This window comes from Natrix helvetica (assembly GCF_964273705.1).
Source record: "Natrix helvetica genome assembly, chromosome: 3".
NCBI lineage: Eukaryota > Metazoa > Chordata > Lepidosauria > Squamata > Natricidae > Natrix > Natrix helvetica.
In genome coordinates this window covers 34,705,832-34,777,920 of record NC_138549.1, presented here as the reverse complement: position 1 = coordinate 34,777,920, position 72,089 = coordinate 34,705,832, and the positions used below count along the sequence as shown (strand labels likewise).

At 37.1% G+C, this 72,089-nt stretch overlaps 2 protein-coding genes and 1 long non-coding RNA gene across 3 annotated transcripts in view; 2 read left to right on the top strand and 1 right to left on the bottom strand.

Moving 5' to 3' along the window:
• The window catches only part of MFSD9 (major facilitator superfamily domain containing 9), a 10,729-nt gene extending 3,061 nt beyond the window's left edge, over positions 1 to 7,668 (bottom strand). The window contains exons 1-4 of the mRNA XM_081947630.1: positions 7,395 to 7,668; positions 5,323 to 5,410; positions 3,560 to 3,603; positions 1,695 to 1,824 (exon numbers count right to left, since the gene is read on the bottom strand). Coding sequence (XP_081803756.1) covers positions 1,695 to 1,824; positions 3,560 to 3,603; positions 5,323 to 5,410; positions 7,395 to 7,556 — 424 coding nt within the window. The 5' untranslated portion in view covers positions 7,557 to 7,668. The remainder of the gene's footprint in view (positions 1 to 1,694; positions 1,825 to 3,559; positions 3,604 to 5,322; positions 5,411 to 7,394) is intronic.
• Positions 7,669 to 18,266: 10,598 nt separating this feature from the next.
• TMEM182 (transmembrane protein 182) lies at positions 18,267 to 33,038 on the top strand. The gene is made up of 5 exons (XM_081948904.1): positions 18,267 to 18,560; positions 18,831 to 18,930; positions 20,892 to 20,990; positions 26,009 to 26,146; positions 30,276 to 33,038. The coding sequence occupies exons 1-5, from the start codon at positions 18,420 to 18,422 to the stop codon at positions 30,497 to 30,499; spliced, it is 702 nt and encodes a 233-aa protein (XP_081805030.1). The 5' UTR covers positions 18,267 to 18,419; the 3' UTR covers positions 30,500 to 33,038.
• Positions 33,039 to 41,517: 8,479 nt separating this feature from the next.
• Positions 41,518 to 61,151, top strand: LOC309389940. The gene is made up of 3 exons (XR_014175036.1): positions 41,518 to 41,582; positions 58,532 to 58,599; positions 61,019 to 61,151. It is a non-coding gene; the product is annotated as an uncharacterized lncRNA (long non-coding RNA).
• The last annotated feature ends 10,938 nt before the right edge of the window (positions 61,152 to 72,089 follow it).

Genomic DNA, 72,089 nt, shown 5'->3' with positions numbered 1-72,089 from the left:
TTTCTTCTTTATTGTAAACCAACTGGAAATCTTTTACTTTTGTGAAAAGCAGGAAGGTAGTAATCAGGATGTTTAATATCCTATTAAATAAATAGAACAATTATTTTATCTGTTGTTTAAAAAAATCCAGAACATACAGTATGTAAGTTAAGCTTCATTAATACGCATGGAGGAAATATAGCATCCTTTCTTTTTGGAAAATAATATAAATAATACTTAAACTTAGATCAATCGTGTCTAATACATGGAACTACTTGAAACTGAAATTGGTGGCATATAAATTTGATAAATAAAATAAGAAGTCAAGAAATATTTCACAGACTAGAACTTCGTAGAATAGTAACGAGGACCTTGGAAAAGATACTCTGTTTACACCTATAAATATCAGAATCATGCCAGCATTCTTATTCCCTATAGCATTCTACAAAAGCGAAAGTTGGACTTTGAAGAAGCAGAAAAGGAGGAGGATTAACACTAATGAATTTTGGTGTTGGGAGTCTCTTGAGAATACCACGGGCAGTCAAGAAAACAAACAAATGAATCATTTAACAAATGACCACATTCAAATGATTTTACTTCAGACATACTATGTGAAGATCTAGCTTTTTAGACACTTGGAAAGGTGAAAGAAAAGGACAATTAAAGCAAGAATGGTTCCTTATAGGTGCTATATGTCATGCAAGGCAAATATACATTATTAACAATGTGGTTCAATATACATCATTAACAATATTGTTTCTAAAAGCATATAAATATTTATAAATACTGCAAATCGATCAAATTATAAAGAAGGGAAATTAGAAACCAAATACCTATCTACTTTTTCAAGCAACTTATATTTTTTCCTTCTGCATTGTTTTTCTATTTTTCAATATTTGTAGACAACAAAAATAATAATTACACTGGAAAGTTTAGTATTAAATATTAAACTTAAGACATAAATATTACTATATACAAAATTATTTAATTCATATTGCAATAGCACATTCAGCTTTATGGGTAAACTTAAATAACCATATGCTCATTAACATTTCAGAAACCTTAATATTCATTTTTACCTTATATTTAAAGATTTAAGTCATCCAAATCATCATACTGCTAGTTAATACTAGTTAATGATGTATAAATACCACTGTCCCAGTTAATGTAACACATTGCTTACCTCTTATAATACAATGAGACAACAGAAAGTAAGAAAAATGATGACTAGCAGCAAGGTAGATGGACTCAGCTCATCTGATGATGGGTATACTGTCGGAAGACCTGGAAGACCAGGTAAAACTTTCCCTTTCTCTGTTACTATCTATATACCTGCTAAGAGTAGACCTGATAGCAGTGGTGAAATTCAATTTTTTTTACTACCGGTTCTGTGGGCGTGGCTTGGTGGGCATGGCAGGGGAAGGATACTGCAAAATCTCCATTCCCACCCCACTCCAGGGGAAGGATACTGCAAAATCCCCATTCCCTTCTCACTCCTGGGGGAAGGATATTGCAAAATCTCCATTCCCACCCCACTCTGGGGCCAGCCAGAGGTGGTATTTGCTGGTTCTCCAGAACCTGCTGAATTTCACCCCTGCCTGATAGCATATAATCAATTAATAGTTAGTTTCTCTGAATTAAAATGACAATCTGATTCATCAGACCCTTTATCTAATGAACTAAAGTTGGATATGAATAGAGAAATAGAAACTTACCCACAAAGGTTCGAGCAATGGCAAATAAAAACACATTGGTGGATATGCTAAGCACAAAATAACCTAATGAACTGAAGAGGATGCATACAAGTAGGCAATGGGGTCTTCCAACTAGATCGCTCCAAGATCCCTGGATAAGAAAACATAAATGTTTTGAGATCAGCATATCTGTTTATTAATCATGCAAGGATGGTATTCAAATTTAGATGTTGGTAGAAGATTCAATGAAATAAATAATAAGCTCCTTATAATTAATTTAAATTCCTCTGACTTGTCTAATTCTGGATTTTACTAATTTGTTTATTTATATCTTTACCCATATTTTCCCAATAACTAACATCTAAATATGTGATATCTATCATTTGTAAATTTCTAATAGTATTTACTAATAGTATATTGTCCTTCATAAAGCTTCTTTTTCCCATCTCTTCTTTGGGACCTGTGAATTACTCTTCATTTTACTCATCAAACATCAGTCCTGTAGGATAGATTGGAATGAAAGAATGACTGATCCAAAATCAATAAATGAATTTTCTTGCCAGAGTTAGACCTGTATATGAGTTTGCCCATTCTACTCCACTTTAGTCATTTTGCCACACTGATTTTACAGAATGAGTGAGTGAGTGAGTGAGTAAGTAAGTAAATAATTAAGTAAATAAATAAATACCTTGTTGCTTAACAAAGTAAATTACAGGTAGGTCATAATTAGGGCAAAATTTTATTTACGGCATTGTACAAATAGATACAAGGACCCATTTAATGAAAGCCAAAATTCTGTTACTGTGAAACTAGCACACACATGTGGTTGAGGCTGCTTCTTTTGCAGTTGCCATAGAGAATTGTATATGTAACACTTTTTTGCAGAATGGAGACAAATATGGAAAGATAAAAAAGAGACTCATTTAGAGGAACTGCAGGAGATAGTAGGTATACTTTAGATATGGGGTTAGCCTCTTCAACTCTTATACATTACAGATATAGAAGCAGTAGATACGGCTATGACTATAGAAAATTAGATTGTGCTGTAGGGATGAACAATTTTTGTTATATAATTGTTGTTTTGGGGTGAAGTATATGTGTACTTTAAAAAAGCTAATTATTGGCTTACAGAAAGGCTGGGACAAAACAATGAGAGACAGTAAGTACTTGCAGTAATTACATAGTATTATTTAATAGAAATAAAGTTTCCTTAAACTGACTCAATTTCTTATGATCCCATGGATAGATCTCTATAGTTTTCTTGACTTTCACCAATACTATATAAATATCCATGATGCAGAGGATAATTTTTTAGCTTTAAAATAGTTTGTATTTCATCTTTCTTATGTTGATTTACAACCATAATAAAGATGATTGGGTTGGATTTGAAGTTAAATAACTTTATAAAAGGTATTTTTGTATCTTCTAGGTACCAGCTCTGATATTCACAGTTGATCTCTTTCCAAGGACTAATAGCCATTGTTATTTGATGTTTAAGGACATACAAGCTTGGTCAAGTGCAGCTACTTGCAATATTGCCAGTGAAATAGCTTTAAAATCTTAGAAGTAAGATTAGTTCAACCACATTTGGGGTAATTTATCCAACAGCAGCATGACAATACACAAAGTTGGCTTGGATTTGCCTGTTTTTAAAGTGTCATGTTTTTTAAATCAATGCTTTCAGTTTCAAAACTATAAAATATATTTAAGGTAAAATAAAGCTATACAAATATTTTTAACAGAAAGGTCTGAGAGACAAACCCAGTTTACTGCAGGGATAAACAGGAATTTATTTTAAACACAACATTCTCTTTACAGCATCATCCTATTCCAAATCTTTGAAAAAAAACCCAGTAGTTATTTATGAATTAAAAATATAAACCTACCACTAAGGTGCTGGAAAAGAGTTGGAGTATTCCATATAAAGATCCTAGAAGAAAAAATAGTGAAATAAAAATATACAGATGATTATTCTGCAATAGATTTTCAGTAAGAAGAAAGCAAATTATTCTTCACATAATTGGTAATACTTTTGGTCAGATACATTTCTTAAAACCAATTTTTTTGAACAAACAAATGATTCAATAACTTTATGTGAAAGGAAGAATAAAGATATGGCATGTATAACTCACGAGGAAATACCATGTTTTTTTTAATGGCAGAAAACATGCCAAATCATTGCTGCAGACTGAGACGGGTCTACTATTGTGAAAGTTTTGATTTTATGAACTTTTATGATCTTTTAAATGTAGATAAAGACACTTGGTTTGTACTGTTTCTGCTGAAAAAAAGATATAATGTGACCATTAAAACTGGGAAAACCACTCTGTCTAGCAATTTGTGCTAAAGGATATCAAACATTCAAATCATTTAGTGTCTAAGTGCCTCCCAACAAAGTTGGTTGTCCAAGTGTCTTCCCTGAGTAAAAAGTAGAGTTTTTACTCCAGTAGTCATTGCCAACTCCTGGCAATAGGGGGCGTTGCTCACCTTGGTTTCAAGGCCATTGAGCCAGCACTGCCCCAAAACATGACCAGCATGATGTCATGGAACAGGTGGTTACCTCCCTACAAAGAGATATCTATTACAACTGAAAAGTCAGTTATAATAATTGTATATTTCACACATCAGTAGTCCCTGATAATTTTCAGTCAAATGAGGAAGCTCTGATATTAATTTATGAAATAACAGAATGACAGAGTAGTCCAACCTCCTCATCAGGTGGGAAATCCTATACCATTTCAGACAAATGGTTGTACAATCTCTTCTTAAAAACTTCCAGTGTTGGAGTATTCACAACTTCTGGGGGCAAGTTGTTCCACTGATAAATTGTTCTAACTGCCAGGAAATTTCTCCTTAGTTCTAATTGCTTCTTTCCTTGATAAGTTTCCATCCATTGTCCTGCCCTCAGATGCTTTGGAGAAAAGGTTGACTCCCTCTTTTTTGTGGCAACCCCTTGGATATTGGAAGACTGCTATATCATGTCATCCCTAGTCCTTCTTTTCATTAAACTAGACATACCCAATTCCAGCAACCATTCTTTATATGTTTTAGCCTTCATTCCCCTAATCATCTTTGTTGCTGTTTTCTGCACTCTTTCGAGATTCTCAACATCTTCTTTATATTGTGGCAACCAAAGCTGGATGCAATATTCCAAGGCATTAGAGAGTGGTATTAACACTTCACGTGATCTTGATTCTATCCCTCTGTTGATGCAGCCTAGAACTGTGTTGGCTTTTTTGGCAGCTGCTGCACACTGCTGGCTCATATTTAAATGGTTGTCCACTAGGACTCCGAGATCCCTCTCATAGTTACTACTATTGAGCCAGGTACCACCTATACTGTACCTGTGCATTTGGTTTTTCTTGCCTAAATGTAGAACCTTACTCTTTTCACCACTGAATTTAATTTGGTGAAAAAAGTAAGGTTCTACATAGGTAACGCTTGCTAAATTATATCCCATGTAACCTTTTTTTTAAAAGAAAGGTTTTCCTCAAGATTATTGAGTTATTGTTGTAACCACAGGTAATTACATACCTTGTTATAAAATACAAGATAATAGTAAGTTACAACAATAAACATACTATGCCACCAAGAGCCTTATCCTGAAAAATGACTTGCTTCTAATCGCTATGAGAAATGGCCTGCTTACCTACCACTCCTGCAATTGTTGAACTCACTCCTAAAGATTTGACATGAAGGTTTAACAAGGGGACAACCATACTGACACCAAAGAAATCCTGAAAATAGACAACAAAGATTTTTTTAAAAAAAATTAAATGTAGAATATTAACATTTGCTAATAACAATCATTGATAGGCATTTTAATTGTATTTTATCACTACTGTGTAACAATCATTCCTGAATAGAAAGACAAGGATTTGTCTTTTCTATAGTATTCCACAGAAAGTAGTAATATTTGCCTATGATGCTTTTTTTTAAAATTTCTTTTCAAAAAATCAATTTCAGAAATATTTCCAGACTTAAATTTTCAATCTTGGTTGCTAAAGATTATTGGGTTGTTGTATTGACTATAAAATTATAATGTCTTCATGAGCCTTTCTGAAAACTGCATACACTAATCCTACCAAATCATAATCAGCATGTTATAATAGTTTGCATTACTACACATGCATTCAGTTACCTTCCTTAGCCATGCGGTGCATATCCACTAGCATTATTCTACCCGAGTAGGTACAAGTAGAAAAGTTGTAACTAGTAACTGAAAACTAAACCATGTAAGAGGTTACAATGCAAAAAAATTAAAGGCACAATGCAAAAATCAGCCATAGATTTGAGGCATTTGCTACTGATCATTTGTAGAAGACATCTTAAGGCTTGAATTCTAGATTCATTATTCTCATTATCAAATAAAAGACACTGTAGAAGACAGTGACAGAGAAGATATTTTTCTGATTAAAATGCTCCAGAATGATGCTAGTTGAGTACAAACTAGTTTCATGTGGAATAAGGCAAAATAAATGATTGCAGCTCTCAGAAGTGTGAACCACATAGCAAGAGCTATGATTCTCTGGTGATTACATGCACATTCCTTTCAATTTCCTATTGTTGATTTACTCCATATTCAATGCTGCCATAATTTTCAGTCTGTGGCACATTTAGCCTTCAGTGTTTTAACCCACAATATATCATAAAATTAATCTGAATCTAAGTTTTGTGTTGCCAACCCTTTTTTTTTTGACTCAGAGTAAACTATATACTAGTAATCCTAAACAGTTTTTATTTTAGTTGACAATTGAAAGCATGGCAGCATGACAGAGAAAAAATGTGGGGGGTTTTTTCAGTGTAGAAGAATGGAAAATGTATTAGAATACAATTTGGGAGTTTGGGGAAATTTTGGAAAGCAAAACGGGGATGTTAGATATTATTTTTGCCATACACTCAGTTATCATGATTGAAAACCACTTAAAAGTATGTCCAAGTAAACCAACACTCCTTTAAACAACAGTATACTTTCCAAGCAGGACAGCTGGTTAATTAGTATTTAGAGATGGAAAGTCTCTGGATATTATGGAGGCTTTATTCAAGTAAGATACTCAAGAGCTGACTGGGTGGGTAGTATAAAAATGAAGGCAAATGAATAAATAGTGACCAAAATGAAAATGCTTTCTGAGGACCAGGTCATGTGGCATTCCTATTTATATGCAGTATTCATTGGATGGCGAATCAGAAATTACTGAATTCAGCAATAGTTTCTCTTGCAGGTGAGATGACTGGCATAAAAAAAATAATAAACATATGAGTAAACTGTGCCTCATATCTGCATATCGACCACCACTTAAAAATAGATCCAGGTAAACATGAGAAAGGCTGCGTCCTCATCAATGAAAATATGCCAGCAAAGAAACCTTTCATGACTTATTTTCTCTGCAGGAAAAAAACAAGCATGCGACCTAACTTCCAATTGTCAAACGACTCTCCTCCCCGACCCCCACCCCCAAATCCTCCATCAATCTGCTCCTTTCGGAAATTTGCTTTTCTTCCAACGCCAAGACTTGGATCCAGAGGACTGCAGGCTGCCTCTGAGCACATGCAGAGTGGAAAGCTCCGCCACCCTTCAGGGATGAATGCGTGAAAAAGTCGCCCCAAGGCAAAGGCCGAGTGACAGGAAGAAGCTGCTGCCGGCTCCGGACCTGGCGGCCCCACGGGCTACGGCCGAGCTTTACAAGCCGCTGCGATAACCGCGCAGCCTCGCCAGCTCACCAGAAAGCCAACCGCGTACAGACACAGCAAGAATCGGTTGGGCCAAACAGCCCTGCCTCGGAATAACGACGACAACGACGCCGCCACCGCCACCGCCTGGGGCCTTTCCACCTCCTCCAGGAAAGGGCTAAGCGGGTCGTTCCCGCCGCCCCCATTCTCCATGCGTCGCGGGGCGAAGGGGGGAAAGAAAACCCCGCCGCAGCCCGGTACGCCCTGAGCAGGTGGACAACGGGGCGACCGAGGCGGGGGAGAAGCGAAAGGCAGCCGCGGGCCAGCTTCGCCGCGTAGGCAGATGACGGGGACGTGGGGCGGGGCGAGGCGGGCAGTGCAGTCGCAACAACAGCAACAAGGAAAGTGACCGTTTTCTTTCGCCCGGCGCCGTCTTGGGTTGCGCAGGTCTTGGCTACCTTGTGCCCTTCTGGGGTCTAGATATCATTAAAAGCATTGTTTCTCGAGGTCTTGAATTGCCTCTTCAAGGCATTTTGCAAGGAGAGAGAATGGCATGCACGGTGCCCATTCAGGTTTTCAAAAGGAAGGAAGTCCTTCAGGTGGAATTAGTATTACAGGTTGTCCTCAATTTACAACAGTTCCGTTTAGTGATCGTTGGAAGTAACAACGGCACTGACAAAAGTGATTTATGACCGTTTTTTCACACAGTCTTGCAGCATCCCCATAGTCACGTGATCAAAATTCAACAACCGACTCATGTATGATGGTTGCAGTGTCCCTGGGATCATGGGTTCATGTTTTGTGACCTTCTTACAAGCAAATGGGGAAGCCAGATTCATTTAACAACCTAGGTACTAACTTAATAACTGCGGTGATTTACTGTGGCATGAAAGAGAATAAAATGGGGCAAAATTCGCTTAACAAATGTTTCACTTAGCAACGTGGTCATACGTCAAGGATTACCTGCAGAAGATTTAAATTCAGTGGGATGGGACCTTTGTTTACAAGCAGAGTCCATATTTCAATGCCATTTGTTTCAATGGAATGTAAACACCTGATAAAAGCATGGGACTAAAGCAGTCTCAGTGCATACTTGAATAAAGTATCAGCCTCTGGATTTCTGGTTGCTATTTAGGGATGAGGTTGTCTTAGGCCAGGGTCGGCAACCTTAAACACTCAAAGAGCCACAAAGGTCCTAACCGGAAGCCCCCCGTTCAATTCTGGAGCTGACCGGAAGTCCGGTTTCCCCACCATAGAGTCTCCTCCTAGCATGGCATCTTTTTCCTCTACCTGTCCTAACCAAAAGCCCTATCAATTGTGAAGCTGACCGGAAAACCTCCCCCTTGCCATAGAGTCTCCTGGAGTGCCCTGCTTCCCCCGCCCCTAACCAGAAGCTCATCTCAAAATTGTAGTCAAAATCATACAGATCATAGATATTTCCTAAGTTGCTGTGCTTTCTTTAGGATATGATCCTGCTTTAAAACATAACTCAAAAGTTCTGCTTTCAAGATAGGGTTTGTTTATTTGTGTCAGAAGCATCACAGTTAACATAAGGCATACTATATGACATAAAATTTAAAATATGAAAGGATAGGTTGAAAGAAATAAAAACTCAAATATGGGCAGGAATGTTAACGTTCAGTTGCTCAACATCAGACTAACAGGAAAGTATAATTAACCCCACATCTTGACCCCTACGGCATCTTAGTGAAATGATCTGGCAATACGAAACAGGAAATTCAAATTAGTCTGTCCACATTATGTACAGTATCTGAACCTTATAATAGTAACCCACACTTCCATTACAACTCACTAAAGGTGGAATGTCCTCTATGGGATGCCTTTGAGGAACACTTAAAAACTGCAATGATACAAATACAACTGCCTATTATCTGGAATTAAACCTGGCTATGCAATTCAGATTGTTGTTTGAGGTTTTTTTTTCTTGCTTTAAGTTGTTCAAACTCTTTTGGACTTCTTAATTATGTTTGATGTAGAGCAGCGATGGCGAACCTTTTTTGGCTCGCGTGCCATAAGTGGGGGGAGCGCAGGGGGGTCATGTGTGGACGTGCCGCACCCATAATGCAATGCGCGACCCCCAGTGCGCATGTGCGCGCTATAGGCGCTCCCCCCATTTTTACATGCTTTTTTCGCCCTCCCCAGGCTCCAGAGGCATTATAGGAACCTGGGGAGGGTGAAAACAGCCTCTCCCGCTCCAAAGGCTTCAGGGACCGTCTGGAGGCTTCCCTGACGCCTTTGGAGCGCTCAAAACAACCCTCCGAGCAAACCGGAAGTAACTTCCTGTTTGCTCGGAGGGTCGTTTTAAGCGTGCCGAAGGCTTTAGGGACCATCCTGAGGCTTCCCTGACGCCTTTGGAGCGCTCTAAACGACCCTCCGAAGTGACTTCCGGTTTGCTCGGAGGATCGTTTTGAGCGCTCCGAAGGCTTCAGGAACCATCTGAAGGCTTCCCTGATGCCTCCGGAGGGCGTCCAGGGCGGCGGGGGAGGCTGTTTTCGCCCTCCCCAGGCTCCTATAAAGCCTCTGGAGCCTGGGGATGGTGAAAAATGGCTTTAAAAAAGGGTGAACTCAGCTGGCCAGTGAGCTATAGGTTCCAAAGGTATAGGTTCGCCATCACTGATGTAGAGTGTTGTGAGACCAAATAGATCTGGCAATGTACAAATCTCAAATTAATACATCAAGGAATCTTCTAAGGATACATATGTCTTTTAAAAGAGCCAGCTTTGTTGAATATTAACAAGGGAGTAAAGCCAACGTATGAAGGCTTCACGGAGATCTGCCATTAAGGCAGGGAAATGATTGCATTTCATTGGTTGAGTCATCTGACAGCTCCCCATAAAAAGGTGAGCTGTCAGACAGACAAGTTTCTGGATTGTACTGATGTACTGAATAAGGACTTGTTAGTTGAAGAATCAGCATCCTGCCTCTTCTATCTGCCCCAACTTAACAAGTTTGGTCTAGTGGTTAAGATATCAGGCTAGAAAGCAGGTGACCTTGATTTCTATTCCCTCGTAGCCATGAAATTCAGCTGGGTAACCAATTAAGCTGGGTAACCTTCAGCCAGTCACTGTGTCTCAATCTAACCCACTGCACAGGATTGTTGCTTTGGGGAAAATAAGAGGAAGAAAGAGTGTTAGATATGTTCATCGCCTTGAGTTAGTGTAAAAATAATAAAAGATATATAAATAAATATATGTCTATTAGACCAATCTTCTTATACGCAGGTTTAGAAGTAACATTGTTGCATACATTTTCCCCCCAAATAGTTTAAAATTACTTTCTCCTTCAAGTGCTACATGCTGCATACAGGAATATGGCTACTCCTCTTTCTATACTCACTTGAACGCATAATAACCCTTGAGATAATCTAAGTCAAGCTAATTTACACTTTTAGTATTATTAATATTTCTGTTCTGTTGTTTTGTTCTGCTCTACTCAGAATAGAATAGAATAGAATAGAATAGAATAGAAATAAGACTAGGACTAGGATGAAGGAAGGACTAGAACAGAACATAACATTCTAATGTGTGCATTTCTACATCCAAGTCAAACATACTTTTCACTATGCTGTCTTTTGTCAATTTAACTTCTGTGATTAACTGGTCTATCTATATTAGGTGTAGTTTGGGTAATGTAATCCATTTATAAACTACTAATGTTCTCTCATTCTCATGTTCTTTAACTGGGAAAAATGGTGCATCAAAGGCAACGATTTTTGAATCTCAAATCGCTAACTTACAGAAAGTGTCCAAAATCCAGGACCCATGACTCTTGAAAGAATGAAATGTAGGAAAATGATGGCTGCTTCAGTATTATTGGCTGCTGCTGCTGTGGTCATGTGATTCTCATTTTCAATCTTCCTTGACTTTTCCAAGTCAATGTCACAAGCCTTTCCTCCCTATCCCGCCCAGCAGTACCACTTACCTGCCTGCAGGAAAGGGGAGGGAGAGAGAGAGAGAGAGAGAGAGAGAGAGAGATGGGGGAATCTGAATTTTTATATATATATAAAGTGAACATTCAAAGAGTTTTTCTCTTCTCAATAGAATTTTGTGAAGCTTGAATGAATAATGATAATACTAGTAATATTCATAACTAGTATTGAGTATTTTTACAAATTTTCTTGTAAATATTATAAAAATTATAAGAAATTTTCCTTAGGAGGAATGTATTCCTTTATTAAAACTGAAGACAAAGTAGATAGTACTAAACATTTTGTGTGTGTTGTAGCCATGACTTTTCAGTTTTATAAAAGAAAAAAAAAGAATCAACATATAAGGGAAATACTGTAATAATTTATTCAGTATTTCAATGAACCTTTTTTTTTTAAAAAAATAGAACATTTTTGTAGACATAGGGAAAGCAGTAAAACGATAATGGAAAACTGCATATGATATACCAAACTAAATCCAATAAGAGTAAAAATAAATTAAATCCAGAAATGGTCTTAATCTAGTACATTCTATATTATAAATGTGAATCTTAGAAGATTTTATCTCTATCAGTAGAATGGATAATTGTTTCCATAAGACTAGCAGCCAAAGCTCTAGGGTGGATTTATTTTTCACAATGAAGCATAAGGGCTTAATTTTAATCTAAGAGATGCCGTGATGAGATTTTCTTTTAAGATTCATGGAGTAGGTGGCATAGATGTCTATTTCATTAGTAAATTGTTCAGATTTGAAATAAATAATTTAAAAATAATATAAAAAATTGATTTAAAAAAATCTCTTGCAGTAGCTTCTTAGTTCCATGCAGTTCTAGTTGCAGTTATATTTTCAGACAGAAAAGAAATGTCTAAAGGATTCAAATGCTCATAAAAGCCAAGTAGAAACTTTTCTATCTCCTATGACATTGACAGTGCCAGAGGTTCTTCAATTAAAACATTATATGTGTTTATTTAGGTGAGACTAAGATTTATAAACCACTTCTGTTTCCCAAAAATAGCTCAAGAAATCTTACTGACAACATTTTTAAAAATATAAATATGATCTGGTAGAGGATTTAAAAATAAATAAATGCAAGAGATGACATAAGTAGAAGAGGCACTGTTACTATGAAACCATACATTGGAGTGAAAATAGCAATCCGGAATACTCAATATTTGTTGAGTACTTTAATATTCTTGGAATTTATTTAGCACTCTTGGAACACATATGTTTGGTCAATGTACTGTATATATTTGAGTAATCAACTTTTCCCAATTTCATCTGTCTGTCCCAACAGATCTTACAGAATGGCTATGTACGGATTTCATTGTTGAGGGAGCTACATTTGGTGGGCTCTTGCCAGTGGGCCTTTTTTTTTTTTTGTGATGTACACATTGTGGAATCTTCTCCCAACAGAGATAAAGTTGGCCTCATCACTCCTCAGCTTCCACAGGTCCCTCAAAACAGGGAACAAGCCAGACGTCGCGACGACACAACGTGCGGTCTTGATAGTCTAAGACCGCCGTTGATTCTTTTACTAGCTGCAAGGTCCATATGTCCCGAAGAGACAGTGACAGGGAGACAAATCCTTGCTGGTCTCAGGGACACCGCAAAGTCCCTGATCGACCCAAGGGAAGTTTTCCAAGCTGGCAGTAAACAGACAGCCTCCAGGATGACAAAGTCAGAGATGGCTCTGGAAAGAAGGCAGTGAAAGTGAGTCCAGCTGGTGAGATTTTTTTCTTTGACAATGATTGCCCAAAGAGTTTTTTTAAAAAAAAGATAAATTAGTCCTTTAAGCAAAAGAATAAAGCGGCAAAATATATCTTCATTGGACTGCCTTTTCTATGTAACAGCGTTTTGTGGATTGAAGTGATTGGAACCCTTCCCGTTTGTCCTCTTAAGTGAATGAATTGATTTTTTCTCCTATTCTGTGCTACCTTTATTTTTTGCTTGATCTAAAACTTTTTTTTTACTTTAATAATCCTTCCTCTTACTGTTTATTAAATTTTATTAAAGACATTTAGAGATTTTTGCTTTCCTTAAGTTTGATACAAATAAGAGAAAGTTGAATCTGCCATTCAGAAGCCAGAACTTGGTTTTTTTCTTTTTTTGAAACAAAGTATCCTTTGCTCTATTTTCTCTGATTCTGTTGACATTGTAACTAGAGGGTTTGCAGCTTGTCTGTAGAAACTGATAACAACTCAAGGACACGGACTGTTCTCTTGCAGGTGTCTTTGTGGAATATTTTGGACAAGGAAAGGGAAAGAAAAGAAAAGATAGAACCCTCACTTTTTTGAAAAAAAAGCCAAAAGGATCTCTATGTTTAAGCAAATTCAAAACAAAAATATTTTTATACATAAAAGAGACATTGAAGGCGAGAGTCGCAGTGGATTTTAAACTTTTTCTTCTCTTCTGGGAAATATGTATTTATATACAGATGAAGAAACCCTAAGTTACCAGGATTTTTTGGATGGAATTCTAAAGATATTGAAAGGATTTGAGAGATTTGATAAGTAGTTGGATAGATTATTGTCTGCCTCAATAAAAGATGAAGGGACTGGAGCCACAAAAATTAAAGAAGAGTGTGAAGATATAGAAGATAAAGACAAGATAACAGATGAACCTAATAATGGAGCACCTATGAGTGAAAGTGGAAAGGAGGGAACATGGAAAAGTGAATCAGAGGTTGCCACAAAGAAGAGGGAGTCAAACTATTCTCCAAAGCACCTGAGGGTAGAACAAGAAGCAATGGGTGGAAACTAATCAAGGAGAGAAGCAATTTAGAACTGAGGAGGAATTTCCTGACAGTGAGAACAATTAATCAGTGGAACAGCTTGCCTCCAGAAGTTGTGAATGCCCCAACACTGGAAGTCTTTAAGAAGATGTTGGATAGCTATTTGTCTGAAACGGTATAGGGTTTCCTGCCTAGGCAGGGGGTTGGACTAGAAGACCTCCAAGGTCCCTTCCAACTCTACTATTGTATTGTATTGTATTGTATTGAATCTGATTATTATTATTATATACTTGATGATCTGGATCTCTACCTCTCCTGTCAAGACATGGATTTGATGATGGAATTAAGAAGAGAAATAGCTTTAGAAAGACATCTGATAATCAAAGGCATGTTAATTTTAATACCAGTTCAAGGGCAACAAGACTATATGAGAGATCTTTCAAGCAAAAAAGTGCAGAGAGAAGTTTTTAAAAACTTTATAAAGAAGTTCATAAGAGAATTGACGCAACAACTGGCTAAAGAGAAAATATTGTTTTGTTACTGGAAAGACACAGGCTGATAATGAAGGTTGATAACTCAAAATTTAGTTAACCTTTGGTGATTAATAAGTAGGATTTTCTAGACAATTTTAGAATGTTTTCTTTAAAATGTTTATTCGTTAATTAATAACTAATTATGATAATAATAATGAAATAATAATCTCAATTAGTAAAAATAATTTGGATGTAAACTGTAAATTGGGGCCTGGGGAAAAGATTTATCAATTTCACTAATACATTTTTGTTTAGATTTTGTTATAAAGATGTAATTTCTCTTGGGTACTTATAAACTTTACTAACAAACTTTTGTTTAGATTTTATTATAAAGATGTAATTTTTCTTGGGTCGGAGGGGAGGAAATGTGATATAAATGGCAATTTTTTTCTTTTTTCTTTAGATAACTATAATAATAATAAGGAAATGTTAATGGATAATGTTTAATGAACTTTACATGTCTTGGCATTGGTAAAAGCAATCAGATGTAAGCCTTAAATAGTGAGTTGGGGAAAAAAAGGGAATATGCTATAAAAGGGTAATTATTGGAGGTTTATAGGAATAGCTAATGAATGCCAGTAGGTGGTTGTGTCTTTCAATACAAATGATTCTAGATAAAAGCATGTTTAAATAATTATAGCTAAATGAGAATGATGGTACATTGATGGCAAAATGCATAAATATTTTTGATTTTAAAATGTAAATTAAAAATAGGAAGGATGTATAGTAATGCACGAAATTTATTTGTAACCAATTGACATGCTTTCTACAAGATGTAATGAAGAATGTTTTTTTTGTGTGTTTTTGTTTAATTAAAACAATATTTTTTTTCCAACCTCCCCCCCTCCCCCCTGGTTATTCCAGTGGGCCTGGGAACCCCAGGAGACCGGTGAACTTACTATTAAAATTCCTCCATTTATTATTATTCTCTTTTAGTTCTGTTTTTATAATTTCTAACTCTTTTTAATTATTATATAATGGTTTTAACTAGTGAATGTATTTTTTTACTGTTTTTACAGTAAAAAACACTGCTCAAAGTAACTTTCCATGAGATATATCATCATATATATTTAATAGGTAAGTAGGTAGGTAGATAGATAAGTTACTGTATATAGAAAGAAAAGTCACTGTATATACTCACATTTTTAACCAAAACACCATGAAAAATGTGCTACCCATGAATAAGCTAACTGTCAAAATATTTAGATATTTTAATTTTCCCAGTTGATTTATCTGTGGCAATCCATAATTAAAAATTCAAGGGTCAGCTTATTTGTGGATGGGCTTCTATGTGAGTATATATGGAATATGTACGTACTTTCAATAGTATTACCAAATATACCCTTGGATAAGCTGAAGCGGGTGCATGTTAACACCAACAATTCTTGTCTTGTGTGTAAATCTATATGCTTGTTGATTTCAAAAAGCTAAGCAAATTCACTTCAGATTTGTAGTTGAGGGTGAGCAGAATCTCAAGGTTTCAGGCTAGATTGGAAAACAAAACAAAACAAAATCCACACTCCTTCCCCCCCAGTAGACATTATCATACCCTTGCCATGAAAACTATATTGATATGTTTATAAAGGCCTCAGGACTTGAGGTTGACTTGAAAGAACCTTTTTTTAAATGCAATTTTAAAAACTCACTTTGCAACCACCTTCCCAAAGAATAACTAAATTAACATTTTAAAGTAAGTTTATAACCATTCTTTCTGTATATCATTTTGCAAACTGATGATTTTTTTAAAAAAACCAGAGAATTGAAAATACTATATATATTTAAAACACAATAATTGGCTTTGTCCTGGAATGCACAGCAGTTTACAATTATATGTACCAATCTTGACATCTGTCAGTCTCTCTGTCCACCAACTTCTAGGATAATTTTTATTTTCAAGAATGCCTTGCCCCTTCATAGGCTCCCTTGCTTTGTATAGAATGTACTTAACCTGTACAAAAAGAAAAAAGAAAAGGAAAAGTGAAAAGGAAAAGGAAAGGAGAGTCAAAACATGTTAGAACAGAAGCGTTGACAACAAACTTGCTTACCATAGTAGCTGTGTTACGATCACTTTAACTGTGCTGTCAAAACTGCGAATTATCCCAATGTCTCAAAAAACTTATCTAATTGTGTACTTCTGTGTTGAATTAGTTCAACAAATTTATTTATATCAGGGTTCTCCAAAGTAGTCAATACTGACTTCTAATGATCAATGAGACTGTTAACTATTGTTGTTATTGTTTTACTAATTAAAGTAGTATTTATTAAATTATTTTCATAGTATTTATTAAATTATAATGTGTTTGAGGGTCGATGAACAATGTGAAACTTCATGAAGGAGTCATTGACCTAAGAATCTGAGGACCCCTGGTTTAAACAGACCACTATGTGCAAAGAGAGGGAGGGAGGCATGCAGGGAGAATGGTGTGCAGATGTCCAACTACCATACAGAAAAACTCTACAACTAAATAAAACCTTATCTCTTTGGCAGTGCAAACCCAGATATCACCATCCCAATCTCACATATTTTGGAGGTATGCAGAGTAAAATTTCCAGAATCCCAAGAGAACCAAATCATCAATAATACATATTTGTTCTTCTGGGATATGTATTCCCGGAGCATCTGGATGGCATCAGGATGCAGAAAAAATCTGTTTATATTTGAAATTGAAAAATAATAGTGCAGCCTATTTTCTAAAAGCGTAGTTGTGTTACTTGGCTGCCACTAAAAATCACCTTCTCTATACCCAAATCTCATTAAAACATACAAAAGTGGACCTTCTATATTTTTACCTTCTTGAGAATATAATAGCATATTAAATGCTAAAATCTTGTCTGCAGATATGTGATTTTAATTCTGAATTTGAGCTAGACATGTGCATATGCTCTAAAGACCATTTAAAAAAGCAAGTGGACACCACCTTTCAGCTTTAAATGTCTTGATTGCTGCCTTAGAATGAGATAGTCAATCAGTCAATGAGACTCAAGTGTTTTTATCTATCTGATGATATAGTTCAATGTGCCTGCATATCTGCAACTTAATTTGCACTGTACTTTGTATGTTTGCCTGTGACAGAGAAGGACCATTCCTTGCCTCCTTATAGGAAGAAGATAAATTGATTATATGGTATGTATGTATGTATGTATGTATGTATGTATGTATGTATATATATGTGTGTGTGTGTGTGTGTGTGTGTGTGTGTGTGTGTATAGGCTGGGTTTGGGGCTTAAAGGGTGGTCGAAGCTGCTGTCTTTCGATAAATCTTGGTGGGGGGTGTATGGAGAGCTGGCTTTGTTTCAGTAAGTGGAATGATTGGTTGTGTGGTTGTATCATGATTGGTAGATTGGTGCTGATTGGTGCTAGCTGTGTGTCCATTGTTGTTTTGTGTTGTAACGGCCAGACTATCTATCTATCTATCTATCTATCTATCTATCTATCTATCTATCTATCTATCTATCATCTATCTATCTATCTATCTATCTATCTATCTATCTATCGCTACTGCTTGTCAGAATTGGATATTGAAATCCAACCTAGGCAGAATAATAAGGGGACAGTAATTTCATCCCTCTTCTTCATATGTGGATGTACCATGTGCAAAAATATTTCAAGCCAATAGCTAGCTAAGGGAAGGTCAGCTATTTTTGGCTGGTCACACCAGCTAAGGAAGATACAGTAAAGTTGTTACAGAGAGTGTCCCAAAATAGAAGTCTATCTTCATTTGTTAGGTTGCAGTTTAATTGACCACAAATCCAAGCCATAGCATAAGCAACATAATTCTTAACTAAATTTATCTAACATTTCTCTCCCAACACCCTGATATATATTTTTTAAATTCATCAGTTATTTTTAAAGAACAAATCAGCAATGAAGTTGAGTGTTGGAATATTTTTTGGAGGCTTCTTTGGAGCTCTTGGGATTTTGTTTTTTCTGGTTGCTTTTGGGACAGACTATTGGCTTCTGGCTACAGAAGTTGGGAAGTGTTCTGAAGATGTGAATCGCACTAGGGTTAGTATACTTTTTATTTCTAGGAATAATCTCTTGCAGTGTTATCAGAGATGTGTCTGTTTTGTTCTTGTTTAGAAAACCATTGAATGCATAAGTAATATTCTGATTTTAACTTCAGCCAGTAACAATCAGGAGGTTACTTTCTCTGATTTCTATTTTGGTCAGTTATACTCAGAATTAGCAGGACATAGAATTATGATCAATCCATCATAAAATATAGAACATGGGTTCATACAAATATATGATAAGTTCTTAGTTTCTTTTGTGCAGGAAGAGGCGATTATGTTCCACCATGAGGGTTTCTTCTGGAGATGCTGGTTTGATGGGAAGATTGATGAGAATCCTAGCAGTATGTTGAGGTTTTGGTACTGTAAGTATTCTAGTTTTGACCTAATATGCAGAATACTTGCTTACATTTTAAAAACTGCCTGCTTTAATAGGTTCTATCTGTAGAAGGAAACCTTTCGGTGTGGTAAAACGGTTCTTCATGAGTGTTTTTATTATTCTTCTCTCTGCTGCATTTCTCTGTGATTCTTTCAAAATCTGTTCTAGAGGACTTCCCAAACTTTTGCATCAGATATGTGAATCTGTTTGTCATGGATATTATTCTGCTGGACAGAGGTTTAAGAAGGCTCACAGTACCCCATTTCTTTAAGCTGCTTTATATTCAAAGTATTCAGTAGAGATTCAATTCAAGCACAAGAATGCAATGGTTTGCAACACTCCAAAAGAACAATCCACTAAAAACTAGCATGTTTTGTTCTAGCAGGATGATCCTGTATGCAAACATAAAAGCCATAATCTTAGATTTGCAGAAATGTGACCAAAATGAAACCAGAACACTTCTGCACATGCCTGCATAAATGCATTCTGTGAATACTTCTAGCAAGGCTTCACATAGTGATACAAGCGAGATTGAATAACAACTTTATGTTTGTTCTTGTGCAAGAGCTGCCCAAGCCCTTGAATAAAATGGAATAACCTATTTGAATGTGTTTTCTGTTTTTTCATGCACTGCTCTAGAGCAAGGTGTTTTGGAAGTGAAGAACCAACAGAGCTTTTCTATATAAATACCTGTGTAGACTGGCATAGAAACCAACTCCCTGATCGGGGTATTCCTAAGCATTATATATTGAGAACTAGAGAATCACAAAATTATAAAATTATGGTTATACACTGTTTCAATCATTTGGGAATTATAATAACTGTATCTTTCACAGAAGTTTCTCTTAAATATTTAAAGTATTTATTGAAATAGGTGTAGCCCATCTTTCCATTAAAAAAACAAATTGCTGTCTATAGGACAACAATTAAAAAAAATGTATTAATAAAAGTTCTAAACTATAGCAAAGTTTTAACTAATATCAAACCCCCCCCCCCAAATCACTGTCTCAAATCTCTCTTTCTCTCTACCATCCACCCTTCCACATCAGACCATTCAAAAGCATCCTCCTTTTTACATGCTACTCTCCAGATACCAAATGGGAAGCAGTGAAAGTTATAAAATGCCATATTAGGACTCTAATAGAACAGATGGAGACTTGTCTACTGAATGATCTTTGGATGACAATATTGCAATTTCAAAAATGTTATGCAATGTATTGGTAGCTTGAAAGAGTAGAGAAACTGAATAATTTGGGAGAAACTAGAATGGGTGTTTATGTATTTCTTACACTTTCCTTATAAGATCTTCCGTAATATAGGCATCTGGGCATCAGGAAAAGTCAGTGAATAATTTTTGTTTATTTGTTTGTCTTCAAAATTTAAATATAAGTGCTAAATGAAATGCTAATTGGAAATAATTGGCAAATGTATGTATGTATGTGTGTGTACATACATACATACATACATACATACATACACACACACACTCACACATACATACATACATACATACATACATACATACATACATATATATAAACTTGGAAATGTCTTGAATTCTCTAGGGAAGTCCTTTACTGCTTCTGTTTCACTCTGAATCAATTCAGAGTGAATCAAGCAGTGCTACTACTGCTACCAAAATTCCCTCCGGAGTAGTGTTTTTTCCTACAATTACCTTTACCTAATCCAGATCATATAACATATTTTTTTAATTTTTATTTTTACGTGTACCTGACTCCTAGAGACTGTCCGATTTGAGCCTTACAAGAACAATTCCATTAAAAGCCAAATGTAATTATTTCTCTCTCCCACACATAATTCAGAATTTTGAATCTTAAACATACAGGGCCAATTATTCATCCACCTAGCATAAGCATTCTAAAATTGGTAAAATTGACATGTATAGAAATGTAAGAGAATAATTTAGCCTTTGTTACTGTTTTTCAGTGAACCAGTCACCTTCTAAGAACTGCACCCATGCTTATCTCTCTCCATTTCCTTTCTTAAGAGATTCCCATAACTCAACCACCTATAATTCTGCAATTAGTAAGTATTCTTCGTTGCAATTATAGGGCTTTGAAATTCTTCAAGTTCAATTCCAGAACTGCTGTTCAGAAAACATAGCAGTAGCAATTGCTTTAAGAATTATAGGCAGATCACCACTTCTGCCATCGAAGTGCCATTTTGGAATTGAATCCACAGTGTTGCATTGTCCTGGCAAGTTGTTTCTTGTTTGATACCCTCTACAGTCATAATTCATTTATGATCCCCAGAAGCATCAGGTTGGATTCTATGTTCATATGGGTCATTGTTCTACCAGTTGTTATTGTTGTTGTTGTCCCAAAAATCTCCCCAAAGGCACATTCCTAAGGTATCATATCATTGTCTTAAATCTGTGTGTGTGTGTGTGTGTGTGTGTGTGTGTGTGTGTTTGCAACTCAGGTTTGATTCCTGACAACCGCTGGCAACAGCTTTAAGCAGGTAATCTGATTTTCAGTGATCATCTTATCCTTATCAGTGATCTTCTTATTGTTAACTCTTTCTACCATCTCATATTCTGTTTCCACCAATAAAGAATCTGATATTTAAAAGGAGCAAGAATGGCTAAAGGGGGACAAAATTCTAATATCCTGACTTGTCCAACTGGAAGGGGAGGGGTGAGATATAATCTAAGTATAATCTCTGTGTATATTCATGTACATAATATGAGTTCATGGTTAACAAAGAAAAAAGAGTGAACCATTTCTAGGGAAGAATCAGCCTCATGGTGGTTTAAATTAAAATTAACTTGTCAAAAACGACACTTTGCTGCTAGCTGAAAAAAGATGGCTGCTATCCATTAATAGTGTCATTTTATCCTAGAAATTGAGTCCAACATTTTTTTAGGCCAAGATTACATTGTGCCTTTAAGTAGCATTTCAACTATAAGGAAAGCAAGAATTGAGAAATGGGTTGAGTGTGGTCAAAAAATTAAAATACATTACATTAAATCAAATTATCTTAATGAGATATTGGTAATATGGTTCCTTCCAATAATTTACTTTCATAGATCATATGAAAAAGGTCAAGGGCAATATTTTGAGAGGAGAGGAAGTGAAAAAGTCAAGATAACATCAGCACTCACATAGTCAAAATCCTGTTTCTTTTTTATGTATTATGATATCTTTAAAAAAGGGCCCGTGTGTGTGGCATTTTGATGGTCCAGGCTTGAGCATCATCTTGACTTTTTTAGCTCCATCACAAATGGTATTTTATATATTGATCAAATATGTGATTGGTCAAATTTCAAGCAGTAGTCACTCTATTCACTGATTAAATCAACCAACCAACCAATCAACCAACCACCAATCAACCAACCAATCAAGAGATCTCTTTTTTTTTTGGGAAAAACAACAATTCCTCTTTGGAAGAGCTTCACTCTCAGATTTTGAGGGCCCCATTATATTACCCTTTCAGAGAGCTATGAAAACAGGAATTGAGTTAGAATAGGAGTAAGCACAGCAAATACAAATTTAAATGTAGAGTTGACAAGAAACTATAATGTTATGTTGGGATATGGCATATGATGATGTGGGATTTTATGGCTTCTATTTTATGGAATGTTGTTGTGAGCTAAAACTTCATGAATTCCTATTATAAAAAATGGTCAACTGGATGAATAAAAAGAAACTGGTGAATATCGAGCCTTTGGTCACATTGCTCAGAAAAGCAATAAATTAGGCAGATTTCTGCAAAAAGGAAGCTGTTTGACTAAAGAAACTCTTATTCTGAAAAATATTGTCTTTTCTTCCCTCCACACTAAACCACTTTATTTGGGTATATAAAAAACATAAAATTACAAATTATTGCATAAAAATAAATAAATGAAGCATGATTCTGGATATAGGAATCTATTCTTATTCAGTTTTTTTGGAAGCTTTTCCTTTACAAAGAAAGAAAAAATCAAATATTGAAGACAGAGTCAACTTGTGGACTCCTTATTAATTCTACTGGGAGAGAAGACATACTGGTTATGTCTATCCTTAAGAGCAACCTGAGAATAGGGGGATTATTTTTACATTTTGAACTCACTCACTCACTCACTCACTCAATCAATCAAGCCACTTCTTCAGGATACTTCGAATTCTGCAAATTTTATGATACAATGAAAAACATTAAGAAATAATTTCTTCTTTTAACTGGCAATATCACTAAGATAAAAATCAAGCTCATATACCTATTCACTCCTGTTTGTTTTCCTGTTCCCAGCTCTTTTATATTTTTAGCCTTATGAAACATTGCCAAAACTAGAGCTGTGACATGCTGCAGAAAAATGTTATGACGCTTAGTTATGGAAACTATTCCTATTGCAACAACACAAAGCATGTAGATTTGAAATCTGTAGCATCACTTCAATGCATCCTTGTTCTACCACTTTGGAAATACCCTAAGTATAAATATTACCCCAAATTCAATTTTATTTATTGATAAATTATATTGTGTAAATATTACACAATTAAATGATATATTGCTTCATTTTGGGTGACATACAAATTTATTGATAATGATAAATTATTATTTTTGTATGTATGCGGGCAAATGCAGAAATTTATGTATCAACTCTTTTTTAGCCCCCAAATTTAAAGGAATATTTAACTTTCTAAAAATAGTTGGGAATAGATAGTAAGTATCCAATTTCTTAGCCATTTTGAGATGCCGTGGCACAGTGGTTAGGGTGCTGGCTACTTCTGCTGACTACTGGCTGCCTGCAATTTGGCAGTTTAAATCTTACCAGGCTCAAGGTTGACTCAGCCTTCCATCCTTCTGAATGGGTAAAATGAGAACTCAGATTGTTGGGGGCAATATGCTGACTGTGTAAACCACTTAGAGAGAGCTGAAAGCACTGTGAAGTGGTATATAAGTCTAAGTGCTATTGCTATTGGTCCCTGAATAATAATATTTCTGATCACAAAAAATAAACAAAGATGAAATGTTTCTTTATCAATTCCTCAAAAACAAACTACCAAAATAATTTTGACTGATGAATGTCATTCTTCATTCATTCTTCTTTTGAATGACAATCCTTAATGAGGAACTCTGTCCAAGATTCTAAAAAATGTTAGAGACTATAGTTTAAGAAAAGAGGCTGTAGTTTATATATCTTATTTTGAAAGGTACCATTAGATTCTCAACCATCCTTCAGAGGGAGGGTGCAATTATCTATTTCTTCAACCAGAATATATGGAAAACTATCATAAAACACAAGATAGGGTTCTTCCTTTTAGTTATATAAAATTGTGTTTAGACAGGGTTTCAACTTTACTTATGTTTTTATATTTTTGGTATAGACTTTTGATTTGCCACCATAACATAGCAAAAACAGGGGTGGGTTCTGGCTGCCATTAATACCAGTTTGGTAGTAAAAATTTTACCATCCCACCCCAGGAGAAGGATACTGTAAAATTCCCCCCCCCCCCCACTCCAGAGGAAGGTTACTGCAAAATCCCCATTTCTTCCATATCAACTGGGACTTGGGAGGCAGAGAATAGATGGGGGCAAGGGCAGTCAGAGGTGGTATATACCGGTTTTCCAAACTACTCAAAATTTCCACTACCGGTTCTCCACAACTGGTCAGAATCTGCTGAATACCACCTCTGGTGTAGATGATGATGTATTTTTTTTAAAAAAAATATTTTTTTATTTAATTTGTAAGCCACCCATCTCACTCTTCAAAATAAGTGGGTGGCTTTTTAAAAGTTATATATATAATGTTGTGACCAAGATTAGATTCTAAAAACTCCTTTTTAAAATTTATATATCAGGGAACATAGCAACCCTAACACATTTATAGTCTTTTTTAGTTAAAATTATTTTCATTACAATGTAAATAAAGTTTGGTTTAAAATCTTTCAAATTATAGAAATAGGAGTACTTTCTTTATTAATACAATATTAATATTGTATTAATTATTGAATTATTGAGTGAAATAGGAGTACTTTATTAATACAATATGAGGAAATTAATTTCTAGAATATTCATACACTTTAAACTATTTTGTGCAACCTGATTCATAAAACAATAGTTGAAAATATAATCTAAATTTCAATATTATGTATCATCCTACGCAGTTTTATTGTAATGGGGTGTGTATTTTAGTTTTATGCAAATGGATTCATACTTAGGCTTTTTCACAATAATTTAACATTTTCCTATTTTTATATTATATTTACAATGAATAAAATAAATGGATTTCCATGATCTTAGTTTTTATAAAGAGATTCCTAAAAATAGATGCCTAATTAGTCAATTACTTTATTATTTATTATTATGAATATTTGAGGGGAGGAACACACCATGTTATCAGACTCTTAATGCATTGATCATTATCCAGAACCTTTAATATTGCTTGCCCTTAACGCAATGATTTTTTTATATTTGCTTTGAAAAATACACAAAGAAATGTACTGTCTGAACAGTTCCAGTTATTAGCAATTCTGACTTTTTAAAGAATACATATTTTGGCTTGTCTCTCTATTGATTCTTCAATTTGGACTTTAAAACCATATGGAAATACATTTTGGGGAATATATACTATACATTTCTTGAAAGCACTCAATTCTACTTTGCAACAATTTTGTGACTTATCTTGGCTATGTTCTAAACTTTTCTTTACATTGTCTCTAGGCTCTGTTTCTACTTTAGTGAGATCAATTGTATCTGGTAAAACCATACAAATATCTTGAAGAATCTTGGCTACAGTTCAGCACATTATTTTATGAACAATTTCCATTGGCCAAGCAAGTGAACTGATTAACCGCATGTCTCTCCAGCAGATACCAAGCAACGGGGATCCATAACGCTCTTCACATGCATCATTATATTCCAAGATGATCTGATAGCATTTGGCATTCCTGTCTAATGCAGGACATATGGTGCTTTAGATTACTGATTACCAGGAGGCTGTGCTGGAATAAACGTTCAGCTTGCTAATGAAAAAAAAAAAAAACCTAAGGGAAGGCTGGAGTGATTCTGTAAAAAATTCCCTCTAAAATCTCTTTTCGATATTCTTTTGTCCCCATTTCCAGTTTACCGTGGTTTCTGGTCAATTTTCATGCTCCTTGGAGTGGTCACCGTGGTGGTAGCTAGTTTCTTCATCATCTGTGCTGCACCTTTTGGTAGTCACATCCTCTACAAAATAGGAGGAGGTTTTTTCATTGCTGCTGGTAAGTTTCATGTGCTGTCCAAAGTTAGTTGTCTCAAAGCAACACTCCTTATCCTAAAATTGTAGGTTGTGTAGTTGAAACCATAGATGCAACCGAAGGATCCGGAAAGGGTTTTGCGGGCTAAGCTCAAAGCACCTTGGATTTCACTGGGGATGTTTCTTGAAAAAGCCTCGTTGAAGGAAGGGATAACATTTTTTCCAATTTATATGTATATTATATATCCCAATCATTCTGTGTCTATTTATTTATCTATCACAAAATACTTCTTCACAATATAATACCAGCAAAGTCCCTTTGGCTTTTTCTAACATGCCATATTCAAAATACCCCCAGAAGATAATCTAAACTCCACATTTTGTGGGAGAATATCTAAGAATGCCTTCCTTTTTTATATAATAAGGAAGTAATCCATTTAGCAAAATGCTCTTGGGATTGTGGTAGTCCCTTCAAGAAAAGGTATCCTAATTTATTTTCAAGCCCTTTGAAAGAGAATAGAAAACCTAATTCTCTCCTTCAAGATCAACCCTCAAACTTTGTCTCCCTCTCCTGACAGACCAAGAAAATAAGAGCCTCTGCTTCCAGTAATTTTTGTCTCTTTCAGAAACAACTCACCAGGTGTTTTTACAGAATACATACATGCTTGCTTAAAACTCAGATTTAACATCCAGAACCCAAATACGTATCTTTTCTTCCCCTTGTTTCATTCTGTTAGATTGATTATAGTTCTATGTAAACATTTCTGTTCTTGCATACGTCCTTTTAATTTTATTGTAGACCAGAGGTGGGTTGCTCCCAGTTCAGCCTGATTCGGCCGAACTGGTAGTAGCGGTGGCGGGAGGATCCGCCCACCTGCCTGGACGCTTCTGCGCTTCTTGCACACACACGCGAGCATGAGCGAACCGGTAGTAAACTGGTTAGGAACCCACCACTGTTATAGACACTCTACTTACTCTTCTGCCACAAATTCAGTGTCTTGAACAATTAATTTTAGCCTTGTTAAACCATTTGTGACTCAATAGCCAGATTACTCTACATTATCCTTAAGTGATTTTCAATTTTTCCCCAGTTGTTCCATTTACTTTCCAAACTATGGTTCTTACATCATTCTGGGTAAATTCTATAACCATCCTGTTTCAGAACACAGACACGTTGTTGGATTTATATTCTAACTGTCTCCTGAAAGGAATAGTCAGGGTAGTCTTAGGACAAGTTTCATTTATCTTCTTACCATCTTCCTTTCCCACAAATTATATGGAAGTAATATGCCAGTGACTGGAGGGTTTGAAATCATCCTGGCCAGGGGGGTGGTATTCACTTACCTTCCCTACCAGTTTGCAAATGCTCGCTTCACTCACGCGTGCACATCCACGCATGCACTCAGCCTTCCGTGCTTGCACTTTGGCTAAAAAAAGTGCCATAGAGCTGGGATGGGTGGATGGGGCCACTTGCAATTTCCACTACCAGTTCGGGCCAACTGGTCCAAACTGGCAGAATACCACCTCTGATCCTGGCTTTCTTCTCACTTATGAATGTCAAAATATAGTAAAACACACTATAGATTTAAAATTATTTACATACAGAGCAAGCTATTCAAAGTACTGTACACGAGTCTCTATAAGCATTTCATGGCCTAACCAAGAAATTAAACCCTGCACAGCAGAATTCTGATTCAAAAGAGATGTTACTGATGAACTGACAATGTTGGATAATAGTTGTATTTAGAGCAATCCTACGTATATCCGCTCAGACATAAATCCTGCTACTGCAATGATGTTTTACTTATAACTATATAGTTCTTCAACTCTGCAAGAAAATAACCCAAAGTTTTTTCTTAGCTTTTATTTATTTTATTCCTTACTTATATTCCTTCATATGACTTCATGGCTGTTCGGAGGCTCAAAGTCCTATTACCTTATTTAAAATACTGCATTTGAAACATATAATTTTATGTACCTCAGTTAAGACATGAAAGTATAGATCGTGGAATGTGTGATTTAGAAGCTTCTCTAACAGATGGATCCTTCCTAAATTCTGTTCTTTTCTATATTGGTTCAGAGGTTAAACAAAAAGGGAAAAGAAACTCTTTTGCCAGAGGTCTTTATTTGTTTATTTTAAACCAACAATCAAGCATGCAAGGAAATATTGGGAAGAGAGATGTACAGTATGTTTAATTTTCTCAACCCACATAATTTATCCTGTTTTGAATTGCTCTCCCTTCATATATTTTCTCTAATGCAAGTACAAGAAAGGCTGATTTGCATATTGTCTACTAACAGAACATGCAGATCAGCTACCATTTCAGAGTCTCTGTATGACTTTGTCTTCTGCTCCTCAGGCTGACTTATGTCCTTAGATTTTTGTAGGATTTGATTGAAGCTGTGTGGAGGGCATGAAGTGCCCTGGCAGCAGAACAGTATGTTCCTGTGAGATCAGAAGGTGTCCATATGCAGCCTGCTAACAAAGCCAACAGAAAGAATAAAGTCTGGAATGATTTAAAAAAATAAATAAGGATTTTCAAATCTCCTTCAAATCTCTCAAATCTACAGTAGTAGTGGAACTGTAGAGGAGCATGTCACTTTAAGCAGCACTTGTTGATCACATCTCTGTCTCTCCCTTCTTCTTTCTGTTGTGTCTTATGGAAACTTTTACCATAAACAACCCTTCCTTGTTGGTATGGAAAAAGCATTACTATGTGAGAAGATCAGGAATGTGTTCAAGCGTACAAATATTTATCTTTACTCATTTATTTACCTTTAATGAAGCAGAAATATATTCAAATGAAGACTTCTGTTAATTCCTGAGTCTCATCCTTATGTTACTTTATACCTTGTGGATAAAATATGGGTGCCCCTGAAAAATAAAACAGCAAAATGAATAATGGCGAGGGAGAGACAGAGAAATAGAGAAATGAATGCTTGTTTATCCAAATACCTCTTGAACCTATTGTTTGTTTGTTTTGAAGTAAAGTGTTCCATCTTTTTGTGATTCATTACATCTTTAAGACACTTACTTTTACTAATGAACTTGGAATTGCTCTCCAAGCAAAGGGTCTTAAGAAGTTGGAACAGAGGAACTATGTAGCAGTCTCAAAAGTTTCTAAAACCCATGCCCTGTTAAAAGTTTAGTCACAGTCACTGGGCTTGAATGGCAATGGCCATTTGCGATAATGATCATAATAAAGAAACATTTTTCTCCCACATCAATGAGTGTCATTTGTCCCATTCATCTTGGTAATAAACCAATTATTGGCACAATTAAGTATTCAATCTCTTCAAACATAATGCAGGTTTTGAAGGACAAAGTCATCTAAATAATGAATATTTAAGACAATGATTGGAGCCTCTGGTCTTCCATTGATTTTTGCTAACTTGCCCTCCTCAATCTCAACCAAAGCCCCAAAATTGATGGGCCAAATATTTTTTTTCTATTGAATAAATAGATGTCACAAATGTATATGCTGACCTTCTAAAATGAGGCTGAGTAATATATAGTATCAGAACAAACTTAGAACATTTCTATCTATGCAACTAATAAGTATGTTTGCCAATAAATATTTTTTCTAGATGTTATTATATCCATTCACGAAACATTCCTAGTAGAGAAGAAGACAAGAGTAGAAGCAGACTTGGATTCTAGTTCAGTAATAAGCTTGTTGGGTGACTTTGGGCCAATTATTTCCTTTCAGCCCATCCTTCCTTGCAAAGTAGTTCAGAAGTGGATTTCTGGCGGTTCACCCTGGATGGGGTGAACCGGTAGTGCTGGCGGCGGGAGGCCCTGCCCAGTCACCTAAATGCTTCTGCGCATGTGCAGAAGTGACATGCAAGGGTGCGGGCACACACACGCACGCACACACACACATGAACCGATAGTAAAATACATTGAAACCCACCACTGAAGTAGTTGTAGGGAAAATTGGGGGAGAGGATGTCATGAATGCTGCTTTGAGATTCTGAACAAACTGAAGGATAAAAATCTAACAACCCATTCTGCAAATTGTGACTTTCATAGATTTATAGGTTTGGAGCATCTGTTTTAATGTTTGTCTAAATTTTCTAGATATTTCTGAGTTCCTGTATGGCAATTTTGCCATAAATATTTAATAAAACATTCTTTCTTCTCCACCTGCCAGGCATCCTATTCTCCCTGGTGGTTGTGCTGTATGTTATCTGGGTCCAAGCAGTGGCTGATCTCAAAAACTACGAAGCTCAGAAGAAAATTGACTGTTCAAGTTATTCCATCTATGTACGTTACGGCTGGTCTTTTATACTGGCTCCAGTTGGAATATTTTTTGCTATGTTTTCTGGCATGTTGTTCCTCCTGGTAGGACGTACGATTTATCTGCATGCTGATTAATTGGGTAGCAGGTGCTTGAACGATCAGTGTGTAGTGAAGTTGTGCTAAAAAGGTTTTTTATACCTTGTTATCCTTACTACCATAGAATGCTCATGGTATCATTGAAGATTGACTTAAATGAATAATGTAATTTCATATTGCCTGCTCAGTAATACTGGAAATGTGACCTTAGGTTCAGTAAAGATTGCATCCCAGAAATGTGCACAATTGTAGCCACTGTTTATATGTTCTTTATATGAAGGACATGAAAATCCTTTCAGAAATAGGATCCTTTCATATTTTTTCAAATCTTCCTACATGTATTGACACACACAAGGAAATATATAAAATAATTAACATAAGAATTAGGTTCTGTCTGCAGGCCAATTCAAAAATTAATTATTGACATTAACAACTTAATGAAGGAACATTTACAATGAAACTAGGTCTTTTTTTTTCTTTCCTGCCCAAATATTTGCTGCTGGAAGTAAGGAAAAGGTTGTGAGGTCACCCTTCTCAATTCATCTAAAATGAATTTTGTATTCTGTTTCCAGAAAGATTTCAAATTTGATGTCTTTAGGGTTACATTTATATCATTATATAACATTTTAATGTTATGTAATAGTATAATAATGCTGATTTCCAGAAACAGGCATATTTTTATTCAATAGAGATCTAATTTTTCCCTATCATCAATATTTTTTTCCAGTGTAAGGAGCTGTGTGCTTACGACAGCCAATAACTAAGATCCAATCATTAATTCACCTTGTAGTCAAATTGTATCCTTTTCCTAGGCACAAAGAATACAAAATTATATGGGGAAGTCTAGATGCAAACACCCATATTGCTCCTGAAAGAAGGGCCACCTTTGGTCTCCTTAAAAGTCATCTGAGAAGCAGTTTGGACTGTGTGTAGTCCTTCATTATAGTATTGTTTGAATTGGTCCTACAATCTTACTGAACAAACAACTATTCCATGCAAGGCTTACTGTACTTGTTTTTGTTTCAGTTCTCAGTTTTACTATGAGCAAACAGTTTGGTTCTTAAAAATAATTATCCATGTAATGCTTTAGCCAATGTGTCAGAGAAAAGATGAGATCAGTGGAAGAGTGCTTTGATACTGTTCAGTGTAGCTGCAATAAGTCCACGTGGTCCAAATAATAAACAGCTCATCCAAAGGAACTATGACAGATGATGAGTAAAAGTTATCTAGCTCAGCCCCCAGCAAACAACAGCTGTTGTTGCTTACCTGGGCATCAAAACAATGCATGATACAATGATAATTATTATTTCATTTTTACATCACGTTTTGGTGTCCAGTGAAGTTTATAATTTGATCCATTCGATCATATTGTTTAAACTATTGTCCGTCAATCACTTTTTTATAGTCCACCTTTTCCCTTACAACATGCATAGGAAGGAAGGAAGGAAGGAAGGAAGGAAGGAAGGAAGGAAGGAAGGAAGGAAGGAAGGAAGGCCTATGATGGATATGTAGAAGGGGTGATCATATAGAATGGAGAATAATGATATTTTTAAAAAACTCATATGTTATCACTTTACCACACACTTCCCATGTTGAAGAAGCAAGAGCTCCATTATTAGCTAGACCACAGTTGTTTCCAATCAAGTTGGTTTCTGTCCCAGATTGATAAAAGCTACTGGCAACCTGCAACCCAACCAGGAGGTACCAGCCTTACATACTGTATGGTGTCCTTTTTCTTCTGGCTCAGGGTGATAGGCTTTCCCCATAATCCCTTAATCTATTGTAAGACTCAAGTCTTATGGGTAATGTAAAGGGAGCATTGAGGCCTGCTTCATGTATTGCTATCATCACCAGAAAATGCATGTCAAGATTCAGTTAGATGAGAAAGAGCAGAGAGGAGGCATTAGAAATGTTACTTATATCTTTCAAGCCTGGAGCCAGGTCTAAATTTCTCAAGTCTACTTTTGCTCCTTTTATATGTTATCACTTTGCAATCATTCACTATTTAAAATTAATACCATGCTTTCATTGGAAAACTTGTTCCACCCTCTACTTTTGGTAATAGCAAGAAAGTATGTTTCTTAACAGTCTGTTTACATCTGTTTCGCTATAATATAATCTCCTCTATTGATTTTCCCCCTTCTCCTCTTACCACAGTGTTTCAGGGTAGAATTAAAGCCTGCATGATTATGTTCTGATAAATATTAAAAGTGTCCATTTTTATGGAACTTCTGTCTTTACCGTTTCAAAGCTTTCTCTGTTGTCTGAATACTCTACACTACTTGTATAGGAGGTGTACCTGTATGCCTCGGAATACGACTACATAGAGACTGGCTAGTCGTGGCATCATCTGTTCACCAGGAGAAAGTGATTAGCAATTGAAAGTGTGCCAAATCTGCTTCTTGCAAATAGGAGCAGATTTCAAAGATAAAATTCTTATCTCATCATTTGCGGCAACATATGATAATTGGATTTGTTTAGAAAAATACATATATATGTATTTGACATATGTTTTCTATGAAAAAAAATTGCTGTATATGTTCTCTTTTTAAAAAAATAAAAGTTAATGAGCAAAATATTTGTATAAATGAAGGGTTTTCTTTTCTTCTTGCTCTCTATTTCTCTCCAAATGATGGTTGTAAATTTCATTATATTAGCAAAACATAAAACTTGCGGTCTGCTTGAGTATGCATTTTACTAATCTGGTTGTTATACATATATTCTACCTATAGATCTCAAAGCTGGCAAAATGTTCCAGTTTATTTCCCATTCAACTATGGAAACAGCCAAACTTCCTTATCTGAATTGTTTTTAGATCCATTTGCCTTTGGATCATGGTATTCTGACTCATTCAATGAATTTGATGGAAGTGACCTTATCTAGACATCTTCCTACCATTCCTTCAGCCTTCTGATTTGTTTGCTCTCTTTAGGATTTTTCATTAATATTAATTTATTCTCTGGATGCTGGTTATTTTTTTCACTAACATTTTTATAGACTTCTTGTAAAAGCATGGCTGGCTCAGGAATTCTGGGAGTTGAAGTCCACAAGTCATAAAGGTACCATCATTCTCTACCTGTGGTCTATGGAAACACCCCCCCCCCCCATCCAGGTGGTTGACAGCTGAATACAATGAACTTAACCACTGAGGTCCCTAGACTGAATTGAAAAACCCAATAAAAAAGTGGTAATTCCCTGTATGAGGCATCTGAAAGGTAGTTCAGAAGTGTATAATAATTTTGCAGGTTGAGGTTACATTACATATGGTAATGTAAAACATAAATAATAAACCTTTATTTTTTTAAAAAAAGTAATTTCTTTTAAATGCACATTTTTAAAAGAATGCAAGAAATAGATAATATACTTCCAAACTTAGAAGAATATGGGCAATACAGTTAGAAAAGCAAATATGAGCCATGCTACATGAGTAGATATCCAAAAAATCTGAAACATCCTATGACAAATATATTCTAATACATAATTAAAAGCTTATAATATAACAAGACAATCCACATCCATTTTCTAATCAAAACATGTCTTTGTGAAGCTTTAAATGTAGAGTGGATTGAAATTTTATTGCATAATAACAGTAAAAAGAAGCTGTGTAGCGCCCACAATAAAGCTGTGAAGTGGTGTTATAATTGTAGTTTTTCATTAAGAGTAAGCAATAATAATAATAATTGACAGATAACTAGTCATAATGAATGTGAGCAAGATAAGTTACATTGCAGTGAAGAAAATCCCAACCGGTTTCCCCTTTTGCTCAATGCATCATCACTACTATTAATGTTTACCGATTGCTCATTTTCAGGGGAAATGACATGCTTTTTGGATGCTGATTTTTTGACAAGGCAGATCATTTTAAGAGTATAATAATAAGAATTATTTGGATATACAATACACATATCGGTACTTAGGACACCCTACTTCGGGTGCATCTCAAGGGGAGCCCCCTGATATTAGAACAACCACGGACTTCCGCTCCTTCCGCAAGAAGCTCAAAACCCACCTGTTTAATCTAGCCGGCCTGGCCTAACTCCAGCTCTCCCACCTCAGTCTGTATTTTTAAATTTTAAGGGTTGGTCTTAAAGCTAAGTTTTTAATTTTTATAAATTTGTACAGGGGTTAAAGTTTAATACGGTTTTAATTATATTTATTGTTATCTGTATGGTTTTTAATTTGGTACCTGTACACCTCCCCGAGTCCCTTCGGGGAGAGGGGGCGGTCTAGAAATCAAATAAATAAATAAATACTTAGGCAGTTAATTACTGACGCCCACCCACACACATCCCTACCCTCAAAATATATTTTCTTAGATTTTACCTTCTGTTCCTGTAATATATATTTGTCTATCTAGTTCAGTATTATTTATTCTAATTGACAGCATGTTCCCAGAGCCTCATGCAAACAGTGAGTCATATCACCTAACCCTTTGAACTGAAAATGCTAAAGACCAAACCTGGAGATTACGGAGCTGTGGAGGATCCTGCCATAAGCATGACATAAGAAATCCATGTAGAAATGGAAATTTCAGTATTTATGAATATTGAAAAGGCATGGGAGAGTAACATGAAAAGACATCAGGTATGGATGAAGGTAGGGAAAATCTTTTCCATTCATCACCTCTTGCAGTTCAGTGACTTTAGTTCTGAACTGATCATTTCATGCTGCAACATATTTCATGGAACTATTCCTCCATGGTATACTTGGCAGCTATTTTAAGCTCAGATCACATTACTCCATTCAGCATTTGGCACCCCTTTTTCCTGAATTGTATTGGACTGATCTAAACAGAAATCATCTCACTGGTTTTTGTTCCCCAGAATTAAAGCTGACAGCATGATCCTTATGATCCTTTCTTTCTCGATATGTTATTACTTTTGTAACAATGTTTTGCTAGCACCACAGGGGAAATTCAGCACAGTTGTCAGTCAGATAGAGTGAATTATCAGGCATGTTAGCTTTCCCTCTCACTTACATTTGCTTAAGAGCTTATAAGCTACAAAGACTGTTTCTTAAATGCTAAATTGAATGGTCCTGTCAAGGGTATTTGAGAAGGACTTACAGGATTTTTTCCAGTTTCCAAACACTCTGTTCTGAAATACTCTGGTTTATATAATCAATATGTTCAGAGATCTTCAGTTTATTGATGATGGGGAGGTGAGAATGAACATTACCATTTCAAAATATGAAACTGGCTTCATAATGCTATGTGCTATGTAATATGTGTGTGTGTGTGTGTGTGTGTGTGTGTGTTAGTGTGTTACAACCCCTGGTATGCCCAAATATGGGAGGGAGCTCACTACTCTCCCTTTCTGTCCTTCGGTTCAGTACAGAAGACCATCCAGGCAGAAAACCATATTTTTAATGTTGCCTTTTGCTATGTTTGTGTTGCCTTTTGCTATATTTGGGCATACCAGGGGTTGTAACACAAATACATACCTATTTCCCTAGCTCAGCTGATAAGGAGGAGAGCCTGTGGCTTAGTGGCTAATACATCTGCCTAATATGGCAGTCCAGGTTCAAATCCCAGTAATGGTATGGCTAGCTGATGAGAGCTAAATAGCTTGAAATAGATCTATACTAGTCTCCCTTTATTTATTTATCAGCACAAATAGAATATATATATATATATATATATATATATATATATATATATATATATATATATATATATATATATATATATATATATGTGTGTGTGTGTGTGTGTGTGTGTGTGTGTGTGTGTGTGTGTGTGTGTGTGTGTGTGTGTGTGTGTGTTGTATTTGTGTTGTATATATATATAAAACACACATTATACACGTACACCCACACATCCCTCTATATATTATACAGATTCATTATTCTCCAAATGTATGAAGCTAAAATACATATAAATTTCAGTCTACCTTCCTTGGAATTAGAAAGTAGTGGTATGATGCATTTGGAAATTTTGTCCAAGGCTGACAGGGACATCAACATCAGGAAAAGCCATATTATACAAATTCATGGGCGACAGGCTCTTAGTGGCTATGCTCTATGACATTTGAATTAAATCTTGGGTATTGGATATCACTGACTGCCAGATGCTAAGGATTAAACAAAGGTTGACAGACACATTTCCATTGCATCAGTGGTTGCAACCACTCAACAAACCTTTTGAATTGGAACATTGTATTAGATACTTTGATGTTATTATCCATTCTAACTAGGAATATATTGATGTACATTTTTTACCTAAGGTGTCTTTTTCCTGCATCAGTATATAAAATATTATACCTTCATAGCAATCACAATTCATCTAACTCCCTCCTTTTTAAATATAAACACACATAATAATGAATTGACGCATTCTTCCCAATATTGTTATTTCCATAATATTTGCATATTAGTTGCATGGAAACTCTCTTGAACCCTGAATGTAAAACATTTTCTAAGTAAAGAACCATAAGGAAATTGTAATAAGGAGTCAAGAGGGTGTATTATGGTGATATTAATTTTTGACATCAATTTCTCACATAGAATTTGAAGGAGGATACATTTTTTTCTTTTTATGATCCTGTTATCTCTTGCTTTGGGGTGTAGTCAGGGCGACTGGAGCTAAGTGTTTACTGGCTGGATGCCCTTCCTGATGCCTACATGGATTTCATAACAGGTATTTTCTCTTTGCCCCCTTATAGAAAAATACTTGTTACTGCTTAGGATTGAGCTCTCAACCTTCAGAGTTGGAGGCGATTGTCTTCACCTCTAGGCCACTGCACCAAGGTTGAAATGCTACCGGTTCAGACCAATTCGCCCGGACTGGTAGTTAAAAATGCTACCGGTTCGCCTGAACCGGTATATCTGACGATCAGCTGTGACACACGATTTATATTAGCTAGAACGCAGGATTTCCTGCTTTCTAACTAATCTAAATCGTGTGGCACAGCGGATTACCCCCTCCTCACTGTTCTACTTACCTTTTCAGCCGCGTTCGGTAGCAGGCTCTGCCCACCCGCCTGGACGTCATTATGTCTGTTTTTGATACTCTGTGCATGCGTGGAAGTTCCTGCACACCCGTGGAGGTGGTGCGTGCTCACATTTGTGAACTGGTCGTGAAGGTAAGAAGATTTTACCCCTGCACTGAATGACAGAAGATTTTATGTACATAAATCCGTAGTATAATTCCTTTTTTTTTTTTTTTTGTGAATTCTGTTCATGTTGGTTTTGCTTCTTCATTTTCCCTTCCAAATTTAGTATTTGATAGCAAGACATAATCCTGGGCATAGGTGCATTAAAAACAACAACAACAACAACTCCTCCTCTTTGTAGGTATGTACACACACACACACAATACACACACACACACACACACACACACACACACACACACATACCGTGTTTCCCCGAAAATACGCCAGGGGCTTATATTTTTTTGACCCACGAAATATGGCCTTGGGCTTATTAAAGGGGAGGGCTTATTATTTTTGGGTTGCCGGGCGGCTGCTCCCTTGTGACTGGGTTCCCGAAGAGCCGGGCACAGCCTCAGGGTCGAATGGCTGTGTTGCGCTGTCGCAGCAGCAACGCAGCAGCCATGAGGTGACCAAGCTTATGAGCAGCCTCCTGGCAACCCCCCTTTCCAGCCGGGTACAGCGCCGCTGACTGACCTAGCAGTACCCGGAAGGCACCAAGCAACGCGAGCGCCTGTTCGCCGCCCTCCGTGGCTCGGTGCCTTCGGAATGCCCCTAGGTGAGTGAATGGGGCTCTGCATGGCTGGAGGGGAGTTCGCAGCGGCTTTTCCTCTCCCCGCTCACGCAAAGGGCATCTGCGCTGCTGGCGCCGTCCGCCGCTTGTTTTTTTTTTTCAAAGCACGGAGGATGGATGCCGCTCTGGAAGTACGCTCTATGGTTGCACAATCTGCAGCCCACAACCATAGAGCGTACTTCCAGAGCGGCATCCATCCTCCGTGCTTTGAAAAAAAAAACCAAGCGGCGGACGGCGCCAGCAGCGCAGATGCCCTTTGCGCGAGCGGGGAGAGGAAAAGCCGCTGCGAACTCCCCTCCAGCCATGCAGAGCCCCATTCACTCACCTAGGGGCATTCCGAAGGCACCGAGCCACGGGACGCGGAGGGCGGCGAACAGGCGCTCGCGTTCCTTGGTGCCTTCCTGGTACTGCTAGGTCGGTCAGCGGCGCTGTACCCGGCTGGAAAGGGGGGTTGCCGGGAGGCTGCTCATAAGCTTGGTCACCTCATGGCTGCTGCGTTGCTGCTGCGACAGCGCAACACAGCCATTCGACCCTGAGGCTGTGCCCGGCTCTTCGGGAGCCCGCTCGCAAGAGAGCAGCTGCCCAGCAACCCCCCCCTTCTTCAGCTGGGCATAGCGCCGCTGACTGACCTAGCGGTACCCCGAAAGCACCAAGCAATGCAAGCTCCTTTGCCCCCACCTCATTCCCGTGGCTTGGTGCCTTCGGGATACCGCTAGGTCGGCGAGCGGTGCTCTGCCTGGTCGGAGGGGGGGGGATTGTCCAGAGGGTTTATTTTCGAGGGTGGGCTTATATTTTTGCGCACGCGAAAAATGTCGCAAGGGTTTAGTTTCAGGACATGGTGTATTTTCGGGGAAACACGGTATATATATATATATATATATATATATAATGTTGTATTTGTACTGATAAATAAATAAAGGGAGACTAGTATAGATCTATTTCGAGCTAATTAGCTCTCATCAGCTAGCCATACCCTTACTGGGATTCGAACCAGGGCTGTATTACATATTAGGCAGTTATATTAGCCACTAAGCCACAGGCTCTCCTCCTTATCAGCTGAGCCAGGGAAATAGGTATGTATTTGTGTTACAACCCCTGGTATGCCCAAATATGGGAGGAAGGTCACTACTCCCTCTTTCTGTCCTTCGGCTCATCACAGAAGATAATAAAAATATGGTTTTCTGCCTGCATGGTCTTCTGTGATGAGCCGAAGGACAGAAAGAGGGAGTAGTGACCTTCCTCCCATATTTGGGCATACCAGGGGTTGTAACACACATACATACATACATACATACATACATACATACATACATACATATATTGTGTGTGTTAAAACCTGGCTCAGCTGATAAGGAGGAGAGCCTGTGGCTTAGTGGTTAAGACTCCTGCCTAATATGTAATACAGCCCAGGTTCAAATCCCAGTAAGGGTATGACTAGCTGATGAGAGCTAAATAGCTTGAAATAGATCTATACTAGTCTCTATTTATTTATTTATTTATCAGCACAAATACAACATAAATATATATATGACATATATATAGTGTTATGTCAAAGAACCTGTTATGCCCAAATATGGGAGGGAGGATACTGCTTCCCTTTTGCCTTTCAGCTCCACCCTTCCAGGCAGAAAACTATTTTTGTGTTGCATTTGTGCTGATAAATAAATAAAGGGAGACTAGTATAGATCTATTTCAAGCTATTGAGCTCTCATCAGCTAGCCATACCCTAACTGGGATTCGAACCTAGGCTGTTTTTACATGTTAGGCAGTTGTATTAGCCTCTAAGCCACAAGCTCTCCTCACTTATCAGCTGAACCAAAGAAATAATTAAGTGTTATGTCAAAGCACCTGGTATGCTCAAATATGGGACGGAGCATACTGCTTCCCTTTTGCCTTTCAGCTCCACTGAGGAGAGCTTGTGGCCTAGAGGCTAATACAACTGCCTAACATGTAAAAACAGCCAAGGTTCGAATCCCAGTAAGGGTATGGCTAGCTGATGAGAGATAAATAGCTTGAAATAGATCTATGCTAGTCTTCCTTTATTTATTTATCAGCACAAATATGCAGCACACACACACACACACACACACACACACACACACACACACGTACTATTAAATACATTAACATAAATATATTGAATATTTGGGTTCTTGCTGTTATCTGAGCTTGTTTGGAGAACAATGAGCTCAAAGAACACTAAGAACCCAATAAAGATAAACGCACCACAATAGATGCTGAGAATCAAATTTTAAAATAGCAAATAGTATAATTTTAAAAGTTAAAATTACTTGAAAAACATGTACAAAGAAATATAAGAAGCATTAGAAACCAGGCAAAGGCAGGCCTCGTGTCTTTTCTGCCTCTGGTGATGCTGTAGATCCAGGAGAAATCCAGCCAGCATTCTGAGGGAAAACTATTACTACTAGTGGGCAGAATCACAATTTCATAAAGAACTAGCAGTTGTAGAATTATTCCTTGATATCCCTCTCTCTGATCAGAGTTTCACCAAGCTCTGTCACTTTCAAGACCTCCTTTAAAACCATGATCAAATCATGTTTCCTCCCATTTCAGCTTGAAATTCCTCTCCTAAACAGTACAACTAAAACAGGACAATACATTTATCATTCTGTCCATAAAATATGTGCTGATCATTGTAGTTTATTTTAAAATAAAATTTTATTTGACTTCCAAAATCATCATTCCTCATAAAGAAAATGTAGAAAGTAGAGGCTATTCCCATTTCCCACTTTGTTTTTCATCAGGCGTGGTAAGGCATTTGAGCAATGTCCTTTCCTATGCACCAGTGAATGTGCTATCAAAAGGACACCAAACATTCTTTTCTAATCTAGGATTAACTGCACAGAAGAGCAAAAATAGCCAACACACCACCCTCTCCACACACTAAGAAGAACTTAAAACAGTCCAGCAGCAAAGCAGTTAACATGACAGGAACATTAAACTGAAGTGAACCAAATTGAAATGACAGAAGTTAACAGAAACATGACCCGGAGAATCAAGTAGTGTTATGGAAGATAATATATGAGAAGTTCCAACCTGGAAATATATGAAGATGGAGCTACAGGGATGGACATCCAGAGAAGTACCGTGTTTCACCGAAAAGAAGACAGGGTTTTATTTTCTTTTGACCCCAGAAATAAGCGCTTGGTCTTATTTTTGGGGAGGTCTTATTATTTTTGAGGTGCAGGAAGCAGCGAGCTTGGTCACCTCATGGCTGCTGCTGTCTTGTAATATTTTCGGGGAGGGCTTATTTTCAGGAAAGGGCTTATTTTAGTGCATGCACTCAAAAATCCGATTGGGCTTATTATCCGGGAAGGTCTTATTTTCGGGGAAACAGGGTAGTTTGAGAAGGAGCTAAGTCCTGCAAATACAACAGGTCAGATATGATTTTATGGAATTGTTTTCTGACTAAAAATCAGATCAGTGTTCTCTCTCAGACTTCCTGATCTGCTACATTGCATGTTTCTATAAATGTGATCTTGCTATAGAGAAGTCTTGTGCTTCTGGAATAACTCCTGGAATATCAGTCTAGAATTGTAGGTCAACCACTTCAGAAGGGTTAAAATATTGATTCCACTCGCTTGTAGGACACTTGGCAAAATTGGCAAAAGTGTCTGGCTGGAGATAAGTAAAGGTAAATTTTGCCATAAACATGGTTCTATTTTTAGTTCCTGATATTTTGTTACTGAATTTATAACCCTGCCTGTTTCTGCTAACACCTGAGGTAGCTTTCAACAATTAAAAAGATAACAACTATCCAATGCTGTCTACCAGGGACAAGGATAACAGCAGCCACTGGACAGCTCTCAGCCAGAATTGTATTATGTTGAATACTCTGTTAAGCACAGCAAATGTTGTCATAAAGCCATTTTTCATCCAAGATGGATTTCTTTCTCTGTATCAGACTTATTTCCTTGACCTATGAACTTCACATAGAGCTATGTGACTAAAATATGATTATGGCTTCTGAAGAAGGTAGATCTGTACATAGGGTATTAATCATGCCCACACAGGTATGCTTTCCATGCGATGAAGGAACAGAAGGGGGAAAAAAGGGAATCAATATGCTTGATTGCGAGACTCTTCATTTTGCACTCTGCAGCCCCCTGCTGAGTCGAGCAGCAGGAATCCACAGCATGCCTCTCCAGTGCTATGCCACAAGATGGCAGTAGAGACTGAGGAAATGGCATCACTGTGCCAATAGATCTCAGCATTGCTGGTAGATAGAGTCACTATGGATGTTACTGTTATTACTATTATTCCTTTGAAAGAAAAATAAGATGGGGAATAATGCAAAGGAATGGTTTAAAAACATGTCCTGTTATTTCTACATTTTTATGTCAGTGAAGAACCGATGTGAATCATCTTATTTAAAAAGCTGATGCTCAACGATGCTTCCTTAATTCAAATGTTTGTGGAGATTCTCAGTCATTCAGGTCCTGGTTGCCCCAAAAATGCTTTTTCAAAAGGCAACTGGACTTTGTTTTTTTCTTGAAGATGTTTAGCTTCTTATCTAAGAAGCTTCTCCAGTTCCTTAATCCAAATTAACATTGAACAGCATATGGCTCTTCTTCATGCCTTAGTGAAACAAGTAGAAGCTATGTTGCTATCCCAATTTTATTATTAGTTCAGCAGTATATCTTGCTTTTTATAGTCATCGTGTTAAAAAATACAATTAATATAAAAAAATGGTGCAAGCTAAGAAAAAGAAATAAATAAAAAGAAAAAAGTAGAAAGAAAAATAGCAAGGAAAATGGGAATACCCTTTTTATGTGTTTATGGCTATGTTTTGCTTATTCATATCCATTTATTTGTGCCATTTTTTCATGTGTTTTCATACTTGTTTCCTTGTACTTTTTGACAAACAAATAAATAAATAGATAATTACCGTGTTTCCCCGAAAATACAACCTACCATGAAAGTAAGTCCTAGCTTGATTTTTACATCTGCACCCAATATAATCCCTACCCCCCAAATAAGGCCTAATTAAGACCCTGCCCTCTCCAGGGTGCATGAATAAAAATTAAGCTAGGGTGGGGATGGGGGAGCTGGCGTTGCCCTACTACTTACTACTTCAGACAGTTGCGGCCAGGCCTCACACACCCCGACAGTTGCCAGAGATATCAACATATCTATTTTAACTTTGAATAAAGAAACCAACTTTATATTGCTTCATTTTACTTTTAACAATCTTAGTCTATAATCTATTCAAATGATGTCCTAATTTTCTTTATTTATTCTTTCTCACAATATTGTTCAAACATTAAACAAATCTTTTTTACAATATATGAAAGTTATCCAGGTAATTTTTTGTTTGTTTGTTCTAGGCACATCTCTTTTAATTATCAGCCAGTTTCATTTTGCCCTATGTATAGCGCGGACAGATCTAGGTTACTGTCTCTTCCTGAAATCGTCCCTCCTGGTCCTGATGGCTGTGATTTGTTTGTGCATTGCCTTGGGGATGTCTCCTCGTACATCACCTCTCAGGTTTCCAGGTTTTTCTTGAGAGCTGGGACCATTAGAGGAGAGAGCTGTAACCTCCCTTAGTTGGGCTTTTGGTGACTAGCTGCTGTGTCTCTTTTGTAGTGGTCGTGTTTTTGTCTGTGACTGTAAATAAAGTATTATTATTATTATTATTATTATTATTATTATTATTATTATTATTATTATTATTATTATTATTATTATTATTATTATTATTATTATTATTATTATTATTATATGCAGTGTAGCATCTTTTTCCATATCATTCTTGTAGCCTGCCTTTTAATTCACTTTCAGATCAGTGTCAGTTTTGTCCTATAAAACTTCTTCCTCTTCCCCAGTGTCTTTTAAATACAATAGAGGCAGACACTTTTTAAATAAATCAATAAATAATAAATAAACATTTTAGTAGGTCTAGTGTAAAGATATTTAGCACCATTCTGTATTAGTATGTTAAATTTAAGTGTTCTTTAATTGAAATCTTTAGTTCTTTCTGGTTCCTTCACATGTCCAGTATTCAAAGTTCATACTTTTTAAAAAAGTATTCAGAATAAAGGATTCTTATAATTAATTCCAAAATCCTATTTTAAATCCATTTGGACACATAGTCCATTTGTAACTTTCCAAAATCAAATTCTAATCTTGCTGTTAGATTTTTTTTAAAAAAAGTCCTTAAACTTGTATTTAAACTTATTTCAGTAAAGATTGAAAGAGACTCACTTGGTGTTTTTAGAACTTGTCAATCCAAGAAATTTACTGCAGCATGAATAAAGAGGCAGATAATACACCTATGAAAGTTTTCCATACATATGAAGTATACCAGATTATAATCTATTGTTATTTAGATATATACAATCAATCAAGATTTGATAAAATTGTGGTTCCTGCTTCTAATGTCTCATTATTTTAACTTTGGAATTTTTTTTCTAATTTAGCAACTGAAGATGCCTTATTAATATACAACTCAGTTATTAAGTAATCTAGAGTTTTCCAAATTGCACAATTATTAATATGGTTACTAAAATTAAACAAATAATAAATTATTTATTTTTAAGCTTATGATTTAGTCCTATAAATAAATGCAATAAGTCTTGCCCTGGAGACCTTTTAGTTCTTTGATTAATGATAGTTCTTGTCTCTCCAAAATGTTTATACCAAAAGTGTATAACTTATGAGAAAATGTTCCTCTTTTTATATCCTCTCCAATGTTTGGAAAAATAATTTTGATATAAGCTTGATAGGAATCAAGGACCAATAGTGTACAGGAGTAGCCAACACTCCAGAAGATAGTCTGAAGACAGATCTCAGTAGACTTGTTCATAATCTATTCAGCAAAATGAAATTTAACATACAGAAAAGCAAAGTCTTACACTTAGGCAAGGAAAATCAAAAGTACAGGTACAGACTAGGTGACAGCTGGTTCAATAGTAGTAAGGGGGATCTAGGAGTCCTAGTAGACAACCATTTAAAGATGAGTCAACAGTTTGCAGCATCAGCCAAAAAAGTCAAGGGAATCCTAGGTTGCATTAATAGAGGGATAGAATCAAGATCATGTGAAGTATTAGTACCACTCTACAAAACATGGTAAGACTACGTTTAGAATACTGCATCCAGTTTTGGTCACCCCAATACAAAAAAGATGTTAAGACTTTGGAAAGAGTTCAGAAAAGAGAATAACAACTTTTCTAACCTTATTACTGCTACTGTACAACTTCCACTGCATTTCTTGCATAGAAACTGAAGGGAATCCAGTCAGTTTTCATAATTCTTACCAATTTGTCTCCTATATGGGATTACCAAAACCAATACCCCAAGCTTCTGTTAAATCATATGGTGGATCTGATTGCAATAATATTTCTAATTTCATAAATTTCATAAATTTCTGATTGCAATAATAAACTTTACATTTTTGAAATTGATCCTTATGGTTGTTCTAAATAATGAAGTGTTAAATTGTGAAAATTGATATAGGGTTATGTTGCTAAATCTCTTAATATTTCTATTACCTAAAAGAAATTTAAGCTTGTACTAGAAGAGCTATGGTAATTTACCATATATTTCATTATCAATCTTATCTTTACTGAAAGGTTCCCTATTACTATAGAAATATTTTAGTCTACAAAGATTATATTTTCTCAAAGATTTCGTTTTAGTCAAAACATAATAACCTTCTTGACATATATTTGTTATTGGCGGAGTTAAAGGACAAATATCCTTTTTAAAACTGTCCATCTACTTTGCCAAATTTGAAGCACTGTTTTAGTAGAAAAAACAATTTGAATCTGTTTCATTTAAAAAAAAATATTTCCAGTGGAAAAAACATTGATTTATAAACTTATCTGGCTCTAATATAATTTCAGTATGAATCTATTGTTTTAAAAGTCTACCCTAATAAATGGAGTCATATGCCCTAACCAGGGGTGGGTTCCTGCCAGTTCTAACCTCTTCTACAGAAGAGGTTCCACAAATCTACAGTGCCGTTTAGAACCGGTTCCAGCTCCCTTCCCCCACCCGTACGCACATCATCAAGATGAAGAGCGAGAGGAGGAATTCTGGGAGTTGAAGTCCACAAATCTTAAAGCTGTCAAGTTTGAACACCCTTGGGGTTCTTTTTTCTAAAGGGTTAGGGATGCAATGGTCTTGTAACTTGACAGTTTTAAGACTTGCGTGCTTCAAATGCCAGAGTTTCTCAGCCAACATTTTGGTTGCTAAGCAAGACATTGTTAAGTGAGTTTCACCACATTTTACAAGTTGGCCATGCCCACCCAGTCACATGGCTGGCAAGCCACTCCCACCCAGTCACATGGCTGGCAAGCCACTCCCACAAAGCAGGCCACAGCTATAGAAGAGGTTCTAAAATTTGTGAAACCCACCACTGGTGCTAACTGTGCTACTTGGTAATATATTAACAACTTTGGTCTGCCCCAGCCTCCCTGCTTCTGAAATTTATATAAAATCCTTTTATTTACTCTCAGTTTTTGTGCATTCAGCTTTCAGTTTTCTCTGCCAATATCTTATAACCTATTCTGGAATTACCATTGGGAGGCATTGAAATAAAAAAGTTAAGCTGTGCAAGGATTTTCATTTTAACCACTGTAATTCGGCCTAAAATACTGAAATGTTTTGAAGACCAGTTTTTCATTTCTTTGTTTAATTTCTTCCAAGTTGTTACATAATTATTTGTAAAGATTTATTAATATTTTGAGTTACAGTCATGGCTTAATATTTTAAAGATTTTATTAAAGGTAAAAGTAAAGATTTCCCTCGCACATATGTGCTAGTCATTCCTGACTCTAGGAGGTGGTGCTCATCACTGTTTCAAAGCCGAAGAGCCAGCGCTGCCTGAAGACGTCTCTGTGGTAACATGGCCGACATGACTAAATGCTGAAGGCACATGGAATGCTGTTACCTTCTCACCAAAGGTAGTCCTTATATTTCTCCTTGCATTTTTACATGCTTTTGAACTGCTAGGTTGGCAGAAGTTTGGACAAGTAGTGGGAGCTCACTCCATTACGCAGTGCTAGGGATTCAAACCACCGAACTGCTGACCTTTCTGATTGACAAGCTCAGTGTCTTAGCCACTGAGCCACCGCATCCCTTAAAGATTCTATTATAACCCCTAGAACTGTGGAAATTTCCTTCTGTGTTTTGGGGGTTTTATGAAAAAATCTCAGATATGATTTATGAAAATTAACTGATATTTATGTCAGCTCTGCAAATTTCTCCAACTCCTCAATATAGCTAGGTGAATGAGAAGCATTTGAGGGACTCAAGATCATATCACCTGCAAGTAGATACAAAGATATATCTTATCTATCATTTTATACTGTTAATTCTTCTAAAGTTAGGTTGGATAATAATGGTGATACCGGACAAATTTTCTTAGTATCTCTTAAAAATGTAATGGGAACTTAATCATAACTTTATTTATCAAAATAAATTAAAACTCAGATTTATCAGAGATTTAGTTGGCTTGTAGATGTATTAAATCATCTTATAGAAGTCAGTACCAAATTAAAATTTAATTAGTTCACAAGTAGGTCGCTGGGTTGTAGGTTTTGTTTCTCCGATGTCATATCCCTCTTCACCCAAGTGCTTATTAAAGAAGCCTTGACAGCTATCCAGAACAAATACAACCCCCCAAAGCACATCCTGGACCTGACCAACCACTGCCTAACCAACACATACTTCATCCACAATGGACAAAGATACAAACAGATAGAAGAAGCACCTATGGGAGCACCCATCTCACCCATCATTGCAAAACATATACATGGAACATTTTGAAACCAACGCCTTAGATAAATCTGAACACAAACCCAAACTCTGGCTTAGATATGTAAATGACACTTTCGTAATTTGGCCACATGGGAAAGAAAAACTGGACAACTTCCTCACACATCTCAACAGCCTACACCCCAAAATACAATTTACTATGGAAATAGAAGCTAACAACCAACTTCTGTTTCTGGATGTCCTAATCTGCAAAAAAACCAATGGCTCCCTAGGACACACCATCTACTGGAAAAAAACACACACCAACCACTACTTAAATGCATAATCCCATCACCACCCTGCACAGATCAACTCCATAGCCAAGAGCCTCATCTCCAGAACCAAATGCCTAGCTGACAAAGACCACATGAAAACTGAATTACACACTCTCACAAACGTATTAATTTCCAATGGATTCCAAAGAAACACAATTACCAACCTAATCCAAAGGGAGACACCCCTCAAAAACCGAGACACAGAACAGGACAATGGCATCACCCTCCTCCCTTACATCAAAGGCACCACAGATAAAATCAGCAAAATTCTCCACAAGTACAATATCAAGACAGCCTTCAGCACTGACCAAAAAAATAGCCAACATCTTAAGAAACCCCAAAGACAAGATCCAGCTAGAAAACCAAGGAGTCTACAAAATATCATGCAAAATCTGCCCTGCAACATACATTGGACAAACAATAGGAGAATAAATGCATGCATCGCAGAACACAAGAACACAGTCAGAAAAAAAGAAAAAACTTCATCCCTTTTCCAGCACCTTAAAAGCAACAGGACATGACATTGATTTTGAGGGAACCAAATTAATGTCCAAAGCTGAACACTTCAACAAGAGAATCATTATGGAAGCCATCGAAATAGAGAAATACCCCCACAACATGAATAAACTTGATGATACCTCCTGCCTACCAGACATCTGGAAACTAGCCCTAGTTAACAAATGAGTCCCAGCCACAAAAACCGACACCAGACCCAGAACAACACAGGACGCCACCACCAATCACCCTCCCCAGGCTCAAAGCCAAACCCATCCCATAAACAAAATGCAACCACCATCCAGAAGCCAAACCACAGCGGCATCACCAACTGCTGCACCCCCTCTGACCCCCACACAAAGCAAACTGACACATGCCATGAACACATGGCTAGACCGCAAACTTGGAGCCAAACCAAAGTCCGGGATGTTACATCATAGCCATCTGCTCAGGACATTACATCACAGAACACAGGTTACAACACAGCCAACCTCCAAGGATGTTGCAGCACAGGACTCAGGATATCACTACATTAGAGCTCAGGATGTCATCACACAGCCCATTACCCAGGTCATTACAACACAAAAGACTAATGGGCACACAGCTGGTACCTCAGCCACACAGGATGTTATGAAACAGCCAATTAATCTGCAGACTCCATCAACTAATGAAGATGTAACAACACAGCCAACCAACCTGCTTACAGCAACAAAGCCAGCACTCCACACACACCCCCACTAATATTTATAGAAAGACAGCAGCTCTGATCACACTTTGCTTGCACAAACACGAAGCCGAAGGCACCAGCCTGAAAATGGCGAGTGGGACCTCGTTGAAACATCGCCAAGATACTCTCAATCTTACACAGGAAAAGACCTGAATATGCCAAGGCCTGCATACCTGTACCCGTGAAAATCTATGAAACACACACACACACACACACACACACACACACACACACACATAATGGGTGTGTGTGTGTGTGTGTATGTTCCAACATAACTCTGGAATGCCTTGTGCAATTTCAACAAAACTTGGTACACAGATGACTCACTCTCTGGAGACAAATACTGTGGTGGTAAGACACTCCTAACACCTCTGGGTTGTGTGTTCTGTTAAGATGCAACCTGTTGTGCCTTTAAATGGCTTCTACTGTCCTGCCAGGCTTCTACTGTACAGCACAGTGGAGTTGCCATGGTAACCACTTCACAATACACCATAAGGGGGCTCACTCTGGTAAGGGGGAATATCCAACATTGGAAATTATGTTTGGTCTAGACATTTACCCCTATAAATAAATACCCAGGCAACACTGGGTTATCGGCTAATCACTTATAAACAGCTAATAATTTAGTGTAGAGTTCATAGTCCATATTGAGAAGTGAACATATATATAAAATGCCTGTAGGATCAAAAAGATATTGCAATGAGAGCGAGCCACTTGTAGATGCTGAAGGCTATCCTTGGTCACATATATCTATCAAGCCCGACAGCAAGACACAACTTCATCTGTTTTCAGAACAATCATAAAGCCTTGAAGCATCAGGTGGATCTTTTGGCAGCTGCAAGGTGAAGAAAAAGAAAGTCAAAGATGAAGCTTGAGATGAAGTTGAGTCAGTACTTTGCCGGAGTGAATGCTATCATTCCTGAATGCCCTACAACTTTCTTGGTTTTCTTCCCTTTTATTAAGGTTTTGTTTTATTATATAAAAGAAAAAGAAGAGGGGAAAAAAGGAAATTAAGGGAAAGAAGGGGAGCGGGAAATAAGGGGTGTGAGATACAAGGGGAAAAAGAAAAAGGCAAAACCTTTCTTGGTTTGCAAGTGGACTATTATTTATTTATGTATTTATGTATGTATGTATGTATGTATGTATGTATGTATGTATGTATGTATGTATGTATGTATGTATGTATTTATTTATTTATTTATTTATTTATTTATTTATTTATTTATTTATTTATTTATTTACTTACTGCGCTTCTAGACCGCCCCCTCTCCCAAAAGGGACTCGGGGCAGTGTACAGTCCATGCAAAGAATACATCACAATATAATAAATAGGTAAAGTTAAATATGGAGGAGGTTAAAAAGAGAGTTAAAAAGAACTGTACAGTTAAACAGTATATATAAATATAATTTTAAAACCCCTAGAAATATCACACAAATTAAATTAAAAGCAATTCCCCTAAAATAACCAGTTAATAATATGTCTACCAGGAGGTAACAGTTATAATTATGCCAGGCCTGCTAATCGGAACAGGTGAGTCTTCAATTTTTGTCGGAAGGAGCGGAAGTCAGTGGTGGTTCTAATGTCGGGGGGAGGTCATTCCAGAGGGTTGGGCCCATCACAGAGAAGGCCCTACTCCTTGGCGTCGCCCGCTGGCATTGCCTAGTGGACGGCACCAGGAGAAGCCCCTCGATGTGAGAGCGAATTGGCCGCAGGGATGTTTGTGGGAGGATGCGATCCCGCAAGTAACTAGGTCCTGTGCCATGGAGCGCTTTAAAGATGGTAATCAAAACCTTGAAACGCACCCGAAAAACCACAGGCAGCCAGTGCAGCTCGCGCAGGAGAGGTGTTACGTGGGAGTACCTAGTACTCCCCATCACAGATACTTGAGTTTGATTCTGTCAAGAGTTCCAACTCTAGTTGGTGTAGAATATCACCACTAGGGTGCAGCACAGTAAGGGCAAACCCTCAAATATGACCATGATCTGAAAAAGGGAAAAATTCCACTAGATAACAAAAATTTGATCCTTTGCTGCCATCTATTGATTCAATGGATTTTGTGCCCTAAGTAGATTACTACTAAATAATCATGTGTTGTGCAGTTCGTTGTTGTTGGTTTTTTTGGAGACTCCCAGACCTTGGATTGTTTTGTCCTGCAACACTTAACATTCATTTTGTGGTATTCTGGTAAAAGACTTTAAAACGGATCTCAAGGCATGTAATAGTTTTCTTTCTAAATTAAAAGGCTAGAATGTGTGCAGAAAAACAGGAAATTCAATATTGTGTTACTAAAATAAGAATGATATTAAAAGTTAGGACAATTTGGATACAAGGCATTGAAATGTAATGAAAGGAACAATAATTTAAAATAATAAAACAAATGGCACCATTAATTTCATGAAACCTATGGTAGAATCAGTTAATTAATTTTTGGCCTTCTTAACTACAGGGTATTTGATGTTATATGCTATGAATCATTTTCAGTTGAGATATTAAAATCAGATTACAAAAGAAAAGCCTTGTAAATATTTGCCTTCAAATGAGTCTGAGAATAAATGTATATTCAGTAATTCATCCATATTTAGCAGATATTAAAGAGACAAAGCATAGCTTTAAATTCAATTATCATTTTATACAAAGGGAGGAAATATGAAACTTGGCTTGATTAGCTTGTTTCTTTCCATGCTTTGTAATACCTTATTAAAATTTGAACTTTGAAATTGATATTATCAGTCCAATAATGTCAGAATAAATATTTAATCCATGGTTACAGCCTTAGTTAATAGAAGCTTTATTTGAAGTGTGTTACGTCAAAAGTAGGGAAAATACAAAACGGAAATCCAGATTTGATAGCGAAGTTTGATTTCAATTTAAAATGCTCCAGCAGAGAAAACACAGTTTTTGGAACTCATCCAAGTAGAATTACAGTTTTATTTAGACTTGTAGAGGAAAACATTTACAAATCTCTGAATTAACCATTATGCTAAACATATTATGGAATGGCCACTAAGCCAAAAGAATTCTAAAGTAACAATACTTTATGGTGGAAAAGCAGCAAAGTTGTATCCCCAAAGATTTATCTTAATAATGGGACTTTAAGGGTTTTTCCCCCCATCAAAAGGCTATTTAGAGTGGTTCTTCTTATACATCTTATTTAAAAAAAATCTTAGCTATTTATTATCTAGGGATGCGGTGGGTAAAATGCTGAGCTTGTCGATCAGAAAGCTTGACAGTTAGGCGGTTCAAATCCCTAGTGTCGCATAACAGAGTGAGCTCCCGTTCTTTGTCCCAGATTCTGCCAAACTAACAGTTTGAAAGCACATTAAAAATGCAAGTAGAAAAATAGGGACCACCTTTGTGGGAAGGTAACAGAGTTCCATGCGCCTTTGGCGTTTAGTCATGCCGGCCGCATGACCCTGGAGACGTCTTCAGACAACACTCTTCGGCTTTGAAACAGAGATGAACACTGCCCCATAGAGTTGGCAATGACTAGTACATAGTAAGTACAGAGTAAGGTTCTACATTTAGGCAACAAAAACGGAATGCACAGGTACAGTATAGGTGGTACCTTGCTCAGTAGTAGTAACTGCGAAAGGGATCTTGGAGTCCTAGTGGACAACCATTTAAATATGAGCCAGCAGTGTGCAGCAGCTGCCAAAAAAGCCAACACAGTTCTAGGCTGCATCAACAGAGGGATAGAATCAAGATCACGTGAAGTGTTAATACCACTTCATAATGCCTTAGTAAGGCCACACTTGGAATACTGCATTCAGTTCTGGTCGCCACGATGTAAAAAAGATGTGGAGACTCTAGAAAGAGTACAGAGAAGAGCAACAAAGATGATTAGGGGACTGGAGACTAAAACATATGAAGAACAGTTGCAGGAACTGGGTATGTTTAGCTTAAGAGAAAGAAGGACTAGGGGAGACATGATAGCATTGTTCCAATATCTCAGAGGTTGCCACAAAGAAGAGGGAGTCAAACTATTCTCCAAAGCACCTGAGGGTAGAACAAGAAGCAATGGGTGGAAACTAATCAAAGAGAGAAGCAACTTAGAACTGAGGAGAAATTTCCTGACAGTGAGAACAATTAATCAGTGGAACAGCTTGCCTCCAGAAGTTGTGAATGCCCCAACACTGGAAGTCTTTAAGAAGATGTTGGATAGCCATTTGTCTGAAACGGTATAGGGTTTCCTGCCTAGGCAGGGGGTTGGACTAGAAGACCTCCAAGATCCCTTCCAACTCTACTATTGTATTGTATTGTATTGTATATGTGCAAGGGGAACCGTTACCTTTACCTATTTCTTTTCTTTTCTTTTTTTTGTAATAAACTTTTATTGGTTTTTCAAGATTTATAGGGAAAAGGGTAAATGGACAGGTATACAAATTTTGGCAGTTGCAAAATGTGTGAGGCCCCCCTCCCTCCATACCCATAGTATACATTTATATATAATACATTAGTATATAATTGATTACAATCAGCATATTAGTTCTATTATTAAATTCAATCAAATTAAACATTACAGTATAAAATCCAAATATAATTCCATTTTCACTTTCGGTCAATTTATAATAATATGATTTTCTTGTTTATTTTTGTGATCTGAGTCTTCTTGCTATTGCCCCATCTCCCTCCACTGGCAGAGCTCTGGCCCCTCCCGTGTCCTGCGTGTCCGTTGTGGTGTCTGGTGGTTTCTCTAGGAGTGTTTTATTTTTTTCCATAAAGGCCTGCGCCTCTATGGGTGAATTAATTCTAATTCTTGTCTCCTCCCAGAATATCAGCATACCTTCAGGCATCAACCATCTAAACCACACCCCTTTCTGGTATAATTTATTCGCTAATTGCGAATAATTTTTTCTTTTTTCTCTAATCTTCTTAGGGATCTGCTTCAGAATGGTTATCTCCATATCATGATATGTCAATGCTTGCCCCCTTTGTACACCCAGAATTTCATCTCTTGTGCTTTTTCTAAGGAATTTAATGTGAACCTCCCTGGGTACATTGTGTGTTCTAGCATAAGCTGAGTTCACTCTATAAACCAGGTCTATATCCCACCCCATCTGTTGTTTTTCTTTGTGTGTGTAGTCAGCCAGAATGTTTGTCATGATGTCCCTTATATTTTCCCCATCTTCTTCTATAACATTTTGAAATCTAAGATAATAGGACATTCTCTCCAATTCTAATTTCATCTGTTGGATGTCAAGATCTTTGTTCCCTTTCTGCACAGCTTCCACCCCCCCCTCACCTCCTCCACCCCCCCTTCCACAAGATCCAGTCTCTGTGAGTTCTTATAAATTTGGGCTTGGTTTTCTTTAATTTCATCTTTCATTTCCCTTAGCTGTTTCTTGATTTCCTCCTGGCCCTGTAAAATTTGTTGAAGCATTTGTTGAAAGTCCATCTCTATAGTCTTAGGTTGCATCAGTTCTGTTATCTTTGACTGTGTGGCTGGACTGGATGTTACAGATGTTGGAGCAGACGTGGCAAAGCCAGGTTTCCCAGGAGGTGGTCTTTTGGATGCCATCCTTTATAACATTAGAAGTTCAGTCCATATATAAGATAAACAGTTAGAAAAGAAGGGTAGCCAGACCTTTACCTATTTCTTAACTGTGGTAAATTTAACATCTAGTCAAAGCCACATAGATATGGAAATATCTTTAAGGCCACATTTTAAGTATCTGTAAGATGTCAGTCAGATCTGCTCAGAGTTAGATTCTGACTGGGTAAATCCTTGTTTGCTGACCGAGAAATCATCTTGTCCTGGTAACTAGAAGAAATATAATCCTGTACCTCCTGGAAATGCACAGAATATTTTGGGATTGTTAATCTGGTTACCTGTCCTTTAGATTTTTACCCTTCCTTTTTAGTTAGAACTGCTGAAGTAGCCATGGGGTGATGTCTGAGTTGTCACTAAAGGAAACTGTGTTACACCCATCCTAGAGAAGCTAACATTGGACAAATCATATAGGTACATTACAACTTTTGTTGAGAAAATGGTCAGATTGTTGCTCCAGAGGATCTTGGTAAGTAAGTAAGTAAGTAAGTAAATCATTTGCATTTTTAAAGTCAGATTTTAGGTAGGGAGATTCCATTGATTATGCCTATCAATGATCTTTGGTGTTTTCCTTGATGTCTTAGTGACTTTTAATATTATAGATCATGGCATCATTCTGGGCCTCTCAGTATTGCAGTGCTCCTTCTCCTTGTTCTGTGATCAGTCCCAGTAAATGTATACAAGTTAGGAGCTTCCGGCTTGACCTCTTTTCCCTTGCCACTGCGCATAAAAAAGTTAGAGAAAACCTTGGTGAATCCAGCTATATAGTGCTTCCACTATCCCTAATCCATTGTAACTCTGAACAATCAGAATATCTATAGATTAGCGGAAGTATGAATCTGGTTTGGATGATCTCCATAAAGGGAGCAACATAGACATGTTCTGTAGTTTCTACCTCCTTGGAATTACAGCTTTTCAGACAGAGGTGTTTTTCAGCAGGTTCTGATCAGTTCTGGAAAACCGGTAAATGCCACCTCTGACTGGCCCCACCCCCATCTATTCTCTGCCTCCCGAGTCCCAGCTGATTGGGAGGAAATGGGGATTTTGTAGTAACCTTCCCCTGGAGTTGGATGGGAATGGAGATTTTATAGTATTGTTCCCTTGCCATGCCCATCAAGCCATGCCATGCTCACCAAGCCACGCTCGCAGAACCGGTAGTAAAAAATTTTGAATGATACCATTGCTTTCAGGCAATGGAACTTTTTTTTAAATTACCATCCAATACTACAGAGGAGAGAGCATGGCATCAGGCAAGAGAGAAAGTTTTCTGATGACTGGGTCTTTCTAGCTGTATAAGGTAGCTGGCAGTTGTGACAATATATCTGTTATGTGCTGGTGACGGGAAGGTTCGAGCTTCCCTTAGATCCACTCTTATTCTTTAACCTTCACTTCAGGGATTGTTTTGTCTGATCATGTTCCATCTTAAGACCTTTGGAAGGAGAGTACTCCAAATCTCAAAGATTAAATTACACGGTCTTGATCCACATGGGTTGGAAGTTATCCTGAAAGATTAATGGTGCTAAGCCTTCAGGACAGAAGTTGACTTCAACCAAAGGTTTTTTAGAAGCTAGACACACTGTTAATTTAATTTTTATAATACGTGGCTCCATTCGGAGGTGTGCGTTTTGAGACAGAGCAAAATATCTGGAGAGTTGATTTGATGAATATAGATTGTTCTCTTTGCAAAGACCTGGAACATGAAGTTGGGGGCTAACCAGAATCCCACAAAGGAGCTAAGCTACCAGCTTAGCCTAAAAGAGCTTAAGTGCATCTGGAACATAATGTCCTTCCTTGGATTGGAAAAAATTTAAGAATGGCATTGGCAGATCTTTGTCAAATAACAGCAGCATGTTAACACAGGGTTTTCCTTGAGTCAGTGGCATGCATGACTACTCCTAAATATTTAAAGGTAAAGGTAATCACTTGTTCTATTTTACGGCCATTAATGCTCTATAAATGGTGGAAAAAGCAGTAATCTTGGTTTTCTGATTATAATCTTTGACATCTCACCATACCATTAATCTAAAAACCGGGACAAATATCTTTGGAGATTCTGAGTCATCCATGTCATGGTTGTCCCAAAGGTGCTTTTTTCCAAAGGCAACTGGAGGTTTTTTTTTTTTTTTTGCTTAAAGATATTTCTCTTCTGATCCAAAAAGCTTCTTCAGTTCTGAACTAAACTGAAGAAGCTTCTTAGATGAGAAGTGAAACGTATTCAAGCAAAAACAAAGGAAGTCCAATTGGCTCTTGAAAAAGCACCTTTGGAATGGGGGAGGGGAAACAATCGGTCTCCCCCCCCCCCGTTTTGAGTTGTATCTGGCTTCAAGAAAAACCCTTACATTTTTCACCTGACCTTAAGAGTTGTATTGGGGTGTAGGAAATGAATTATGATTGAATTAAAATGAAAAATGAATTAAAGGGAGAAACCCTCCAATGGATAAATGGATTTCCAGCTTCTCCCATAATATGGTCCTGGGTACAGAATCAAAAGCTGCCTTAAGATTAATTAAATATCTATTGTATTTACATATTTTATGGAAGCTGGTAAAATAGAATGACTAAAAGTGAAATAATTGTTTATGATTTTATAACAATTATTGCACCCAGGCACAAGACATGCTTAAAGCTTATTTGAATAATTATCTACATGTATAAAACCAGACTATCTGCCTTTAAGAGTAATCTATTTAATGTTGAAAATCAGTTGTAGCCTGTTCAATACACTTTGTCTCTCTTCCATCACTAGTGATACAATTACAAGATCCTGGGGAGTCTCCCTGCTAAAGAGATACATACAAGAAAGGAGAACAAGAAATCTCACAGGGTGGGATTGTTTCCCCCCCACTAATGTATACAATCAGGCAGCTTTCTCACTTATACATTCATATAGATTTTCCTTTGACAGAACAAGGGGTGTCATTTGCAACAGGGCAGTGGGTGAGAGAAAAAGAAAAGGAATGAATCACTCAAGGCACAATGCCTCAGTGTGAGAAGAAATGGGACTAAAATGTAATGTTTTCTCAGAGAATTTAATCGCAGAAACACTCAAGACTTTAAAGGACTTTTTTTTTTTAAAAAAAAAGGAATGTTCTGATTAATCAATATGCACTTTCCAATGACATTGTTTAAGGAGAGAGAGGAAAAATAGACGGTGATTTGAGTCCATAAAATACTGGGACATTTAATTGTTTGCCTAAAGCAAATGTAAAATTTGATTTAATTAGATTTCTCTGTAACGAAGTGATATCTACTGCATTGACAACAGGACCCGGGGAAAGAAAAATAGGCCAAAAACTTAGCCTGGTATAGGAATTGGAAATGATTAAGAGTGTCCACAGCGAGTGAATAAATTAAGCCAATATGCTGTTCACAATCATGTGACCAAAGCCCCCCTCTTTTATTAAGATTTGTCAAACTTCCATTATGTCTTGTATGTTGAGAAACTTAGGAGACTAAGAGTCAAAACTTCTTGGAACTGGGAAAACCTCTTATTCATTTCTTTTTCCCTTCCAACAATCAGGTGTTACTTCAGGAATGAAGAAATTTAACCCTCATGGCTTTTGAAGCTGCTGGAAAATAGAAATCAAGGTAATGTTGTGTTGTTTTTAGGTTTATTTCTGCACGGTTGTCACTAATATGGTTTGGGGTTCCTTTAATTTGGAAAATGGTATGAGGAGATACTTTGATCATGTCTCTCCAAATAGAATATTTCAAGGCCAGACACTTCTCTAACAATTTAATCTCCTGTTGAGATTGTCAAAAGATGGCGATGCCAAAAGATAGTGGATTTAGATTAGAGGTGAAGTCAGGGCATTAGAGTAGTCCTCAACTTAAAACCATAATTGAACCTGGAGTTATGGTCATAAATGCTTGCAGTCATAAGTCAAAGCACTTACATGGCCGGAAACAATTTGGGTGCTTGTTAAGTGAACCAATTTATTTCACTGGGGCAAAAAATATTGTGAATTGCAATCTTATTACTATAATCCGTTGTAGCTGGTTGTAAAGCTGACCCCCACAACATGCAGTCATATGACTGTGGGGGAAATGGGTGGCAACTATTAATGACAGCATACACTTTACAGGCCATAAAACAATTCTATATATGATATAACTTTGAAATGACTGGTAGTTAAGTGAAGACTACCTGTATCCTAAAATATAAATTGGTAAAGTAGTCTTAGCTTTAGAATCCATGGAGAAGGCAACCAAGACTGTTATAAACTACATGTGGGATTTTAAAAACCATGTTAAAGACTTGAAATGCCACATAACTTTTTTCAAAATCTTTACAGCTCCTATATTTATACAGCTGCCAAAAATATGTGGGCACTACAGTCAAAATATATAAACCAATCCTAATCCTAACCCACTCATGAAGGGAGATACAAGATTTGAGCAGAGCAGAATGAAGGGAAGGGAGGAGGGGAAGGGAGGGGAGAAGAGAAGAGAAGCAAAGAGAAGAGAAGAAAAAAATCTCAGGTTATTTCCATGTGACTTTTCTTATTTCAGAAAATTGGTATTTTACAGGGAAAATTACCGTATTTTTCAGAATATAAGACACACCCTTTTTTCCTCAAAAAAGAGGCTGAAAATCTGGGTGTGTCTTATACACCAAATACAGCATTATTTTTGTCTCCCGAAGCCCCACCCCTTCACCAAAATGGCCATGCATATCCTTATGGAGGCTTTCAGAGAACTCCTGGGAGCTGGGAAGGGCAGAAATGGGCAAAAAACGGGCTGTTTTTTGCCCCTCCATCCCCCAGCAGCACTCTATAAGCCTCCATAAGGCTATGCTTGCAATTTCTTTTTACAAAAAATGGGCCCGTTTTTCTCTCTCTCCATCCCTCTACCTTCCTACCTACCTACACTCACACTCTCTATCCCTACCTACCTAGTGTATGTCTCTATCTCGCTATCTGTCTGTTTCTCTCTCTATCCCTCTACCTACCTACCTACCTATCTACACACACTCTCTCTCTCCCTACCTACCTACTGTATTTCTCTCTCTCTCTCTATTTCTATCTCTCTCTCTCTCTCTCTATTCCTTTATCTACCTACCTACCTACTCTCTCTCTGTCTCCCTACCTATCTACAGTATTTCTCTCTCTCTCTCTATTTCTGTCTCTGTATCCCTCTACCTACCAACCTACCTACTCTCTCTCTCTCGCTACCTATGTATTGTATTTCTCTCTATCTCTTTCTCTCTCTTTCTCTCTATTCCTCTACCTATCTACCTACCTAACTACTTTCTCTCCCTACCTATCTACTGTACCAACTCTCTCTCTCTCTCTCTTTCTCTCCCTGTCTATCCCTCTATCTACCTACCTACTTTTTTTTAAAAAATTGCCTCTTCAAAACCTTGGTGCGTCTTATACGCCGGTGCGTCTTATACTCCAAAAATATGGTATATTCTTCTGGAAATAGCTAAATGTTTAGCCTATCCTTTGTGAGTTCTAAAAATGGGCTCCTCTTTTTTTTCTTATTGATTTGGGATAGACTGTCAGGGAAGGAGAACATGAAGCCAGCTTGAATCTCAGGTTCTGCAATACGATGTTTTCTTTGTCTTCTATCTGTTCTCAAGTCATGTAAGCAAAAAGCAGGTATTTAATTGTGGCAGTTTGAGACATCAAGGTTAGAAGCTAAGGATGTTGATATTGGTTGGTTAAAAGTGCTGTGACAAATACAGCTCCAGGGTACTCTTCTAAATGTGCTGGATGGGTTACGGGAGCAGACTAAGGATCCAGTGTCTGCTGGTTTAATGTTCTCTGGCTAGTTTTGCTCGTCAGGTATTAGTAAATGATGCTATAGAGTTTACAGCACAGAGAATATACTCTGAGCCCTGTTAGAACTATAATCTTTTTTTAATGCTTTATGTCAGGCAGCCCTGATGCACTCTAACCACTCTTTAATAATAAGACAAAAGTGATATTTTAAGGTAACAGTTAATAAATAACGTGACTTATCCAATCGCACCTTTCACTAAAATATTATTATCTTTTGACAGATTCATTACAGTGGAGGTATCAGGAGCTGATGAAACCCTCTCTAATTCTACCACTAGTACATTTTCTGCAGTTGTCTTTCTTTTAATTTAATTCTCCTATTCTGAAAGCATACTGTCCATTGCAATTATCGAGTAAGCATTTAATCTAGCATAAGTAAAGCATTTTAATCTTTTCTTATGGAAAAACGATTAAATGGTCATAACATTGCTGTGATGAGCATTCCTTTCATTTATTCCAAAGTTTTAGAAGTTTCTTATGACACGTCTAAGTAAAACTAAACTACTTTATCAAAGACTATTAATTTGGATTTCTAGATCTATAATTGGCTGCTTTTCCCTATTGTTCAGAAATGTACTGTATGTCTTCATAATAGACTATGACTCATTAATGTACCATTTTATGGCAATATTTAATTTTTGCACTGCTTTCAAAGCAATGATCACCTTCCTCCAGAATCTAGATTTAATATTATGTTGCAAAATTTCCTGTACGTAATTTGCAGAATTTTAATTTTTAAAGAGTATATAGTATAATAAACAGTCCAAAATGGTACTTGGACACAAGTTAATACAAGGTAGGATAGGTAATATAAGTTAAAAGATAAAATTTCAATCAGTTTGGGGTGAATTATTTCCATTATCTTTTTGGTGGGGATTATTTCTACCTCCCAAATGTAGTGTATAAGCTCAGGAGTCTCTGGAGATCTCCCATACAATTACCAACGAAGACCAATCCTGCTTAGTTCTGAATCTCAAAAAAGGTTTGCCAGATATTGCCACCTGCTCAGAGAGAAGTTTAGAATTGTAACTTTCAGACATTTTGCTACTTTACATCAAGCCAAGACAGTGGTGGGTTCCGGATTCCGTTCCAACCGGTATTGTTGGAACAGTCGCGGCGTCACACACATGCACGCATGCAGCGTGTGAGCACATACATGCAATGCGTGCATGTGCCCTACCTGTCAGTGAGGCTTCCACAAGCCTCTGCGATGCTCCAGCTCTCAGTGGAGCATCGTGCAGGCCCTGTGTGTACCATGCGTGTGCATGGAAGCCTTAAAAGACAGGTAAGGCGCTTGGGCGAGTGGGCGGGTGGGCGGGTGGGCCCTCCCGAGCACCGTACCGGAACGGTATCCGATGCTCCGGGCTGGCTCCGGTATGCCGTACTGGGGCGTACCATCTGCAACCCACCACTGAGCCAAGATCACATCCAAATGAAGGTACATGGTAACATTCTGATGCAAATACTGAGCTTAGTATTTGGAGCCTGATATCTGACACAATTTGTTTGAGATTTGTATCTTGGTGTCATGTTTTGTTACTTGCAACATCCAGGTCAGTTAAAGTAATTCTATGTTTCTCTCTATTCTGGTCAGGCAGAAATGACTTTTTACAAAGTCTGTGTGGTAGCTTGTGTTGTGTAGTGCCAAATAACATCTTTGCTTTCTTTTGTTAACTGTCTGCTTTAGAATAATAGAATTATGGAGTAGGAAGAGTCTTGAAATATCATCTATTCCAACCCTCAGCAATATATTCTCCAATTTCTTCTATCAAATTCCACTCTAAGCCAGAGGTGGGTTTCTGCTGTTTTGCCCCGGATCGGGTGTAGTGGTGGTGGCAGGAGGCTTTGCCCACCCGCCCGGACACTTTGTGCAATGTGCAGAAGTGTCACGTGTGCATAAGCAAACCGGTAGAAAAATACATTGAAACCCACCACTGCTCCAATCCATGAATCCCCTTTATTGAATGGGCACCTTATGTTTTCCTCTGTAAATGTAATTCATTATGTTTCTTCCTGTAAAGGACATCATGTTCCTGTCAACCCAACTTCCAACCTCTCCAGAGTCTATTGAAATTTAATTCTTTCATCATGAGGGTTGGCCCAACCTCCCAATTTTGTGCCATCCACAATTCTGACAAGCAGTACATAATTCTTGCTATTCAGGTTAGGAACAAAAATGCTCCAATTGCATTGGCTACTGTTCTCCATATTGATGCGGAATCATCAGTGCTCTCAGAATTATTTTGTCTGTCTTAAAGTTAGATTCATTCAACTAGCTAATAAGGGTTGCATTCATTAATACATTGTTTACTGGGTTTTTTCTCTTATTCTTAATAAATTGAAATACTTAGGATGCTCTCCAATACCTCCTTGCTCTCTCTGCCTATTATTGAGCCAAAGGATGTAAAAAGCTTTTGATTTCATCATCACCACTGGACCAATATTTGTCTACTGTGGCTATAATCACTGCAAGCTATCCAGAATAGCTATAACCATCATACATGTTACAGGATACAGCCAGTAAAGTATTAGATCAGCTCCATGATCAGCTAAAATGAAACAACTATTTATGTTTTTTGGAACATGAATCTAAAAATATATAGAAGCCCTTCCCTGAAGTCAGAAATTAGCTTGCCCTGAGGGAAATGGGTGGTTAAAAGTATGAAATATAAACAAACAAACAAATAAATAAATACCTGCCAATCCGATTGAATTTGTGAGTGGATAAGTGTTTTTCCCTTTATTTTATTATTATTTTATTCCATTATTTTGTTCCATTTAAACAATATCCAATTGGCATATAAATCAAGGCTCATTCCAAGATTTACCTGTACTATTATTCTTATTAATTCAATCTACATAATCCATATCTAATAAAATAAAAATAATCTCTGTTCAAATCTTATCAGTAATTTATTTCCTGAAGAGCGACTGTTCATTTGTTAAAACTCATTTTTTCTATTGTTAAATTATTCTAAACACATCCAGTTTTAAGCAATTATTAACTTACCTGCCTAAAACAGGAATTTAATTTTACATTAGCTTCCTAAATATATGTATGTATGAAATGTATGTATGTTATAATTCTGGGGTATATTCTTTGTTTTGTCACAAATCTTATTTCTTCCTTTTTTTTTTCTAAGAGAGGTATAACTTTTTCACGTATCCAACACATTAAAAAAATCCCCTTTTTCTCAGGTAGGAAAACATCTTGGGTAAGTGTGTTAATAAGGTCACTTTATTTACTATAGTACATTTCCTTTTCTTCCTCATTCCAAACAGTTGCAGGAAAAAAAACAAACCTCCCCACACCGCCACTCTGAGTCATTCCAAATTATGTTTGAGAGGATTATCAGGTCTAGTAATCGGTCTCTTTTTTCTCTGCCACTCTATAAAAACATCTTTAGTGCGTGCTGATTTGAGGTGGAGGAATGTGTATAAGGAAACAACAACTATAAAAATGATGGCATTGAGAAAATAGAAAAGAAAAGAAAAGCTTCTTCACACTTCTTGTAGTTTTCCTGGTCCCTCCCCTGTTTTAGATGGTTTCTGAGATAGAAAACAATCTTGCTTGCTTAAGGGAAAAATTTAACACAACCTTTATAAGCTATATCACATGCAAGCATAATTAGCAATGGAGTGCCAGAAGATAACTGTTCAGAAATCAATCAGTAGGGGTTGGGGGAAATGGCAATAACACAAAATAGTACAAAAAGTGTGGAAGGGGGAGACATAATTTACCTCTCAAATTGTTTCTTGTGAATAGCTTGCTCTATTCCAGTCTCAGTGTTGGCTGCTCCTCAATTACAGTGTAATGTTCGGATGGTGAAGTCTAAATTCTATGTAGCACAAATTAGTAATTTTTGGCATCAAAATGATCACCTTGCTACGATGAAGAGTCAAGTATCCCTGGGAGCCTGTCATACTTTTGGATGACATTTGCAGGCCCTCACAACATATATACATATGTGTATGCTATTGTAGAATATTGCGTAATGGCACCTGGAACCTGTTGAAGGGATCTGAATCTCTGCCAATTTATCAAAAGGTGGTAATGTTGCACTGCTTGATCTTAGGTTATATTCACCCATGAACCTGATTTAGTGTTACTTGCACTATGTGGCTTTCTTGAATGCATGCGCTGTATATGTATCAACTTTTCTACAGCTTTTTTCCCCCGCCAAGCATTGTGTAACATTTGAACACGGTATGTGGCTTCCTCAACTCTGGTGAAGTCAGATAATTATGTTTGGCTACGAATACTGTGAATACTGTCATTCTATACTTTTAAACAAAAAGTGGTATTTTGAAACAAGATTTTTATTTAGCTTGGAAATAGCTTTAAGCCTGTCCAATCTTGCATTATCAGTTGGGTTTGAGAACTATGTTGACTTATTTCTCTTCTGTATCTGTTCACCTGAAACAGCAGCAAAGGTTTTCAACTTCTTCTTGTGGTTTTGTACATGTACAGTGCTTGTGGCTGAACATTTTTTTTTCAATTGGTATTTCTTGACTTATGCTGCTTCCTGCTTGTCTTCCTCTTGTCCGAGGCGCAAGACAACCTCCTTCAAGGTCAAAATGTCTTTTTCCTCTCCGCCATCGTATCATACTGAAAATCTGCCTTAGACACATTTTCAATGCAACAAAAGAATGGTGGCATGGCAGCTTAACAGCTCCCCCTCATAGGCACCATTCAGGTTTATTTTCCCTATGTGGCCGGCAAATGCATATGGTACAAACAACAGCAAAAACAGAATGGGGTTAAATCATTGTAGGATTTTTCTTGCTTGAATTTTTTAAATTGCATTTTATGTGGAGTGGGGTTAAGATTTTTTTTTTGGGGGGGGGGCAACCTGAAATAATGATAGGGCAAGGCATTGATTAAATGTTTTAAACAGTTTTGTTGGACAGCTGTCAAGAATATTAATTAAGTCCTGATATTCTTTTTATGCCATCAGTCTTTTGAGAACCACAGAAATGATGAGTTCGCATGTTGGATTAACACTGCTCTGAGACTGAAAGTATGGGAGGAAAAGGTGAGGGATTTCCTATGAAAAATGGCTACTTGGTGATTCACTTCTTCCAGGGAATTGGGGACAATGGGTTTTTTGGTAGGAATGGAAGCAGTTTATATCTCCTTTCAGTTCAGTGACTGAAATGATTTGCTCTCCACTTCAACAGAAGCAAAATTGTTCTCCTTTTAAGGAAAAACAATAACAACAATTTGAGATTTTTATCTGCGCTCAACAAGGGTTTTCAGGTGACAGACAGGGATTTGGTTTCCTTCCAGCTGCTTTTTGTTTTTGTTTCAACGAAGAAAAAGAGCTTAATTCAATTAACTATTATGTTTGTCTGTTTTCCATGCCTTTTTCCTCTCCACACGCAAGAACCCTACCAATCGTCAAGCAGTATCATGCCACTATGTCCCAAGGCCACCCTGTGTCTCCTTTAGATCTGTTGAATCAGTTACCTTCTGGATCAGCTGCTTCTCCAAAAGATTGTTTTGTGGCATTTTCTCCATGTGGCAGATAGTTTCCCACCGTTCTGAACTCACCCTGCCTTCCTCTAGGTGTGAAAGAAGCATGGATACTGAGGCACTTCCCCCATTCTTTACAGTCAATCTGAGAGTTATCTGGCACAGTGTTAAAGTTGTGACATGGATCATGGAGCAGGGGAATGCTGGAATTATGAAATTTGCATTCATTTGTAATGCTGGAACTCTTCACTGAAATTAGTGGAAATCATTTCTGGGTCATTGTATTGATCACGGTGGTATAATTTTATAATTTACATACCTTTGTGTCTGCTTCTGATTGGTAATTTTATAAACAATCTTTACACTATTTTTAAGAGAGTGGTTTATTTTTAAAAATTAATTTATGCTTTTTTTGAATCAATTTATGCTTTATTTTTTATATTTAATTGATTTATGCTTTCATATTTTAGTATTAATTTGTCTATGCTTCTATTTCATGTTTTTATTTTGATCTGATTTGCTTTTGCTGTTGGGCAGACTTTGCTATCTCTGTCGCACATCCAAATTAAACTGATCTTACCTTGAGTAGAATCTTAAACAGAATGTTAGCTTGTATTAATTACATTTAGGGTAGAAAAGATCCATTGGTTGGCTATGCTGGTCTCTGTGAGCTGCTCTGTGCATCTTGGTTGATTGTTGCATTGGTTAGTAAAATATAATTAATTAAAGACATCAAATTACATTTTGGGAACTCAGTAAGCATCTTAATCTAGCTGATAATTAGACATGGGGATCAGGGGATCAATGAGCTGAACTTTAATTTTAGTCATTCGTCACATTTTCAGTTTTAGGAGTGAGGTGTTCTCAGTACACATACATTTTATATGCAGCCTCAACAATTAGACACAAATTAGAAAAGTTGGCTAAAATGTCTGACTCACTGGGCTAACCAGAATCCAGGAACAAAATGTCCCCCCCACCACAAAAGTCTCTTTAAAGCCTACAGAGCACGCTTCGTTTTATGTTTTACTTATTTTCATATCTAACAGCCTGCTATTGCTCTATCTTTCTCTTCAACTTTTGTTTCAGAATATGAATTAAGAAAACTATCTGAGGTGTAAATGTGACTGTCAAAAATATCTGGATACATTTAATCTGGTGCATGCATTTTAGAGGACAAAAGAACAATGCCAACTACGCCTTTTGATAATAACATAGCTTTGAGGCTGGGAGAAAGCACAGAGTCATAATTTGATTTTGCAAAGGGATGCAGAGTTTAAAGTGCTCCTGTATTTTGCTATTTTGTTTCTTTTTTTCAAGTCTTATACCTGTGGCACTTTGGGACCTTATAAAAATTCTCCTGAAATCTGCTATTACAAAACATAAGTATTTCAAGAGCATGTTAATATTCACGTTTTAGAGATTGCAGAGGTACATAGAAACGTACAAAATACAGGTGCACTATACGAAACCCATGTAGATAACTTTGGCCCAAGTGCTCTTCTGCTAATAGTTGAAAGAAGCGATTGTGTTTAATCAAGCTTTTCCTCTGTTCAATTCCTCATTTCCTTCGAGAAAGAGGCTGCTCATGATTACATGCTGAAACATTAATAATAGTATGCTTACACCTGACCAGTGGTGCTAGTGTTTAAGAGAAATGGCAAAATTTTCTTAATGTTGTAAAAATTTAAATGTGAATCAGATCACACATCTCTTCCTTTATGGCGTATTTCTTCAACTGTACTAATTTTGAGGAAATAATGATCTGGGCCAGCATTCCCTACTTCCAATAGGGGAAAATAAATTCTTTGCAAAATTAATAGACAGAGTCTATAGGAAGCATACCACCACATTCCTAGCTACTGGTGCTCTATAGAATAACTGGAAATGAACTTTCAAATAGTAGAATGACTATAAACTGTAATGGTGATACAAAGGTAATATATAGCCTATTTTATTGAAGATTTTAAAAGGGGACAATGTTGTTCCAGTACTAATTGCAACCATAATACATTTTAAACATGATGACAAATAAATAACCAGGGCCTCACGATCCTTCTGACATAGCAGATGTAAGTATGCTTTCCAGTAGTTCTGTTCCAAAACTACTTGGTAGCTTGATAAATCCAGAGAGCACCAGATTGCTTAACATATTTGGATCAATTCTCAAACACATGACAAAAGGAAGAGCCGAGTAAAATATCCTCTAAAATATTTGCTTGTAAAAACGTTGCAATCGATACTGTAGAGTAAAGAAACACAGAGACCTTGACTGGAGAAGTTGAGGGGACCCGGATTTACCTAGGAATGGGGCAGCTCTTCCTAAAGACATATGGAGGGATGGTTGGTGGTCTTATCAAAATGATTGTTGCGCAGCCAAGCAGGCAGGCTACCTTTCCTTTGTAATGGCTGCCCTCTCATCAGCTACCTTGCTGGTCCTTCCTGTGTGTGTTGTTGCTGCCTTGTGTAACCCCTTCCCTTCATTAAAAGTCTCAAGTTAAGCACATGTCAGCTTCCTTTTGTGCATATTGATCAGACCCTGTCATCTTCTCCCCTGCCCTTATCTGCAATTGAACCCTGGGTACCCGGAGACTTCTCCTCCCTCCTGAAGAGCATCCTCTCTCCTCCTTAACCTGGCCTGTCAGCATAATGAAGGCTTGATTTCAATGCAACTCCCTCATTTCTCTGTTCACTGCTCTGCAGGTTAATGCAGATTCCAAACTTCAACAAGCAGCTGTTAAACATGTCATTAACACTACTCTGGCTGCAAATGAAACTCGGCTACTGGGATTATTCTGGGAGCTATAGTTTTGTGATGAGCTTTGTCAATCACAGCTGACCTGCTGTGTACAGAATGAAACTCAGATTATCTTCTTTCTTCCTCAGACTCTTGTCATTTTTCCCCCCAGAAAGAATTACTATTCTGTTCCCAGAAAGATTGATTACTTGCACAAATAAGAGAGTCAGAGACATTAATACAAAATTCCACAGGCTTTTCTTTATCTCAAACCTGCAACTCCCTCTACATTTCCCTCCTGGTAATTATATTAGAATTGTATACACTAGGAATTGCCATCTGATTATTATGAAACTAGTTTTGTCATGACAAAAATGAGCTTAAGTCTTGTTTTTTTGGAAAATGATCAGCACAGTGCAGTGGATGAGAGAGAAGGAGATTAAATCCAACTTGCTTTCATCCATGAATGCTTTCATCTCTTTTTCAAACACAGGAAATGATTACCACTGCTATAAGCTGCAGTTCATAGGAGTGAAAAAAAAAGGATATGAAAATATTGAAAATTCTGTAACCAGAAGAATATAGATCCCTGGTACTGAGAGATATCTGTCTATGCGTTAAAAAAAAATATGACCCATGTCAAGGTTTTCCAATTTGCACAACTACCTCCCAATGAGGTCACATTTTGTCTTGGGCATATGTTAACTAGCTTGTGTTTTTCCTAGGTTAGTATTTTGATTGCAAAAATAAAAGAATCAAAATATCTCTCTCTCTCTCTCTCTCTCTCTCTCTCTCTCTCTCTCTCCCTCCCTCCCTCCCTCCCTCTCTCTCTCTCTCTCTCTCTCTCTCTCCTAGCCTCATTCCATTTGTTTTAAATGTGGATCTTTTTTTGAGCCCTGGAATAAGCCAAAGGGGTCCAAGAATTGCATATCAATATTTCACAAAGAGTGGTAGGAGGCGACATAGTTTTCAGGGTTTCTTTCGTGGTCAAAAGGCCTAAATTACAAATACCTTTCTTGTGACATACTTGCTATAAAATAATTAATATATGACTGCCATTTTTCATTCTGGCACAAAAGTGAAGGCAATTTTTATAGCACCTTGGGTAATATTTGGATAACTTGACATGAATTTAAATGTTTGAGTATATGACATGATAGCTGATATGCTTGCTACTCTTGGCATCTAGTTTTCTGCCTTTTTTGCCACTTCCCAAGATACCTATGTTCCCCTTTGAAATCAACTTTGTTGGCTTTTGCTTGTGTGTTCTGTTGTCTATTTCATTGTCTTTCACATGGTTCTGGTTTTCTTGTTTTTATTCCATTTAGCAAGCAAGATTGTTCCTGTGCAAGTGATGTCTTCAAGATGAGCAATCTAATCTGATCACCAGTAGAATCTAGGCAATAGACTGTAATTAGGTTAGTGATGGAAATTAATTGGAATAACTGGAACCTTTGCAGAATCAAAGTTTAAAAGATTTTGCAGTTTTTGAGTTCAGAAAGCAAGATTGTTAAAAGTTCTATCTGGAGTGGGGATGGGGAATGAGGATAGATGATGTTTAAGCCTTACCTACACCAGGTGACAATTATAGACAGCGTGTGAAAGGAGACACAATAAAAATAACTAAGGTGCCCTAAGAACTCAGGTAGCTTGCTGGGAAGATAAAACCAGCAAGATTAATATATATAACATTCCATAGATAATGGGACCAGAGCTACCAGAATGGAATGTGTCAAATACTAGAAAAGTAAAAATTTTCCAGCAACTTCTATAATTGCCCTTATGTGATGACATTCCACATCTTGGAAAGCTAGGTAGGTAGTCTGTTTTTAGTTGCATTTTGTTATTGGATCCAGCTAATTAATCAATGGCTACACATTTTGTCTTTCAATACATTCTCCAAAAAAAGGCTTTTCAAACTAGAGTCTGAGATATACAATGGGTTGTTAACTTCAAATGAAGTTGTGAATGACAACAAAAATATCTATAAACCCAGAAAGTGAAGGAGACTAGCATTACAACTTTAGAGCATTGGTATTCCAAATAATTAAAAATAATTTTAATGGAAAAGCTTCGAAATACAATATCTAAAAATAGCCTGCTTGGTCTAGTGCAGTGATGGTGAACCTTTTTTCCCCTCTGGTGTCAAAAGCACGTGTACATGCACTATTACACACATGCGCATGCTCACACCAATAATTCAATACAGAGTTAGAAGGGACCTTGGAGGTCTTCTAGTCCAACCCCCTGCCTAGGCAGGAAACCCTATACCGTTTCAGACAAATGGTTATCCAACATCTTCTTAAAGACTTCCAGTGTTTGAGCATCCACAACTTCTGGAGGCAAGTTGTTCCACTGATTAATTGTTCTAACTGTCAGGATATTTCTCCTTAGTTATAAGTTGCCTCTCTCCTTGATTAGTTTCCACCCATTGCTTCTTGTTCTACCCTCAGGTTCTTGAGAATAGTTTGACTCCCTCTTCTTTGTGGCAACCCCTGAGATATCGGAACACTGCTATTATGTCTCCCCTAGTCTTTCTTTTCTTTAAACTAGACATACCCAGTTCCTGCAACCGTTCTTCATATGTTTTAGCCTCCAGTCCCCTAATCATCTTTGTTGCTCTTCTCTGCACTCTTTCTAAAGTCTCCACATCTTTTCTACATCATGGTGTTCACCACTGAATGCAGTATTCCAAGTGTGGCCTTACCAGTGGTGGGTTTCAATTTTTTTTAGAACCTCTTCTGTAGGTGTGGCCTGCTTTGTGGGAATGGCTTGCCAGCCATGTGACTGAGTGGGAGTGGCTTGCCAGCCATGTGACCGGGTGGGAGTGGCCAACTTGTAAAATGTGGTGAAACTCACTTAACAACACTCTTGCTTAGCAATCAAAATGTTGGCTCAGGAACTCTGGCATTTGAAGCACGCAAGTCTTAAAGCTGTCAAGTTACAAGACCCTTGCACCCCTAACCCTTTAGAAAAAACAAACAAACCCAGGGGTGTTCAAACTTGACAGCTTTAAGACTTGTTGATTTCAACTCCCAGAATTCCTCCTCTTGCTCTTCATCTTGATGATGTACTTACG

What these genes read in the sequence shown, in the direction of transcription:
- TMEM182 (XM_081948904.1), top strand. Translation starts at nt 18,420, where the DNA reads ATGAAGTTGAGTGTTGGAATATTTTTTGGAGGCTTCTTTGGAGCTCTT. An exon ending in TATGTTGAGGTTTTGGTACT is followed by an intron (nt 18,931 to 20,891) that starts GTAAGTATTCTA and finishes ACTGTTTTTCAG; the next exon opens with TGAACCAGTCACCTTCTAAG. An exon ending in CACCTATAATTCTGCAATTA is followed by an intron (nt 20,991 to 26,008) that starts GTAAGTATTCTT and finishes CCCCATTTCCAG; the next exon opens with TTTACCGTGGTTTCTGGTCA.